Source organism: Arachis ipaensis, chromosome B1 (genome assembly GCF_059453495.1).
Source record: "Arachis ipaensis isolate K30076 ecotype BB chromosome B1, ASM5945349v1, whole genome shotgun sequence".
Lineage (NCBI taxonomy): Eukaryota > Viridiplantae > Streptophyta > Magnoliopsida > Fabales > Fabaceae > Arachis > Arachis ipaensis.
In genome coordinates, this window is record NC_142436.1 from 46667502 (window position 1) to 46739590 (window position 72089).

A 72089-nucleotide genomic window follows, 5' to 3' on the forward strand; every position below is an offset into this window, starting at 1 on the left:
ACATTTTGTTCCTAAACTGTGGAGTATTGCAGTGCTTTGATAACTAGTTGGAACTTGATATTAATGGAAAGAATTGAGGCTAATACGCATTTTGTTCCTAAACTGTGGAGTATTGCAGTGCTTTGATAACTAGTTGAAACTTGATATTAATGGAAAGAACTGAGGCTGATATTAATCTCCTCTTTTCATACATAGAACGGTTATAGAGACCAGAGTGCTACTCTTTCATATTCATTTGAAGAAAAGATAAGATTAGAGTATCTAAATTAAAATAAAACTTTAAAAATTGAAGATAGAATTTTAAAGATAAGATAGATGAATAATAAGATAATAATTTATAAAAACGATAACAAAATTGAAATAGGCGTAGTACACACTTCAATCGATTGGGTAGCACAACCAATTGATTGAATTCGACAAATCCATATTGTTTTGATGACTTCAATCGATTGGGTAACACAACCAATCGATTGAATTGTGAGAACTCAGGTTGTTTTGAAGCATTGAATCGATTGGGTAGTATAAGCAATCGATTAAATTATTAAAAACCCACATTTTAGTCATCGTTCAATCGATTGGGTAATATGACCAATCGATTGATTTTTGCGAAAATTATGCTGCCTTGCAATTTTCAATCGATTGTTTTGTGATAACAACCTGTAGTCCAATCAATTGAGTTATGGGAAACCTGAAATTCAATCGATTGTTTTGATGATCCAATCGATTGATTTTTAAAGAAACACGATTTCACAGTCCTGGACAAACGTCACGGATCAAATATAATCTTTTAATCGATTGAGATTGCCAAAAAATTTATTACGATCAATGGAAGATCTAATTCGTTATTGTTTTGTTTTTTATTGTTAATAAATATAATAGATTAATGATAAAATAATAATTTATAAAATAAAAAATAGTTTTTATGATTTAATAAAATATATGGGGTTAATTTGTAATTAAAATTAGATAAGGACTATTTAGCATTTATTAAAAAAACTTAAAAACATGTTTTGTTCTGGGACCATTTAATGGTCCAAACATTCTGGGACCATCAAATCCTTTGCCTTCAAATACTAGTGTCTTCGAAACCAGGATGTTCATCCAAATTGGAGTAAAGTGACAAATAAACCTTTAGAATTTACATTTCAAATATATTAGTCTTTAAACAAAAAATACTAATAAAGCTATCTAATAAATTAGTTTAAATTAAGATCTTCTACTTTAATCATAAGGACTAATTAAAAAGTAATATGTTTATATCTACTATTTTAAAAAAATTATTCGTATTTTTTTAAAAATTAATTTATCCAAAATATAAATTCTTAAAGATTTATTTGTCACTTTACTATTCAAATTAATATATCTCTTGCTTTTAGAATAGTTAAAAAAATGAATTAAAAAATATTAAAAATTCTAATTTATTTTCTTAATTATTTTTTTTAAATTATAAATAAAAATTTTAAAATTTTTTATCTGTTTTTATGCTTGAAAAAACATATATAATTATTTTTTATTTATTTAAATATTATAAAAATAAATTAGTATCTCAATTACAAATGATCACCTAATAAAAAAAATCACAATATAAATGGTAATAAGTCTCATAGAGGTTGAAATTTTTGGGAGTTGATTTTTTCTTGTGCCAAAAAGCTGAATATCTCATGAGAAATGTGGCAAAATACATTGATTAGGGTATCTCTTCAAAGTTAAGTATGGGTTTATATAAGTACTTATAAATCAATCTTAACATCTCGCTTTGGTTGTGAAATAAACGCGAATGATGAAAAAAAAAAAGAAAAGAGATATAGTAGCTATAATTTCAATTTAACTCTTAAATTTTTTTTATTATGATTTTAAATGTGTAAGTCCATTTTACAAAATTTTTACCAAATTTAATAATTTTACGATTTAAATCTTTATATGATTTTATATTTTAAGTATTTAATTTACTCTTCTAATCTTAAAATTTTTTTAACTGTAATTAGAAGATGTTCAATTATTATTATGGTTCTGAAATTGGATCAGATCGACCGGTTGAACCGGTCCGACCATGAACCGGTAATACAAATAATTTGGTTCTCTACTCAAAATCGATCATCTTAAAACGAAACACAAACCGCTGAACCAGCACGAAACTGGACGGTTAGACCGGACTGAAAACCGGCCTGTTTGGATGGACGACGTCGTTTCGGTTAAATTCTTAAGGAAAAAAAAAAAAGAACGCGTGCCCAGTGCTGTGCCTCCCACTACCCCTCTTTCGTTCGTTCCTTTGTTCTTCACTAATCAAGTAATCGGAAAGCTCAACTCAAAGAAAGAAAAAGTGAAAACCCTAGGTAGCCTCCACTGCCGCCGAACGGAGTGAGCCACTGCCGTCGTCCGTCGTTGTCCGAGGTTTCTCTCTTCGTCCTTCGGCGTTCTCCAAGTCTCCAACCGCTGTCCGGTCTCAGATTCACCAATCGCAAGGAGCAGCCGTGTTTGCCACCGTCCGCCGCAGTCAGGGCTTGTCTCTTTGAGTCTTCGTCGGCCGCACAGTGCTCACTTGTTCATGTTTCTTTTTTATGCTCTTTTCAGATATCATTGAAAGATTATTGAATGTTTATGTTTTTAATGAATGATTATCTGATTAATGATTATTGATTAGCTCTGGCTGCTCTGTTCTGCTGTTGTTTTGTGTTTTGTGATCTTTTTGGGTAGTGATGTGCTGCTGCTGATGTGCTGGTTTGTGTTTTACTGTTTTGTGATTTAATTATGCATAAATTGTGACTGTCTTAATAATTAATTCAACTCCAATATTTTGTTCAAAACATTCCCAACCTTGCTGTCCTTGAATGCTGGAAATAGACTGCTTCTGCGTGGGTTGCGGAAATTAGAGCTTTTATTCTAGCACAATACCATTAATAAATCTAGCCTTCGAATTATTAGGAGTCAGGTTATACTAGTGCTAGGAAATATGAATTATGTTCTATAAGCACCCTTTTATTTGGGTCTTAAGACTGACTTTTGTGTGTCATTAAGCTTCACAAATCATGCTGCATTATGACTGGCTTAATTTTGAGATTAATTTATTTGTCTTTATTTAAGGTGGATATATGAGTTTTTAAATATGGTGATATGGTGAAAAAATTTTATTTTTTATTTACTATCTTATTTTCCCATATACAAGTCCTGAACTATACTTTTGTTGTACATTGCATCCTGCATAGGTTTTTGTTGCATTGAATGGTGCATTTCAATATTTCATACACTTTTGGAGTACTTCGCAAACATGTATAATACAGCAGTTGTTAGTCAATTAGATTTGGACTTGAAATTCAGTATATTTTGTATACTAGCTGGGCTACTTAATCTTAGTCTTAATTAAAATATAAGGTTAAGGATTTTACAACTTTTGTATTTCTAATTTTACATGTTAAAAACTGATTGTACTAAGAAGCTAGTTAAAAGCATATTTTTTTAAGCTTTGGACTAAAACTGTACGCAAATACATGAACAGTAGTTCATTTTACTGAAATTGTAGAGAGTTTGAAGAGAAAAGGGTTCATTTCTTAAATGATTGCTGCTTCTATTATTTGAAACTTTAGAGATATAACTACAAAACGATTTTTCCGGTTGAACCGGTTAAACTAGTAAACCAATAAATTAATAATTAAAATAGTTTGATGATCGTCCGATTCAGTGGCGGAGCCACATACAAGCCAAGGGGGGCAATGGCCTCCCCCAACTATTAAGTTTTCTTTATAAATTATGCATAAATTTTAATTTAGCCTTTCTTAAAATTTTTATTTTATTTTTTGTTAATTATAAAGTTTTTTTTAGCCCTTCCCTAAAAGTTAATCTAGCTCCGCCCCTAGTCCGATTCTCAAAACCTTGATTATTATAAATCACATTCATTTAAGAATTCGAGTCATAATTACTAAATTGCCATGTACTCTCGGTTTAGGGTAAAGATTTTTGCTCTACTACTTCTAAAGGAAGGTTATTTTTGAATTAAGACGCTTTTAGTTTTAGAAAGAGTTTTTGAACAAACAGAAAAATTTTATTTGTCTTTTGCAACTACAGAAGTTTAAAAATAAAGAATGAAAGAAAATGGCATCAACATATATCTTAGTTCAATTTTAAAGTGTAGTGAGATCTATGTCTAATTTTTACTACAATTATGGTGCAACTTTATTATAATGATCGACAAGATTACAAACACCAATTCAAATATAGAGATAAAGACAAATAAATCCAAATCGTTTCTACCCCAAGAAAAACAAAGCTACAATTATGAGTTTCACAAACCAAGACAAATCAGAATCCTCAAAACCAAACAAAATCAATAATAAAGACTCAAACTTAAACAGAAATTATTTGACTTTTTTTCTTATGACATGTCTTTTCTTTCATTGGTTTTCACTCACAATTTTTCATACTAAAACATGTATTTTTCTTTTCAAATAGAAAGACTCTATAATCTAAAACTCAAATATATCAATTTGAAATTAAATAAAGAAGAATCACGACTCTCAAACCTGCTGGTTGTATATTCTTTATTTTCTTCTGTTTTTTTTTTTCTTTATTTTTGATCATCTTTTTATAACAAAACAGCAGCTCCTGATCTTAATAGTCGTTGTTCTCCCAATGAATAATCATTATTGACACAATTTTTATTTCTAATATTAACTGCAATCTCTTCTAGATTTCTATTAATTCTTGCTCTTGATGAGATAAAGCTTTTTCAATATAATCAAATCATCATCTTCAGCCTTTATTATATACCAAAATACTTAATACACAACCAATCATAAAATTAATTTAACCAAACTTAATTAACCAAACTAAATATTTGTCATCACAATAAATTAAATAAAACTCTTTAAACCCAAAAATTAGTAATGAATCATAAGTTGCTACGTAAGCTGCTTTTCTTTCCCTAGTATTTTTAGTTATTTATTATTGCAGAATTCTATTGTAAATTTAAGTTTGTTTTTTCAAAATTTGTTATATTTTATTTTAAAATTTTAACTTCTATCATATTTCAAAATTTAAACTATGTCAGATTTAATAACACATAAACCCTAATAACTATAAAATAGTTATTGCAGCACAAGTCTTCTACGTTAAAAATAAGGTCTCATAGTTAATCTACTTCTTACTAATTGTAATATTTAATTATTTGAATCAATGACTGAGATTTATTAGCAGGTCAACAATTAGCTCGTTTAGCTCGCAAAATAATCATTGTTTTTTTTGGACCTAACTCGCAAAATAATCTTGATTTTTTTATTTTTTGGTCAAGGCAAAATAATCTTGATTGAGAGATTTATTTCAGCTACATGAGTGGGCTACAGGCCCAACAAGAGAAAGAAAAGAACAAAAGCGAAACCCAAAAAGCACACATAAAAAAAAAAAAGCACACATAAGATTAGTAGCAGAGTGTTAAAGTTTCTGAGGCGGTGTGTATATTGACGCATAGCAGTTACCACTTACCACGATAATAGTTTGCGTATTGCGATCGCTTCTTCTGTTGTTTAAGGTATGTTTCCATTCCCTTATTCTTCTTCAATAATGGCTGTGCCTGTGAGACATTCCAATCACTCTCTAATTGCATCATTGGTTTCCTTATTTTATTGTTAATAGTTTTAATTTGGTCGTGAATTTAGTATTTTTTGTGCTTCAAATTGAGATTAGGATTCTAGACATAGACGGATCAATATTTCCACATTTTAAAGCTACAAAAATATACAAGTAATATTCCAGAGTTTAATTTTGATATACTGTTAAGTAAAGTAATTTATGCAGTTGGTTCAATTATTTTTTATGACTTGACACTATGTAATTGGAATTGGATACCTAAAAACTGTTTTAGTGCATCAAAATTAAATTTATAGGCTAATTTATATCTCCTTGAAAATGTACAAATAAAAGAATCCTTCAAAATTCTCATGTCTTTACGTGAATTCGCATTGCAGAATGAAACCAGAATCGAAAAGAAAGAGTGACAAAGCCCACAATTGTAGCCATGAAAAACCTTCATGTTTTGATAGTTTTGCTGAAATGTCAAACGCTCTGTTAAATTCTGATATCACCATAAGAAACCAAAGTTCTTCCATTATTCTTGGTTCTGCAACTAATCAAGATCCTAATTCAATTCAATCTCTCTCAAAAGGTTAGTGTTTCATTTTTTTTTTAAATTTAAATTCAATAATAATCTTGAAATCATTGTGAGTATCTTTTTATTTTTTAATTATAAATTTAAACTTAACATGTGTAACAGATTGCTATGACTTTAGTAATTTATTGAAGACATTGAATTACATAGAGAAGAAGAGTGCCAAACGCATAATCGTTGTTAAGAGGGTTGATAAGAAAAAAGAAAAGAAAATGAAGAGGAAGAAGGAGAAGGAGGAATTTCAAATAATAAAATTCTTGACAATGAACCCAAAGAAGCCGTTTGAAAGAATTGTAAGAGTAAAAGGTGGAAACAGAAAGGAGCAAAATTCAGAGAAAAACTCAGATAATCAATTTGGCTTGGAAGAGTTTCTTGATGCTGTAAATCATGGAGGCTTTCATCTTAGAACAAGGATTCATATTAAGAATAAGAATACCCAACAGAAAGAACCAAAACACAAATAAATTTGGTTGGCTATCATCTTAGAAGAAGAGATTTTTCTTCTAATTCAAACATTAGTGACTGTATGTCCGTCAAGATTTATATTCCGTCCAAATTTATATTTCTCTTACTTTTAGAGTAGATAAGAACTTCTAACTGTGATGTCATGATGAAATCTTGTTAGATATTATTCAATTTGTTTTTCCTGTGTTTTCTCTTGCTTTAAATTTAGTGTTTAAAGATTTTTTTTAACCAATTCATGTAAGATATTAGTCAATTTGTTTTTCGTGTGTTTTCTCTTGCTTTTGGTTTTAGTGTTTAAAAATTTTTTTTTTGACAAATTCTTTTATATGTTGTAAAAGGAGAGTGAGAAATTTGTATTCACTAGAAGATAATATAATTTTTTGAGAGTTCATATTTAGATTGATCTTTAAAATTGTATTTATATTTTAGAGTGATTCTAGAATTTAGATAAGATGAGTGTGGATAATGTTTTGATAGTTTCATTACATATTTTTATTTTGTTGACACCCAAATTTAATCAAGTTGGCTTAAATCCAATAAAAATCACTCATACAAGATGCGCATGAAATCACACTTTTTTTTTTTATGTTTTTTTCTTTTTTTTTTTTTTGTGCATTATTTCTGTCTCCTCCTTCTTCTATTAATGCTGTTGTTGCTATATTTTATTTTTATTTCTTTTTCACTTTCTCTTTCTTATGTATTATTGCAGTTATTTCTTATTCTTTATTTGATTTTTTTATTTTTATTAAGACGGTAAAATAAAAAGAAATTATGAGAAAATAAAATTAAAAAATGAAAAAAAAAGATGAAAAAAAAAGAAGATGATGAAAAAGAGGAGGAAGCATTTTGAATTGTGCAGAATTTATAAAAAAAAATAATACCAAAATTTTTAGCAATAATATATAAAATTCTTAATTTTGATACTGATATTTTGTTATAAAACACACAAATGTGTTTTGTAATGCTACATATTTTTTTTTGTTGCTCTTCTTCTTTTAGGAGTATTTTTTTCATATTAGACTTGAATAAATATGTTCGTACTGAATTGAAATCTTATTTAATTGAATAAATATATGTTCACACTTATTGGATTGAATTCTTGGCAAAAATAAAAAGCACCAAAATTTGTTTAAAGTGACACCATAATTAAATACAATAATACAGAATGTAGAAAGTAAATTGACTATAAAAGATTACATTGATAGGGGTGGCAACACTACCCGAACCCGCGGGTACCCACCCCGCCCCTACCCGCTCGGGGCGAGTAATTACCCGCCCCCACACCGGAGCGGGTTCTTGGGCGGGGCGGGGCGAGGTCGGGTTTAGGTTAAACCCGTCCCTACTCGTCCCGGTATATATAATATATATATAAATATATATTTTTAATATATAATATATGTAACATATATAAAATAATTAGTAAAATGATTAATAATATTATATCATATATAAATTTTTACTTTAATTTATGTTATGTATGTAAATAGTGGTTATATAATTTTTAAATTTTTATTTTATTTGTTGAATTTAATAATTATAGGGGCGGGTAGGAGCGGGGCGGGTTAGGGTTTAACATTTTATTACTCGCGGGTAGGACGGGGCAGGTTTCATGCGGATTTTTTGTCGGGCAGGGCGGGGTCGGGTAGAGCAAAAACCCGCCCCTACCCGCCCCGTTGCCACCCCTATACATTGACTCTATAAAATAAAATAAAATAGCACTAAAATTACTTAAAATTGACACTAGAATCTAGTAACACAATACAAAAAAAAAATATTGAATCTTTCTAAAAATATTACACATTCAATGATTTGTAGGGGTGTTCATGGTATGGTTAATCCAAAAACCAAATCAGTTTTTTGGTTAACCAAAAATATAGTATTGGTTAATTAACCAAATTAGTTTTACATTATGAAACCGATTATTAATCGGTTAGTGAAATTCAAAACCGGTTTTATATAGAAAAATCGATTTTTGTACTAAAAAATCGATTTTTATACTAAAAAATTAGTTTTTATACCATAAAATTGGTTTTTACATGTAAAAATAGATTTTTACACAAAAATTAATATTTTTACATACAAAAACCCAAAATTTTAAACCTTCTTTTAATTGAATTTTTTTAATCTAAATTTTTTTCTTTTTAAATGATACGAGTAACATTTGTAAATAATAAAATCCCTTCCATTACTTTCGTTCCTTTTTCTTTCTTATCTCTTTTCAGTATTTTCTATAAATAATTTTTTCTAATATAAATAATTTTCTTTCTAAATGATACGAATAACTTTTTCTTATCTCCTTCTTTCCATCTCTCTCCTTTTCTCTCTCTCTCTTTCTCCCCTTCCCCTCTTTCTCCCCCTCCCCTTTCTTTCTCTTCCTCTCTCTCCCCTCTCTCCCATTTCTATCTCTCTCTCCTCTTCTCTTCCTTTTCTCTCTCCCTCTCTCTCCATTTTTCTCTCTCCTTCTCTCTTTTTTTTCTCTCTCTCTCCCCCTCATCTCTATCTATCATTCTCTCTCTCGCCTTCCCATCTTTCTCCCCCTCCCCTTTCTTTTCCTCTATCCTTCTCTCCCTCTCTCCCCATGCTCTCTTTCTCCCCTTCCCTCTTTCTCTCTCCCCTCCTCTCCCTCTCTCCTTCTCTCTCTCCTCCTCTCTTTTCTCTTTCTCTTTCTCTTTTTCTGTTTCTCTCTCCTTCTCTCTCCCCATCCTCTCTCTCTCCCTTCTCTCTTTCTTCCTCTTTGTCCTCTTTTTCTTCCACTTTCTCTCTTCTTCTCTCTCTCCTATCCTTCTTCTCTCTTCTTATCTCTCTCCTTTTTTTCTTTCTCCTCCTCTCTCTCTTCTCTCTCGCTTTAGAGAGAAGAGGAGAAAAGAGATAGAAGAGGGATAGAGATTGAGAAAAGGTTGAGAGAGAAAGAGAAAAGAGAGAGTAAGAAAAGAAAGAGGAGAATGAGAGAAAAGGAAGAGAGGAAGAAGAGGATAGAGAGAAAATGTGAGAGAGAGAGAGAGAAAGAAAGAAGAAAAGGAAAGAGAGAGGAGCGAGAGAGAGAAAGAGAGGGGAGAAAAAGGAGAGAGAGAGGAAGGAGAGGGGAGAGAGAGATAGAAGGAAAAAGAGAGGAGAAAGGAGAAAGGAGAGAGATATGGGAGAGAGAGGAGGGGAGAAGGAGAGAGAAGGAGAAAAAGAGAGAGAGGAAGAGAAGGAGAGAGAGAGAGAAAGAGGGAAGGGGAGAGAGAGGGAGAGAAGGATAGAGAGACAAAGGAGAGAGAAAGAAAGACGAGGTGGAGAGAGGGGAGAGAGAGAGAGAAAGAGAGAGAAAGAGAAAGAAAGAGAGAGAGAGAGGGGGGAGGGGAGAGAGAGGAGGAGAGAGAAAGAGAAAGAAAGAGAGAGAGAGAGGAGAGGGGGGAGAGAGGAGGAGAGAGAGAGAAGCGGAAAGAGGGAAAGGAGAGAGAGAATGGGAGAGGAGATAAAGAGAAAAATGAGTGAGAGAGAGAAGGGGGAGAGAGAGAGAGGAGAGGAAGGGGGGAGAGTGAGGGAGAAGGGAGAGAAATAGGAGGAAAAGAAGAGAGAGAAGGCGACAAAGAATAGAGAGAGAGAGAGAGAGAGGAGGGAGAGAAAGAGGAGAGAGAGAGATAGAGAGAGAGAAGGGAGAGAGAGAGAAGAAGAGAAAGAAGGGAGGGAGAGAGAAAGAAAGAGGAAGGGGAGAGAGAGAGAGAGAGAGAGTGTGTGTGTGTGTGTGTGTAATTTGGTTTTGAAATTAGGTTTTGATTTTAATTTGGTTTTGGTTTTGGTTAACCAATTCTAAAAAATATGGATATGATTTTTAAAATTATTTTATTAAACTGGTTAACCAAAATGTAGTTATGATTTTTTAACCGATTAACCACAATTTGATTTTTTTATGAAATCCCTAATGATTTGAGTGCTTACCTCATAAAAAATAACACATAAATTTGTAAAAATAATATCAAAATGTCTTCACTTTATTATCAAATTTTTTGACTAAATGATATGATAGAAATAAGAATTTATTTTCTGAAGACTTGTTTTAGATTCATAAATTTTAATAGAAAAAGAATAAATGAAAAAATCTGTTGTTAACGCATTGAAATTAAGTAGAAGAAATGCAAAATTTCGAAAGAGAATGAACATTGATATTTACGTATAAGAAGAAGTTGATGTATCTAATATATAAAATAACATATAAATTTTTAAAAAATAACACCGAAATGTCTTAACTCTAACGCTGAATTTTTCAACTAAATGATGTGATGGAACTAAGAATTTATTTCATGAAGATCTGAGATTTATAAATTTTGATAAAAAAAAAAAAGTAAAAAAATCTATAGATAACACAGCAAAATTAACTAGAATAAGTGCAAAAATTCGAAAGAGAATGAATAGAAAAGGAAGAGGAGAAGAAAAGAAAGGAGGAGAAGAAATTTAAATGCAAAAAGGAGGATCAGAGGAAGAGGAGAAAGAGGTAGTGTGGTGACAACAATGACAATAATAAAAAAAAGATGAGAAAAAATGAGGAGAAGAAGAAGAAGCACCAAGAGAAATGTAAGTAGTAAGAAAAAGAGCGTGTGTGGGGATGTGAACACTCATTATAAGAATTTTGTTGGATTTGATTAACTATTTTATTTAGTTGTAGAACTTTATTGATGTTTCAAAAAAATGATGAAAGTGATAGGATTAGTATTGGGTTAGCCCAATTAGAGAATTATACTATAAATAAGAGTATGATGTAATAATGTAGGATAGGCATGATGTAATTGGAAACTCTATTTTCCCTCTTTGGCCCTAATTCTAAGGATTTCTCTTCTATTCTCTGTGATTATCTCTAATTCTCTCTAGTTCTTGATACAAATTTGTATCAAATGGTACTTTCATTGAACACCATGCCGAATTCCCATGATGATTCATCGGATTCAATTTGGGACCAGCTTGAAATTAGTTTACAACACTTGGATTTAGATTATCAAAAACGGACGAAGCTACTAAAAGAAATTCAAGCAATTTGCACCAAAATTTGTGCAACCTTGCACGATCATCAACGACTCCAGTCTCCAATTTTCCAGATTCAAGCAAAATCAGAAACAAATTTATTAGGAGACAATCTAAATCCAAACATTCAAGCTATTTCAGAGGTAGATTTTCAATTATTCAGCAACAATTCATCAAATCTGGAAGCAGAAAAGTTATAAAGTTATTAATCACAGATCTAAACTTACAAAATCTAGATTCTGAATATGCAGATGCAGCATTCGAGAATACAGAAACAAATATTCCAGAGTTCGACAGCAATGCAGAACACACAGAAGCAGAAGTATCATCATCAGATTTTAAGTTTGAGTTTCAACCACAACAAGCAAATCAACAAAAACTCCAGATCAAGCGACAATTCAGCTCTCATTAGTGTCAAATTGTAATTACAAAGAAGCAGTAACACATTTTCAGCAACAACGACAAATAGATGCAGAAGAAGCAGAAGAAGTCAATTTCAATTTTGAATTTCTACTTGAAGAATCAACAGAACTTGCAGTTCAAGTAGAATGTTAACCAGCAGAATACACATTTGAAAACTCAATTCCAGGTATTCCAACCACAGCAGATCTGGCAATTTCAGTGGCAAAGAATTATAGTGTCGTTCCAAAACTTACGAACAAGAACGGTGAAGAACGTATACACAAACCTGATGATGGCGATATTGTGTGGACCGGAAGCGATCGACGTGGTCCGAATTTGTGTTGGCACATTTGGAGGAAAAGGCTCCAGTTGAGGAAGAAGTTGTCGCCTAGGGCGGCTGATCAGCAACAGAGGGGTTGAATCGCCCACCGCCAAAGTCACCTTACTCGTTTACAAAGGCGGCGGTTGGCCAGGCGACAGCAACTGGCGCTTGCGAAGCTACGGGTCTACCTCGAGCCAGCGGTGTCGTCGCGAAGGTGGAGGGAGATGACACCATGCATGAAGGGAGATATGCATGATGTAATTGGAAACTCTATTTTCTCTCTTTGACCCTAATTCTAGGAATTTTTCTTCTATTCTCTCTTATTATATCTAATTCTCTCTGGTTCTTGATACAACTTCGTATCAGAAAGATGAAGTAGGTAACTTGTAAAGTTTATATGATTGAAAAAAGAATAATTGCAAGGTTTTAAAACACTCTTCTAATAGTGTGATTAATTAGATTAAAAAGTGATTCAGTATTAAGATAAAAATTTTTCGATTTTTAGTTTGTGAATTTGTAAAAAGAATTGTGTTCATATATACCTTTCATTTTTATGATCATATATATAATTTTAATGTGCCTAGAAGTATATATATATTTCTGACAACTTATGGGTTATAAGATTTTTAATGGGTTTAATTTAAGCTCAATTTTGTTATAAAATTAATAATTGATAGACTAAAAATAATAATAAAATATTTATATTTATAAAAGATCACTTATATTGGTATGTTTATTTAATGAAAATATAACATAATTATTTATACTTCTATCTTTTGTGTATTTATTTATAATTTTATATTCATATAATTATTTTTACGTATTTACTTATAATTTTATATATTATTTTATTATAATTTGATTATTTTAGTTGAATTATGGTTGAATCGTTAAATTAATAAATCAGTAACAAAAATGATTTGATGACTAATTTAGTTTTTAAACTTTTGTGATAAAATCTGATTATCATATAATACTATAATTGTCAGAATTGAACCGATAATCGAATCGGTTAAACTATTGGTTTACTAGTTTATTGGTTCAACCGATAAGTTATTGGTTAAATTAGTAAAATCGGTTCTACGTAAATAAAAAAATATAAAATTGTCCAAAACTAAAATTAAAATTTAAAATATATATTTTTTCACTACTATTTTAAAAACAATTAAGGTTCAACAAATTATCATCAACAAGTTATAATTTGGTTATTATTAAATAAGTATATAAAATTTTAGTATTTTTTCAAAATAAAATATTTTTAATTTTATTTTCATATTAGAGTAAATATTTTTTATTTTAATAACTAACTAATTACTTTATATTCATTATATTGTTATATACTATATATATTTATTAAAAAATAATATTAATAAATATCATATAATCATAAAAAAATAATTATATTATAATTAATAAAAATATTTGATATTTTTATGTATATATATTTAATTATATTTATATTAATAATTATGAATAATAAAAAATATGATTAATTTAAATATAAGTGAGTATAAAATTAAAATAATATCTAAAAAATTATTATACATTTTTACTATATAATTGATAATTAGTTTTTAAAATAAGGGTAAAGCATACTTTTTGTCTTTGAAATTTAGCAAAAGTTTCAAAAAGACTCCTAAGTTTTATTTTGTTTCAATTTTGTCCCAAAAATTTTTGATTTGCATCAAACATACCCCCGACTAGGGGTGGAAAACGGGCCTAAACCTGTTGGGCCGGCCCACGTAATTTGCCAAAAAAGGCGAGTTGGGCTGGAAAATTGGGACCATCAAATAGCAAAAGCCCGCCTAACTCGCACCGCTTAAACTGCGGGCTTTGGCGAGGCGGGGCGGGCTTCCCCGCCAGACTTAGTATTTTTTTGGCAAAGGGTATTTTTATAATTTTTTTTTGCCAAAATCCAACTTTTCCCAACCCAACTTATAGGAGAATGAAGATAAAAATTGAGTGTTTTGGATTATGTTTATTTTGTTTAGAAACAATATTTATATTTATGCTTTGGATTATGTTTATTTTGCTTTGGTAACAATATTTATAATTATGTTTTGGATGAAAACTTGGTTTATAATTATGTTTATTAGATATTTATAATTACAAAGACTTTAATGTTTGTGAATATAAAAATTATAATTTGTTTATACTTTTAGAAATTATAATAGTTAAAAGTAAAAAACAGAAGAGATTTTTTTATGTCTTTATATATATTATTTAATAGTTAAAAGTAAAAAAAAAAAAAGAGAATACTTGGCGGGTTTAGCCCGCCGGCCCGCCAGCCTGCCGTTAGGCGGGGCGGGACGGGGCGGGCTTACCTGCTTGCCACCCCTACCCCTGACGGCTAAATTTTCTAAAAATTTAAAACCAATCTAACAATAATGCATGAAAATTATGCTTGATTTACTTATATTGAGGGTTTTTTTTTATGAAATTGTTGTTGAACTTGTCTTAAATTTTTTGAAAAATTAGCTATCAGGAGTATATTTGATGCAAATCGAAAACTTTTGGGACAAAATTGAAACAAAATAAAATTTAGAGGTATTTTTGAAACTTTTGTCAAACTTCAGGAACAAAAAGTGTACTTTACTCTTAAAATAATAAGGAAAACATAATTTATTAGCAAGGAAAGCATGCGAGCACAAAAAAGACCCAAGTTCAAATTACATCTTTATTAATTTTAAAATTTTTGAACGGTTCGGTTAAACCGGTTCTTACATCTTTATCAATTTTAAATTTTTTTCTCGAATAATTCAGTTGAACCGATTCTTACCGGCTTTGACCGGTTCTATTTTTTTTAGACAGTTCGAAGACTGGACCGGATCGATTAAGAGTCTGGTACACCGATTTTTCGACCGATCCGATCCAGTTCTTATAACTATGTATAATACACTCTTAAAGTAATATCACCATTTTTTTTAATTTTACTTCTTATTATCACTCAACACACAAACAGAACAAAAATACTTACTAAAAAAGAAGAATGAACAAAATTTAACAGAAAGACAAAGAAGTGGAGAAATAGCAAATAGAGAATAAAACAAATCATTTTATAAGTTTTTGATTTGAATAGATCGGAACTCTTGAATTCTAAAATTTTTAAAATTAAAAAAACAGAAAGAAAATTGGCATTGGCTATTTCAATTTTATATTAAAAAGCGGTTGACTGTTGAGCCATTAATTCTTTTAAAATAAGATTCCGCTATTGAACATTATTCGTGCCGATAAACTCGGACACGTTGCTTATTAGTCGGAATCAAATAAACAACAAAAATAACTATTACGTACAATGACCTAATCAAATGGAGCCACTCATCCACTAAATGAGAGATTCCCATAACAATCTCATACTGTAAATATCAAATAATGAAAAAACTAGTCTTATCAACCGAAACATACGACTATATAAAGGCATGAAAAGTTTTCAAATATACCGGTGTTTCAGTAATTTTTAATTATTTATTTTGATTATATATTATATATATATATTTTTATAATTAAAATCTACCGTTAAAATCATTAAAACACCGATATATTGATACACTTGAAAATTTTCTTAAAGGTAATTATGTAAACAAAAAAAGTATGAAAAAAATATCGATTTTTAGCTCTCACTCATTTCTCTACTATTATACTAACTTAAAATATCTTTACAGGTATCCACTTCCTTTGACCTTCGATATTCTTAAAAAGGCCGACATATACCTCCTCATCAATACGTGACCAAAATCTTCTTCCTGATAGCAATCAAGACTATACATCGGCTATAATGAACAGAACAAAATATTAGTTTCTTTTAAAAAATCATGCACTTCATAAAACTATAAAAGTTTACTAACTTTACTTAAGGGTAGCAATATTACCCGAATTCGTAAATACCCATCCGTTTTTATATGCCTGGGGCGGGTAATTACCTGCCTCATTACCGAGACGATTTAATGGGACGTGTTCTTGAGCGGAGCGGTACGAGGGTCAATTTTAGATTAAACCTGCCCCTATATATATATATAAAAGATAATTAGTAAAATGATTAATAATTAGTAAAATAATTAATAATTATAGGAGCGGATAGGGGCTAAACGAATACTCACAGAAGATTTAACTTTTTACTATTAGCTGATAAAAACGGAACAGGTTCAATGCGTATTATTGTAGGATAGAGCAGAATCGGATAGAGTAAAATCCGCCCCTACCCACCCCATTACCACCTCTAACTTTACCTGACTTTAATTAAAAAGTCAAATTATATGATTGAAACTCAAATTACTCACTAAGTTCTTCTCAATAAACAATTAAATTATATTATTGAAACTCAAATTACCCCTTAAAATTAAACGGGACTAAAAATAAACTACCAATGAATAATAAACCATTAATAAATAAAGAGTTAATACTTAATTTAGTCCTTAAATTTATATTAAAATCTTAATTTAGTCTCTAAAATTTTAATTGCTTATATTTAATCCTTAAACTTTATAAATATGACTCATTAATTTTTAAAATAATTTTCAACGCTCAAACATTAATAGAGCACTAACATAGACAATCAAATACCACGTTAAAATTTATAAAGTGATGTAATTTTTGTTTTGAAGCTCAAATAGTCTAAAAGTGACATTGTATTACTTACATTAGGAGGTAAAGTTTCAATAAATATTATTTATAATGTTTTTGGGCTATTTAAGTGCCAAAATCAAACTGATGTCATTTTACATAATTAAGTGTGATATCCGACTGTCTATGTCAACATTCCATTAACGTTTGTAAGTCAAAAATTATTTTTGGGACTAATCTAAATCACATTCGTATTTGGAGACTAAATAAAAACAATTAAAATTTTAAGAACTAAATTAAAATTTGCTTACAAATTTAAAGATCAAATTAAATATTATCTCCATTAATAAATTAAAAGTCGGTATGTCATTAAAACTTTAGAAAAATTAAATTCAACTAGCTTTTTAGTTTTTACTGTACTTTATGGTGATACTCAATTTAAATGCATTTAACAATTTATATTCGAATTACAATTTTAAAAGCATTGATTATAATCATTGAATTTGACTATCAAAATTAAAGTGATACAAAAAAAAGACTGAATAACATAAAAATTTAAATTTTAAAATAGAAAAAGAACTTAGTTTTGGAACATTCAATGCAATAAGTTATGAAAAACAAGTTAGTCCATATACATAGAAATAAGATTCTCACTAATACATATTAAAATAATTAATGTTAAAATATTTGACAAATAATATCAAACTGATATAACGATATATGTTACTATTAATCATACTTAAAGCAAATAGATTAGAAACATAATCTATTTTACTAAAGGATATGTCCAAGTTGCATTCCTTCAAGTGGAAGGTTCAGGATTTGGTCCTTTAGTTACAAATAAAATTCATGAGATAAAAATCTTACAAAACCAATATATCTATAACAATATACTATAATAATATATAAAGAGGATATAAAAAATTGGTATCCAATTTTTTCTTTCCATTTTACTCTTTAAAGTAAATCACATTCTAAACTATATACAGTTACCGAAATAAATCACGTTTCGTAGTGTTAATGTATAAAATATTTTTTTATTATTTTTAAGAATCTACTTTTTTTTTTATTCTAAGTGTTGGTCATCTTTTTATTTAATTTATACCGTAAATAATAATATTTTATTTTATTTTATTTAATACTTAATAAATTTAGATTTAATTTTTTTTAACATAGTTAAATTGAAATAGGGCTTGTTTGGGTGAGCTTCTAAGAATCTTTTCGAGTTATCTTTTTTTAAAAGATCTTATAGAGAAGTAAAAGTAATTTTATGTTTGGATATCTCATGTAAAAAGGTCTTTTTATCAATCAATTATGTTTGGGTATAACAATATAAAAGTACTTTTTTGTTTATTTATTACATGAAAAACATCTTTTTTTTAAGGAAAAAAGATCTTTTAAAAAAAGATGTAAATTACAGCTTCTCAAAAAAGATCTTTTTTTGATTTTACTAGTGCTTTTACTTTTACTACTAGAAATTTGCCAAACACGTTAAAAAATAAAAAAAGATCTTTTTTCATTGAAAAAAGATCTTTTTTTAACAAAATAATGGCGCCCAAACATGCACATAGTCCTATTATATAATTAACAACTTTGATTTCTATAATAATAACTATAATACTAAATGTTAAATATTGTTTATTTAATTTATACTGTAAATAATAATATTTTATTTTATTTAATATCTAATAAATTAAAAAAATATAAGAATTTAGTGTTCAATTATTATTATTTCTACTGTATTCTTATTTTTTATATATATCATTAGCAATATTTTTTTTACATTTTCATTTTTATTTTTTTTATTTATATTGACATGGATATTCATTACAAAATTCTGGACGTATAACTTCAAACTTTTTTCTGTTCTTTCCACAAAGTGTAACAGTTATCTTTTCGTTTTTTCTTTCTTCAATTATAACACACATTATTGCACAGTATAAAAGCAAGCATAATACATCTTTTCGTTTTTTCTTTCTTCAATTATAACACACATCATTGCACAGTATAAAAGCAAGCATAATACAGTAAATGCATTGTCTTTTAATTTTATATTAGTGTTAGTCTATATAATTTTATTCTTAAGTACGTGTGTTGTATACAATTTAGTCTCACTATAATTTATTTTATTAGAGTTTTTTGTAACAATAAAAATAAGAAAAAATTTTATTCTCCTTCTCTCTATTTATAAAATATACACTTCCTTTTTTTATAACTTTTAAAAATTTTTTTCTTTAATTCATTTTAATTTTTTTTGTGTTAATTAACATTAACTTTACCTGCCAATAATTTATAACTCAAATGACACAATCTTCCCATACTCAATTAAAAAATTGCGAATTCAAATCTCCTATCTTTGATAAAAAAAAAACATTAACTTTACCCATTTTTTAAAAAAAATTAAATTATTTTTTATAAAAATATCTTTTAACAAAAATTTTATTTTTTCTGATTAAATTTTGTTTATTAAAATATCCTTTAACAAATTAATTTTTTATTGATTAAATTATATTTTTTTTCAAAATAATTATTTTTGAAATTTTTTAATGATTAAATTATTTTTTCTTAAGATATCCTTCGATAATATTTTAATTATTAAAGAACTTGTTTTGTAAAGATGTGAAGGAATGAGATTAATTTTTTAAATTTGGGATTTATCCATCTCGACTTACTTTTAAGTTTTGATAAGGTGGGTGAACGCAAATCGAAAATTTCGATTCGATCCACACTAAAATCATCAGATGGGATCCAATATCTGTAGTTTTTAAGCTTGGATCCGATCCGATCCGCACATTTGCGGATCGGATTGGATATCGGATATATCCGCAAAACACACAAATATTTTTAAAAGCTTATTTTTATTAAAAAATATTAATAAAATACATTTTTTCTATTCTTTTAAGTATGTTTACTCTTAAAATAATATTAAACATACTTTTCTTAAATAACAAATTAAAATAATACAACATATATGACAATTATTAGTTGAAATAAAATATAAAAAGAATATTTACTTATTTATTTTTTTATTTTTGCGGATACGTGGATATGCGGATCGGATATGCGGATACCTACACAAAATTCGCAATCCGATCCTATTAGTGTGCTAATCGGATCCATATCCGCAATTTTCAGATCAAATTCGGATAAACACCGTGGATGCATTGAATCCGATCCATGAACACTCCTAAATAGTTCTATGAAATAAATTATTTATTAATATTAATTGTTATACATATTAACAGTGGTAAGATTTTTCTCATTTAATGTTAAAATAATATATATTGATATCGAAAAATTAATAGTAAAATACAAAAATAATTGTTAACAAAAATTTTGATAAAATCACAATTTAATAATTAAAAAATTATTGAAGGGTGTCTTAGGAAAAATAATTTAATGATTAAAAAAATTTTAAAAGAATATTTTGATAAAAATACAATTTAATCAATAGATAAATAATTTGTTAAAAGGTATTTTAGTAAACAAAAATTAATCACAAAAAAATAAAATTTTTGCTAAAGAGTATTTTTGTAAAAAATAATTTATTTTTTCTTAAAAAATAGATAAAATTAACGTTAGTTAATACAAAAAAATTTAAAATAGATTAAAGATAAGATTTTTTAAAAGTTATAAGAGAGGAGAGTGTATATTTTATAAATAGAGAGAAAAGGAGTATTATTTTAGCATTTATCAAGGGAGGAAAGTGAAATTTTCTCTTTTTTAAAAGCCATAAAAGAGGAAAATATATATTTTAGAAGTAGAGAGGAGAGGAATGTCATTTCAATATCTTTTAAAGAAAAATAATAAAATTTTCTCTTTAAAATATTATGTATAAAAATATTATTTTTTCTTCTCCTCTCTTCGATCCTCTTATATTATTTAATTTTATGTTAGTTTTGATTTGTATTATTTGATTTGAATAGGTATTCTATTAATATTGTATAAAGTTTACTTTCACTCTATTTATTCTATTAATTTTTTTTGTAATCATAAAAAAATACTATATAAAGGTAACATTTTTTCTACTTTCTTTATTAAAATAAGATACATAATATTTTTTCAATTATACATAATAACAATGTAAACGTTAGTAAGTTTTTAGCATTGTTAATAAGTTTTTTGAATAATTTTTATTTTATTATACATAATAACAACCAAATGCTTTTTAAATCTTATTTTTTTAATTTAAATTTATTTATTTTATACGTTCTATATGTATTAAATAATTTAAAATATTTTATTTTTATAATTTATTTTTAATTATTAATATTAAATTTATAATTATAATAATATAAATATAAAAGTAATTTATTCCTTACTAGAAGTGGAGGAGATGACAATCATCATGGAAGAAAAAGAGATGAAAAATCAAAATTATTGTATAAAATTCTCTGAAAATCTTTATTTCTGAAATCTGTGCAATAGTGATTCATTAGATTTGCAGGTTTTTCTCAAATCCAATCAACAAAATCGTATATTACTTCAATTTTTCTTTTCACGGTTAAAGCTACAAGTTTTTTTTTTAAAGTTAAAAAAAGATTTTTATTGCATCATAAAAGTGATACAAATGTCCAAATGCAAGACATAAGATAAAAAAAAGTAGGGGTTTCTCAAATAAAAACCACTAAAAAGTGAATAAAACTGAACCAAATTTAAAAGGGAGAATTAAGAAAAAAATAAAAATCTAAGATAGTGAGTTTAGGCTAGAGAGATGAGTAAAGCCACAAGTTTTATTGTTAGAGAAAATATTATTTTTATAAATAGTATTTTTTATTATTACAAAAAAATTTTAATAGAATAATTAAGTGAAGTAAACTTTATACAATACTAATAATAAGAGTACCTATACAAATTAAATAATATAAATCAAGATTAGTATAAAATTAAATAATACAAGAGAATCAAAAAGAAAAACAGAAAAAATAATACTATCTTTACACATAATATTTATTTTTATGATTAAAATTTTTTTTAATAAAATAATTAGAACAAGACTAAATTATATATAACATTCCTAGAGAGTACGTACTCAGAATAAAATTATATAAATTAAAACTAACATAAAATTAAAAGACAATTAGAAGCTCCATTTAACTTGTCTTGTATACTCTTTCCAATAAATACAAAGAACATCGCGGTTAAGTCTTATCTAGTGTGGTTTGACACTGTTTACATGGACTTCTTCTAACAAGCTTTTTAGTAAATTAGCACTTCAAGCCAAATGAAAGTCTAAAGGAATAAACTGATATCTGCACTTATCCATTGTAGTTTGGCACTGTTTACATGGATTTTTTCTAACAAGTTTTTGAGTAAATTAGCACTTCGAATCCAATAAAAGTCTAAAAGAACAAACTGATATTTGCATTGAATAATCAATACAAGTAAGAGGAGTTGTAAGTTGATATAAATTAAAATTTCTAGACTTAAAAGAAATTTTTAATCTATCAAAGAATTAAATGTTCATCTACAACTTACTTCAAACTTTTTCTACAAAAATTTTCTAGTAGCATTAAGTATTTTTTTTTCCACGAAGGTCATGATTGAGAATAATGTCCTTTAATAATGTTCGAAATCGCATGAGTTGGAGTTAGGTGAGTTGAATTTAAAACTAGTTAGCATGTATAGACGCAAGTGTTACCTAAATTATATTTTTTTATTAGTTTAATATTAATGATAATTAATTATAATAAAAGTAAATAAGGAGTACATAAGATTAGCTACAAATTTTTGTAGTTTTTCTGTTTTCATCCGTTTAAAATTTTTACAATAAAAAGAACTGCACAAAAATTATTTTATGACTAATCTTATGTACTCCTACTATAATTAATTACTATCAAAATTAAACTAATAAAAATATAATCTATCTGTAAATGTTCTACTAATGTTATATAGTATGAATGAATATGTATATAAAACTTTGACCAAATCCGAATGAGATAGACTAATCATCATCACTATCACTATCATAATCATTGTCATCAACGTTGTTTTGATTCTCATTATTATTATTATTATTATTATTATTATTATTATTATTATTATCAAATAATGTATTTATGTGACGCATCTATGTGATCCATCTTCACCGTCATTTTAGATTCATTGTCAAATTTAAATTTTCCATTATGTCTGTGAATTGCATTTATTTTATTCATTTGAACTTTTTCATATACACTATCCTCCACCCTTAAACCTCTTAATTATTCATCATTCTTTATCGGTTCTACAGGTTTTGTTTCATCTTAATATGCATGTTCTAGTGTGATCATTAACTGTGTCTTGATTTAATTCTGATAACAACCAACCAATTGATTTTTTTCTTATCTTTTTAGGATATGAGATATAATAAATTTGAATTGTATTTTGAACAAATATAAAAAGATCATATATTAAATATTCTCTATTATGATATACCTTCACAATGTCAAATTGTTTATTAATCTTGACTTTATGATTAAGAATACAATTAAATCATTTACACTTAAACAATATTAATCTATTCAATTCATATTCAGGATATTCAATTTCAATGATTTCTTTAAGGCGTTTGCTACTATGTAGAAATAAAATTTTTCTACATGTGTAAATGACTAAATGTACACGTCTACCTCCAAGTGCTCCTCTCCAAGGGACCTAATAGAGTGAGTGTGTGATGTAGACGTGCATAGTAATCTAGGAGGAGACCTGTTGCAGACAGTAGATTGTGGACAGTAAATTGTAGAGTTCTTTGATTGTTGAAAATTTGCAATTGGTGTTTAATTTTAAGGGGAGTTTTATGGTGTGAATGGCATTAAACATCTACACCTGTGGATATTACGTGGATGTCTTGTTCGATGAACATGTTGTTTTGGTTGTCCATGCTCACAAGTTCAGCTGATGAAACAGCATGTCAGGTAGAAACAGTGGTTTTGCAGATGTATTGCACAATGTAGAAAAATTAATAAGTGTAATGAGATGTTAATTATTTTTGGCAAGTTAGGGCTATTGGAGAAGTTGTATTTTTTTTATGTATGTAGTCATGACTGAGTTTTGGGCTTGGATCACCATTTTTTATGCAACTGTGTAAAAACAAGTTTTCTTGTGGATAAAAACAAGTCAAAGATAGCATTGAAAAGGGAATGGGCTAATGTGTTTTTGGATTTGTTTGGGTGATCTGATTTTTTAATTTTCAGGGAATGTGACTAAGCTTCTCTAACTTTTATTTTGTCATCGTGTTCACATAAAATGGAAGGGATTGTATATTGTTAAATGGATAAAGAAAACAAAAGGATGTAGTGCATTATTTTGATATTTAACCTAAAAAATTAAATAAATAAATAAATATGTGATGTATGCTACTAACCAAACAGAAAAATAATATTTAAGACAGAAAAATAATATTTCTATTATTTTTTAAATGTTGTCCTTTATCGTGTTGTTATTAGTAATTATTTATATAGCATAAATTTGCATCATTTAAGTGAACTAAAAATATAGAAAATTCCTTTTAAACATTACATATGTCATATTAATAATAAAATCTTTATGAGTACGCAATTTATTATAATATTTATGAAAGGCGTTAAAAAATAAATAAATAAAGATATTTAACACTTTTTCTCATTTATATTTTTATTCATCCGAATAAAGATATTAGTTTGTATATTATTTTTTTTTGTTATTGTTCTTATTTTTATTAATGTTTTTAATATTTACAATTACTATATTATTGTGTACAGAAGTGGACACTCACATGAGATGTGGGTGCAACTCCTGCGAGCGTGGGATGTATCTTATAGGGATGGTATATAAAATGGCTTTATAATGAGTTAGGGTCAGATGTGAGAGAAGATATTAGTGGTGTCAGTGTTGCTTCCTCCCCTCCTCCTCAAATATACATTTTTCCCTCTATGCGTTAAGCGTGATGAGCACTGAAGCTGGTTGTTTTCCCGTCTATGTAGTGCGCAGGGGTCGTGTCCCTGGTGTTTATAGGACATGGAAGGAGTGTAACCAACAAGTGAATGGCTACCGAAACTGTGAATATCGTGGCTTTCAGGATTTGGATGAGGGTTTGGCTTGGTTGCGCAGCGCCGCAACTCCTTCCACCCGTCAGCCAGCACATGCTGTTCAACCAGTGAGCAGAAGACCGTTTAGATTGTTAGAAGGGGCTTTTTGCTCACTCCCATCATCTTAGCAAGGATGCTCGGGAGTAGTGGCAGCGAACAGCCAGCATTGTGGTGGTGGCAGCAACTCTGGTGGAGAGGGAGGTAAGATGTTAAAATATATTTTTTAAGCATTTTCCAACATTTTCATTTATGAAACGTTTAATGTCGAAGGAGTTGTCATGTTATTGATGTGCGTAAGTGTTAGACCATGCATATTTGGGTCGTGGAGTGGTGGTGCCTTTGATAGAGAGTGCGTTCATGCATGTCGAAGACATGGAGCTCATGTTGATGCGAGCGTGCTCTTTCTTCCGGATTGGTCCCCCGATTTTTGTTCCTCAGGAAATCAACTCAAGGGATGGTGATGTTCTTTTTGGGTTTACGGTTGTTCTTCCATAGAATGACAGAGGTCTAGATCTTGTGGCTCATGGTCCCTTATGCTACGAGAAACGTTTTGCTTGTCAAGAAGTGTCATTCACAATGGTTGAGAAGATTCTTTTTGCTACGGGATATACTGTTAGTGATTACAATTATCGCATTCTTGGCTGTGTCACAGAGCAGTTGAAAACGAAGATCTTAGGGGACAAGTTGAAATGTTTGGAGAAATATTGGACGAATAGGCTCCATGTGATTGTGTTCGTGTATTTGGTTCTAGTTTTAATCTCTTCTTTTGTTTTGAGTAGATGGAAGACTTGCATTCTTTTGGTTGTAACTGAGTATTGTGCAGGTGTTTTAGTTGGGCTTTATGGTTGAAACAAGCTTAATCTGGATCATGATGGGATACAATTTACACGTTGGTTTGAGGCAGGTTTAATCACGTCCTAAGTGATTTTCATTAGAGAAAGTAATTGGGTAAAGATTTCCTAATTAGTAAGATAACTTTATACAAGTAACTTTATGCTGTTAGAAATAATAGGTTTTAGTTAAAATTAAACACAAAAAGAAATGATCAAGAATACTAGTCACACAAAAAGTATACTACCGTTATATGCATCCTGCTTTTGTGTTGTTATTCTTTTTTAATTATTTTAGGTACTTGTATTTGTGATCAAGAATATGACATATTTCCCTTCATATACTTGTTGGTTATGAAACATGTAGACAATAGTATGGTATGAGTAATAATTAAAATAAAGAATCACAAACTAAAGAAAAAGATGATTTTGAGCAAACTTCGGAATTATCGATTAAAGAAGGAATCCTGTCATGATGATTTTTACTTATCATCAACGAATTATGAAATTTACGGTAATGAAAATTAAAAGAAGACAGAAAAATAAAAAACATTGACAACAAAGTTGGATATTTGTTTTTAAAAATACTGAATTGGATATTTATTTATTCATATTTTTATTAGCAAGCTATTTGCTTAAAAACATGCTTACATCGCCTGTAAGTTGATGATTTATTAATAATTCAAAAAATATAATATTAATTTATGATATTATTTTGTTTAGTATATTTAGTTCCATTTTTTTACTTCGTTCATTATATTTTTTATATAGTTATTTTTACAGTACCCAAATTGGGTATATTATGAATTTTTACTTTTGTAATAAAAAATAATATTCATTTTTTATGTAAAAAATAACATACAAAAATAGACAATTTTTTAAGTATTCTTTTGATAATAAAAACTAATATGTACTTGTTAAAATAATAATAACGTATAAAATAACATACTTTAGTACTCTTTTTATGTACTCTCAACAATGTTGTTATTATTATTATTTTAGGTTCTAATTTTGTACGAGTTATATTTTTATTATTATTGTGGATGATAAAATCTTATTATAATTGAATTTTTCCGGTAAGTTACGTATGGCGGGAAAATTAAATAAAATTAAAGAAGGCATACCAAGTTTTAGGGGGAACCAGATTCTTATCACTTAATCTAACAACATTAATTTAATTTAGCAGTGGTTCAAAGTGGTTAGGAAGAACTCATGTTCTTAGTTGGCGCGAGTGTTAATTATTTTGTTAACCACGCTTTCGGTGATACAATGGGTAAATCTTTTAGATTTTTTCTTGTGAAGAAAGGATATGATGCTTTCATTGATTGATGGGAGCGCATCAGAAAGGGATGATGGGTGTCTTATGATGTGACAATACGTTTAAAAGCAGGGTTTCTCTCACACTTAACCTTTCTTGAAGAGTGAGTATGCTAAGGGTTAATAAAACTATGCAAATATTTTATAAAAAAATAATTGTTAGGACATGTACAAGTTAGGAATGATACACTACAGGAAGTGACCCTCAATGTAAGCAAGACTGTGTGTTGGGCCTCCCTGACTTCACCGGTCCAAGATGCACAAGGCCCAAGCCCAGTAACTATGGTTGCATCATTGTCTTGATAAAGGAATGCATGCACGCTTGGAGAGCTTAACACTACTCATACAACTGCTTTTTCTTTCCACACAGCAAGGACGCTTACTGCTAACCAACACCGATGGAGAAAAACAGTGTCTCACCCTTTGGCAAGGAAAGAGATGTGTTGAAATTTTTCGAAGATACCCCAGCATCACAGTCTGAACTTGACATGTATAGATTATTAGTTTGTACGAGCATAGATACACTAAGTTGTGTAAAATGATGCCTTCATATGGCGGGTTATTTTTTTTGTAGGGAAGGACGAACTAATGCCAGTGAGAATGGGACAACGCAGGACCAACAAGTGTTATGTCTCCTTGGTAGCATTAGAGAGGTATGAGTTCTTATTTGGTCAAGCTTATTTGTTGAGATGTAGATGTCACGAGGGTTGTACTATAGTCGGTTTGATGTGGTTACTCATGTGCTAATTTGATACTTATTCGTTGTACTTGCAGCATCTGGATAAAGATGAGAAAACAACGAAGGCCCTTCTGCAGTCTCATGGAGACCAAATCAAGAAGCTGACATAAGTGGTTGAAGGCCACAGCCACATACTCGGAGCTTTGATCAAGAATGTGTCAACCAAAGAAGATCCTGCGCCGGCCAAGAAGAATGAGGGAAATAACGCTCCAGCAAAAGAGAGACGTGACTGACCTAGAAAGACCAGCGATGCCACCAAGAAGACAGGGACAAGGGTGGTAGCAAGGAGGACGCCAGAGTTGAAATCGGCAAAGTCGAAGACTGCGAATAGTTCCTTGAAGGTCAGATTGGGTTGAAATGATTGTCATGTGTGATTAGCTACATTTCTTTGTTAGGTACTTTGGTCTCCATGGAGCCTCATGTGTTTATACCATGTGTTTTTCATTTATGGTCATGTTTCTTAGCGGAAGCTATACTTTGAGGAAGAAGAGTCTAGCACCGATGTCATGTTGGAGGTACAGCAGCAGGGTCATGGAACTCCATTCACCTATTACACTCATTCTAATACCTATATGGATGGTGCTGAGACACCTAAGGTATGCCCATTATCATCCTATTGATGAATATATATAAGGATCATATATTCTTTGCCTATTAGAGTTTCTCCTAAGTATGATTTGATAAATAGTGTATGGAATTACTATTCCCACCACCTGAGGGAATGGAGTTCGTTGGAATGGAACTTGCAGTTGCCGCCTATGTTTTTGGAAAAGATTTGCCGAAGAGGTTTAGCTATCTATCTTGAACGATTTCGATTCTCTTGTTTGCGTCGGATGTTTTCTATAATTGATATGTCGACATAATACTGATAAACCCATATTTTATGATATATTTTGTGCTTAGTTTGAGTGATTTATTCAATCCTTCATCCACTTATTCATGTTAATTGCATGGTTTTACTTTCCCTTCCTTATTATGTGATGTATGTGAAAAACATGTTTCCTATGCTTTTAAATTAATTATTTTAATCACCTTTAATTCCATTCGATGCCGTGATTAGTGTGTTGAGTAGTTTTCAGATCTTCTAAGGTAGGAATGACTTAAAGGATGGAAAGGAAACATACAACAATGGAAGGAAAGCACAAAATGGAGCTTCTGAAGAAACTGGTATCTACGCGATCGCATGACTGACGCGACTGCGTGGTAAGGAAAAGCTCCGAATGACGCGACCGCGTGACCCACGCGGACGCGTGACAGAGGCCACGCACCAGAAATTGCAGAAGACGCTCCCAGCGAATTCTGAGGCCCTTTTTGGCCCAAATCCAAGTCCAGAAGGCATAGACTAGAGGTTATGAAGTGAGGGAATGCATCCATTCAGAGAGAGTCTCCACTTTTAGTTTAGTTTTCATGATTTAGATTTAGTTTTGAGAGAGGTTCTCTCCTCTCTCTCTTAGGATTAGGATTTAGGACTTCTCTTAGTTTTAAGAGTGACTCTCGATCCCAGGTTTAATGTTCCTTTGCTTTAAGTTTTCCTTTTACTTTTATTCATGCCATTATTTAGTAGATTAATTACTTTTGCTATTTGATTTATGAATTTTTCCATGTTACAGATTACTATTTTGAATTAATGTTATATGAGGTATTTCAGTTTATGATTGCTTTAGCTTATTTATTAGTTGCAATTATTCCCATCTGAGGATAGTTTTATTCCAGCAATTTTACTCTTTTTCCCTTTTGGTCTTGGTTAAGAAATCAGTAACTCGGGAGTTATCTTAGCTCAATATAATTGATAACTGTTATCTTTGCTAATTAAACTGAACTTTAATAATCCCAATCTTTTCTTAGGAAATAAATAGGATTCGAAGGTCAAACTAATTAGTCCCTTGACTTTCCTTTGCTTAGCAAAGGTTGACTAAGTGGAATTAAGATTCAACTTTCATTGTTATTGATAAGGATAACTAATTCTGAACTTCTAATTTCTCATACCTTGCCAAAAGTTTGCTTTACAGTATTTATTTATTTTCAATTGCCATTTAAATTAATTGCCATATTTGTTTCTCATTCTTGAAACCCCAAATTTACAATCTCCATAACCAGTAATAAGAACATACCTCCCTGCAGTTCCTTGAGAAGACGACCCGAGATTTGAATACTTCGGTTAACAATTTAAAAAGGGGTTTGTTACTTGTGACAACCAAAACGTTTGTAAGAAAGGTTGATTGCTTGGTTTAGTAACTATACTTACAACGAGAGTTTGCTATAACCTCTAAACCATCAATCTTCAGTTCTTTCAAATACTTTCCTTGTTACTTAATAGCGAGGTCCTCGTCCCAACCAAGCACTGTCTTGGAGACAAGCGTGCCCTACACACCCTCTGTCCTGGTGAACGGCTCATGGACAACGTACAAACTATATACAACATTGATTCCGTTTGATTTTTTTCCATACATACTCAAGAAAGCCATTGACTGACCCTTATCATAATCGTGAATAAATCATTTTTTCCTCCCATTTGATAGGTGATCAGTCTGGTTGCTGTCATGTGCACCGAAGGAGCTATGTTGAATTCTGTTCTCAAGAGGTGGTGGCTTCCCACCTCTTTCCAGGTAACGAATGTATAGCACATCTCCTTCTAAGTGTTACAAAATTACTATATGTGACTCTTACAATTGCAGCAAATCGCGGTTAATCCAACAAATTATTGTCCAAGCACGCTGGAATACATCAAGCGCAAGTTCATGGGAAAGGCAGACCAACTATTTAAGGTAACTTTCTGCATTTTTCATCAGATGTTAAATGTCTCTATAGGTGGCAAACACACTGTTTTGTTCAACATCCTCAGGTTTACATTCCCTTGCACACGGAGGATCATTGGTATCTGATGATCATTGATTTCTTCAACTGAAAGTTAGTGTATCTTGACTCGTTGAAAGATTCTAAGCTTACAAAGTCCCGTGAGGATCAGATGTTGTATGTGGTAAGCACAATTGATGGAAAATTTTTTTTACTCAATTTACTTTTCTGTGAAACAACGGAAAGATGCATTTTGTTAAATTAAAATAATGCATCTTGGCTTGTGGATGAAACAGGCTTTTTTCTTGGAGAACTTGTTGTGTGATGACTTTTTCTACGAAGGAACTACAAATGAAATGCACAAGCCATCCACTTATGAAATAGTGGAGCCTGAGATCGGACAACAAGCTGATGGATCGTAAGTAATTGGTTTATTTTTTTTCAGTTCTTTCCCCTTACGTGGCTGATAAATCCCGATTTTGTGGTTTATCTTGTGCTTAATTTGGGGGATTTTATCAACTTTTCTAACATTTATTCAATGAAATAGCATGGTTTTGTAATTCTCCCTTGATTTGTGCTTAAGTGTGAAAACATGCTTTTTAAGCCTTAAAATAGCTAAATTTAATCCACTTTAATTCCATTCGATGCCTTGATATGGTTGTTAAGTGATTTCAGGTTTATAAGGCAAGTATTGGATGGAAGAAGTGAGGAGAAAAGCATGCAAAGTGGGAGAACTCATGAAGAAATGAAGGAACCGTAAAGTTGTCAAGCCTGACCTCTTCGCACTCAATCGACCATAACTTGAGCTACAAAGGTCCAAATGAGGCGGTTTCAGTTGCGTTGGAAAGCTAATATCCGGGGCTTCAAAAGAATATCAAATTTGCCATATTTTGCTTTAGTTATAGGGGCGCGCACACACCATATACGCGTGCGCGCCGATGCTGCACATGGCCCATTAAAAGTGAAATCGCCCCCAGCGATTTCTGAAGCATTTTGGGCCCAATCTAACTCATTTCTGATGCTATTGAACCCAAGGATTGAAGGGGGAATGAACCAAGTAGTCATAGTTTAGTTTTCATCATGTTTTAGGAGAGAATTCTAGAGAGAGAGGCTCTCTCCTCTCTCTAGATTTAGGATAGCAATTAGGGTAAAGTTAGGTTAATCACTCTCAATTTTATCTTCCAATTCTTGTTTTGATTTCAATTCTCTTTACATTTTAGTGTTCTATTGTCTTAATCTTCTTAGTTTCTCTTGTTAATTTCATGTTTTGCTCTCTTTTATGTTGATGAACATTGTTGGATCTAATTTTCTTTTAATGCAATTTCATGTTTCTATGCTTCTTTTATGATTGATCTTGCTTGCTATTATTGATTTCTTGTTGATAATAGTTATGGATCTTGTTAATTCTTACAATTGGTGATGTTTAATTTTCTTGCATTCTAAGTGTTTGATAAAATATTTCTTCTAGTTTTTGAGTAGTTTTCTTTACTCTTGGCCTAGGCTAAGGGAATTGAGTGACCTTGAGTCATTGAGTCTCATTGAATTAGTGATTTGAGAACTCTTGGTAATCAATTTGATACTCATTGACACCAACCCACTACTAATCTAATTAGTAGATAGGTTGGGACTTATGGGTTGATGTGATCAAGCCTATTTGACGTACTTCAAGCCTAGGAGTAGATATTACGTACTTAAGGCTTTTGGAAGTAGACTTAATAGGTTGGCCTCTCATAATTATCAATATTTAGTTTGTAGACAAGGATGGTGATCTCAATTACCTATGTCTAGCCCAGAGTTCTTTCCTTTATTTCATTAGTTCTTGTAATTTAACTTTCTTGTCATTTAATTTCTTGTTAATTACCAAATCAAACCCCCCTTTGCATTTTCATAGCCAATAGTTGAGCACTTCATTGCAATTCCTTGTGAGATGACCCGGAGTCTAAATACTCCGGTTATAAATTCATTGGGGTTCGTACATGGGACAACTCAAATTTTTTATGTGGGAATTGTTTGTTGGTTTGGAGCTATGCTTACAATGAAGTAATTCTTTCTATAAGAAGAAAATCTAGACCGACACGACAATTTTTGCTCATCAAAATGGCGCCGTTGCCGGGGAGTTGCAATGGTGTTGTGTTATTGGCTATTGTATATATGTTAATATGCTTCTTTGCTAGTTTTTGCTTGTTTTAGGAGTTAGTTTTTATTAGTTCTTACTAGTTTTGTTTTTTATTTTCTCTTGCTATTATGAATTCTCACCACTTTGGCTATGAGTTTGGTTCAAATTATGTTGTAGGAAATGGGAGCTATAATGACAATATGCATCAAGAATGGAACAATCAAAGATGGGAGGAGCCTCAAGGGGTTGATCAACCTTCTTGGCAACAACAACCTCCGGATTCTTATGGGTATAACTCTCATCTTAATGCATATCAATCTAATGGATATGGTGACCATTATTGTGATTGTCAACAACCACCACCATATGCCTATGAACCACCTCCTCAACATAATTTTGCACTACCTTACTCACAAGCCCCTTTTCACCAAACACCTCCATATGACCCCAACCCATATCCACCATACCAACCACCTTGTGAACCATATGAACCATATGAAGAACCACCCCAATTCCACCACCAATACCATCAAGAACCACCACCTCCATATTATCACCAAGATGAATTACCTCCCATGTATGATAACTTTCAACCACATAATGAATTTCCCTTTCCACCACAACCCTCTATGGAAGAACACCCATATCCATCCATCCAAGAGCCAATGGATCATCTCAAGGAAGCAATGGATCAGCTTCAAGAAATAATCCGTTAAAAGGATCAAGAGGAAGCCCAAAAGAATTATGAAGCTATCGAGGCTAACCTTGCCAAAATTAAAGCCAACTTGGACTCATGGGACTCATGCAACAAGCAAAGCATCTCCACGGATGAATGTGAGAAATCAATCGAAGAAAGGAGCATGAAAGAGATTTTAGAATCTCAACATGAGGACAAGGAGATGGGGTATGTCTTGCAACAAGTGGAGAGTGAAGAGATTGTTGAAGAAGAAGAAACGGTTGAAGAGCTAGAGGAAGTTGAACAAGAGGTGGATTCTAAGCTTGAAAACACTTCCACAGCAAGTGATATTGTTGATGATCTTGTGGAAGTTGTTGAACCTTCTTCCAATGAGCTTAAAAATGATGTTGAAGAGGATAATGCGCAACCTCCAAGGCATAGTATGAGTGATGAAAGATTGGAAGAGGTTGATCAAGAGATGGATTCAATCAGTGAGAATTTCTTATCTACAATTGAATCTTCTCCCATTGGGCTTGAAATTGAGATTAAAGAAGAAGATGCACAACCTCCCATGCCCTTGGTAAGCAATGAAGAAGAGATTGAATTGGAAGAGAGCTACCAAGAGGAAGAGGTTGAAATTGAAGAAGCTTGTGAAGAGGTGGAGGTAGTCAAAGAAGAGCACAAGGGAGTGAAACTTACAAGATCATTGGGACCACCCCTTCCTAAGTCACCATCCTACACAACATTCAAGTGGGTAAAACTCTTATCTCTAATATTTACTTTCCCACTCGAATATGGTTTGATAGAAAATGATAGTCAACTTAGAGCTCTTTGTGGAGTCAAGAGTAGGAGAGAGATGGTTAGTGGTTGGAAGCATCATTCTAGGTTCATTATGGTTATATGTTCAAAGTTTAATTGCAAAGGTTGGTGTAAAGATAGATTGTTTGGGTCTAGGAAGTTGTTTGGAGGCTTCTTTGAGAATTCTAAGGCTAAACCACCCAATTGGAATTGTGATGATCAACTTGAAGATGGGTGTAGAAACAAGATTTGGGATCCGTGAATATATGAAGACAAATTTTAGAAGCCCTTAGCTTGTGTGGAACTTCATCAAAGCTTGGTGCCATTGATCTTGAATTTTGGAGCTTACTTGAAGTCCAAGCATTGGTGGAAGTTTCAAGATGAGTTCAAGCATAAGCCACCATGACAAGAAGCTTCCCAAATGTCCAACTTAAGGACTTAAACTAAAAGTGCTAGGTGGGAGACACCCCACCATGGTAAACTCTTTCCATTCTCTTGTAAATATAATCAATGGATGAATTGGGTTGCCATTGTTAGGTAGTTTTCTTCTTTACATACTCTTGTTTTAATATTTTAGTTGTTGGTTTCTTTGATTAGATTTTTGCCTTAAGTTGTAGCTTAGCTGTTGTTGAGTAGTGTTTTGCTTGTAGTATAAGTTTTGTTTTTAGTGTATTTGAAAATTTTTCAAAAACAAAAAAGATTTATTGTTAAATTTGATTTTTGATTGTTTTAGAATGCTTGTAGATTAGGAAAGTGCCCTGTTTCTCTAAAAAAAAAAAAAAGGGCATACGCGTACAAGCGCACAATGCGCGCGCGCGCCGCTGTGGTTTCACAACTCCTAGTACTAAAACCCGAGAGTTGTGCCCACTTTATGCCTACTTTGTGCCAGGCGATCCGCGCGTAAGCACGCATGGCACGTGCGCGCCGATTGTCCCTGCCGCATCCGCGCGTAAGCACGCATGGCGCGCGCGCGCGGATTGTACCTGCTACATCCATGCCTAAGCACGCATGGCGCATATGCACGGATTTGCACCCTGTTTTTCTCCTTTCTCCTTTCTCCTTCTTTCTTCTTTTCTTCTTCTTTCTTTCTACTCTTTTTTCTTTTTCTTCTTCTTCCTCTCTTGAAAATTTTTTTTTCTTTTAAAAAAAAATTTATAAAAAATAAAATAAAAATAAAAAATAAATAAAAAATAAAATAAAATAAAAATTGTTCTTTTCTTTTCTTTCATTTTCTTTTATTGCATTTGCTTGTTTTCATTCATTGCATTTTAATTTTATTTTTGTAACTTGTTTTTCCTTTTATTTTCTAAGTTTCTTATTTTAATATTGGTGTTGAATTCTTTTACTCAATTGTTGAGAATTTCTTGGTTAATCTTGGTGCTTTGTGACTTGTTTGACATTAAGTGTAATATTTTCTCTACACACAAGATTAGTGCTTTAATCCTTCCTAACTCATGATCCCTTGTTTTTATACATTGTTGTCATTGTGTTAGGATAGGGCCAATTACTCTCATGGTTATCCCTAATCTTGTTTGTGTCAATTTATGTTTGAACTTGATGCTCAATGTGCTCTTCATGCTTTAACTTGTTCTTGCATCAAGTATTAGTTAATATGCTGTTGCTTGAATTGTTTTCTCACTTACATGCGTAGCTAACATGTAGTGAGAACCTTACTCTTATTTGGCATTAGCCCCCGCCTATGTTCCACTTGCTTTGCTATCTTTGTTGTAGGCTTAATTTTCTTTCTTTTTCTTTCCTTTTAGGTTGGCCACCAAGAAGGAAGGAATGAGAAAGCTTTTAAATGGGGCAATAAACAAGTCCTTCTGCACAAGCTTTTGAAGGAGCTCATCAATTGAAGCTACCCGTCCACCTTGTTCTTCTTTGCATGCACCGAGGACGGTGCAAATTTCTAAGTGTGGGGAGGTTGTCCGACCGACCTCCATGGGTAACAACTTTCTTTTTCAACACCAATTCTTAATTTTTGTCTTTTTTAGTTAGTTGTTGCATTGCATGATAGGTTGCATGATAGTTAGAATTTGTACATATTTTACCACTTCTTTTTATGTTAGGACTACTTGGTTAGGGTGATGATTTCTTTTCCAAGAAAAACTGTTTTTAGGGCACCCTACCAATTTGAAAAATTTTTTTGTGATAAACTTGCTTGAAGAATTTATTTTGGAACATGGTTTTTGAGTTAAGAACACAAGCATGTGAGTTTTGAGCTCAATTGTGTGGTTACATCATATAACTACTTATCCCAATTCTTGTGTGCATTGTTCTCTTTCTATGATTGTAATCTTTGATTTGTTTGATTCTTTATGTCCATTGTTCCATGTATACATGCATTTATATGATTGAGGCCATCATTTCATATAGCTCACTTACCCAAATAGCCTACCCTTCATCAACCATTGTTAGCAAAATTTGAGCCTATTGAATCCCTTTTGTTCTTAATTATAGCACATCACTACCCCTAAATGAAAAACAATAAATGTCTTTAATTTGGATCTTTGATTAGCTTAGACTAGTGAGGGTGTGTATCATTTGGGTGTGGGAAACTTGGGACATTGGTTGAGGTAAAAGTGTAATTTTTATTTTTGTTGAAAATATTAGGAATTGGGTACATATTCATGCATTATATGTAAAACCATATGCATTGATACGTTTGTATATACTTTAAAAAAATGATGATAAAGAAAAAGAAAAAGAATATATATATATATATAGAAAAAGAAAAGAAAAAGAGAAAAAGAAATAAAAAGGGGACAAAAATGCCCCAAACTAAAGTTCAATAAAAATCAATGCATATGTGTGGTGAATTAAAAAGAATACATGAGTATGTGAAAAAGGGGGAATCATGGGTAGCTAGGTAATGCATTAGAATTGTATAGGTTGTCATATGTGTTAGGTGAGAGCTTAGGCTAATCAAAGATGCAAATTTTTAAGCTCACTTGACCATATACATCCCTACCTTGACCCTAGCCCCATTACAACCTATGAATAAGACCTCATGATGAGTGTATGCATGCATTGAATAATTGTTGATTGTTAGATGAAAACCAAATCATGGAAAGCATGATTAGAAGAGAATTGAGTGATCGACTCTATATACTAGAGCGACTAGAGCGGATACACTTCCAGTGAGGGTTCGATACTCAATTCCTTGTTCTCGGATTTCGTGAGCTTTTCTTCTTGCAAGTCTACTTGTACTTCATTTTGATATTTGAATTGGTAGAGTTCATGAATCATCATATGATCCTAGCCCAACTTGTTCATACATGCTCTTGGAGATTGATTTGCTTTTGACCAAGTAGGTAGAATCATTTTGCATTTAGTTACATTCATATAGATAGATGCATATAGTTTATTTGCATTGAATAAATGTTCATAACCCTTTTCTTGTCCTTCTTTATTCTTAGCATGAGGACATGCTTGGTTTAAGTGTGGGGAGATTTGATAAACCCCGATTTTGTGGTTTATCTTGTGCTTAATTTGGGGGATTTTATCAACTTTTCTCACATTTATTCAATGAAATAGCATGGTTTTGCAATTCTCCCTTGATTTGTGCTTAAGTGTGAAAACATGCTTTTTAGGCCTTAAAATAGCTAAATTTAATCCACTTTAATTCCATTCGATGCCTTGATATGGTTGTTAAGTGATTTCAAGTTTAGAAGGCAAGTATTGGATGGAAGAAGTGAGGAGAAAAGCATGCAAAGTGGGAGAACTCATGAAGAAATGAAGGAACCGTAAAGCTGTCAAGTCTGACCTCTTCGCACTCAATAGACCATAACTTGAGCTACAGAGGTTCAAATGAGGCGATTCAAGTTGTGTTGGAAAGCTAACATCCGAGGCTTCAAAATGATATAAAATTTTCCATATTTTGCTTTATGTATAGGGGCGCGCACGCGCCATGTACGCGTGCGCGCCGATGCTGCACATGGCCCATTAAAAGTGAAATCGCCCCCAGCAATTTCTGAAGCATTTTGGGCCCAATCCAACTCATTTCTGATGCTATTGAACCCAAGAATTGAAGGGGGAATGAACCAAGTAGTCATAGTTTAGTTTTCATCATGTTTTAGGAGAGAATTCTAGAGAGAGAGGCTCTCCCCTCTCTCTCTAGATTTAGGATAGCAATTAGGGTAAAGTTAGGTTAATCACTCTCAATTTTATCTTCCAATTCTTGTTTTGATTTCAATTCTCTTTACATTTTAGTGTTATATTGTCTTAATCTTCTTAGTTTCTCTTGTTAATTTCATGTTTTGCTCTCTTTTATGTTGATGAACATTGTTGGATCTAATTTTCTTTTAATGCAATTTCATGTTTCTATGCTTCTTTTATGATTGATCTTGCTTGCTATTATTGATTTCTTGTTGATGATAGTTATGGATCTTGTTAATTCTTACAATTGGTGATGTTTAATTTTCTTGCATTCTAAGTGTTTGATAAAATATTTCTTCTAGTTTTTGAGTAGTTTTCTTTACTCTTGGCCTAGGGTAAGGGAATTGAGTGACCTTGAGTCATTGGGTCTCATTGAATTGGTGATTTGAGAACTCTTGGTGATCAATTTGATACTCATTGACACCAACCCACTACTAATCTAATTAGTAGATAGGTTGGGACTTATGGGTTGATGTGATCAAGCCTATTTGACGTACTTCAAGCCTAGGAGTAGATATTACGTACTTAAGGCTTTTGGAAGTAGACTTAATAGGTTGGCCTCTCATAATTATCAATATTTGGTTTGTAGACAAGGATGGTGATCTCAATTACCTATGTCTAGCCAAGAGTTCTTTCCTTTATTTCATTAGTTCTTGTTATTTTATTTTCTTGTCATTTAATTTCTTGTTAATTACCAAATCAAACCCCCTTTGCATTTTCATAGCCAATAGTTGAGCACTTCATTGCAATTCCTTGTGAGATGACTCGGAGTCTAAATACTCCGGTTATAAATTCATTGGGCTTTGTACATGTGACAACTCAAATTTTTGATGTGGGAATTGTTTGTTGGTTTGGAGCTATGCTTACAATGAAGTAATTCTTTCTATAAGAAGAAAATATAGACCGACACGACAATTTTCGCTCATCAGTGGCCAATCACAAATTCTCCACTCAAAAGGGAGTACGTTTTTTCCAAGCATATAAGCACCTGTTATGATATACTTTGGTGCATCAGGTTCTCTATGTGACAAGTTAATTTTTGTTTGACTTGTAAATTTTATGTTATGAAAATTTATTGCGTTGTTAATTTAATAGATCAAAGGTCAAGTGGTGGGCAGAACCATGTTAACTATCATATTATGTACATTCTTTAAAAAAATTCACATACCTAATCCTTAGTTGTTTTCTTGTACGGGTATAACACTACCAATCATTTTTCCTTATTGGACTGATGTATCGTGCGTCCTTGTTGCCTAATGTTGTTAACTTCAGTGATGACTGCAGAGTGTGGGTCGTCCAGTGGATGATCCAGTCCCATCTATGGAGTAACTACGTCCTACCGGTAACTGCATAACCCCAATTATGGTCCGTCAATTTGTTAGCAAAATCACCATTTCATAATACTGTTTTTGTTGTAACATTTGCCATTTTGTACGTCGTTAACGAACATACAAGAATGAGGTTAGCAGTTGTATTGTATTTGGGAGACACAATCCCTATCGAGCTGAAATCGGTCAGAAAGCTGTAGAATATTAAGACAAAAGATATAGAAAATCAGCCAGAAAGACTAAGAAGATGACTGGCCAAGTGGATGTTAATACAAGTCCTACCATATAGAATGTACTCAACCAAGATGTACCATTTTTGGTGGCCAATTATAGGATTTTTTTTGGATTTTTTTAGGTCATGTAAGGTGGAATATTTAAACATTATAACACGAGCTGCTGATGTAAAATGCCCCTTTAGTTCCAACCAACATGTTTCTAATGATGGGCTGTTTGGTTGATATAAAGAGGCCCTTTTGGTGTGTCTTTTTATTTGGCTGATGGGTTTATATAAACAGGCCCTTTTGTTGTGTCCATCTTTTGGTCCCTTGGAATTCAGTGGGTTGATTGTTGTATCTGGGTCCACTTTTCACAAGAGGAAGTATGGTTTCATTTTTTGGGCTGTCACAACGTTCTTGTAACAAATTTTTCAAATGCCTAGGCTGAATGTGAAGTACGCTCCATCTTCTAAGCTATTAACAGTGGGTAACGCTTATACCAAACTTTAATTCCAGAAAGTTTTTCATTCTATGACCTTTGTCTAGCATCGCATTACCAGTTAAATTGTACATTAAGGCGGTTAACAATGAGGTCGGTTGTGCGGTTACATTATCTAGTTCTTATTTTGCAGTTACATTCATAAGTTATCAAGTAAATATCTAATGTTACTCACCAAATATCGCAGTGATACTACTCAGTTAAATAAAACTTCTTCTCGGTTGTTTGCAGATTGTAAAAAATAAATCATTTATGGTGACTCAATTTTCAATGATGCTCGTATAGTAGGAACTAAGAAAACTGATATGTTGTCACCGTCTTGTTATTAGCTACGGACCTAATAATCAATAGGAATTTGATCATAGTACAGCAAACCACCAACAAAGTGAAAAACTTACTTTGGAAAATTTTCACACTTTTCTCTGCTACATAACTGTGTAACCATTACTTAGCCCCTTGCAACAAACCTTTCCCAACCTAAGAAAGCTCTTCATATCCTATCAGTCATGCATCCAGTTTTTCGTTTTTTCCTACACAATTGGCTATTTGTGCACCTATTTTGTATTTACATTAAGTGTTTATTTAAAGGTTTAATTACTCTGTTGGTCCCTATAGTTTCGTAAAATTTTCAATTAGGTCCCTATACTTTTTTTCTTTTTAATTGGGTCCTTACACCAAATTTTTTTTAATTAAGTCCCTTTTAGTAGTAATTGATTTAATTTTATAAGGACCAAACTAAAAAAAAGAATTGGTATAGGGACCTAAATAAAAGGAAAAAAAGTGTAGGGATCCAAGTAAAAAAAATTTTTAGTGCAAGGACTCAATTAAAAGAAAAAAGGGTAAAGTATACTTTTTGTCCTTGAAGTTTAGCAAAAATTTCAAAAATACCCTTAAGTTTTATTTTGTCTCAATTTTGTCCCAAAAGTTTTCGATTTGCATCAAATATACCATCGACGGCTAAATTTTCAAAACAATTAAGATCAATCTAACAATAATGCATGAAAATTATGCTTGATTTGTTTGTGTTGAGGGTTGTTCTTATGAAATTGTTGTTGAATTGGTCTTTAATTTTTTGAAAATTAGCCGTCAGGGGTATATTTGATGCAAATCAAAAACTTCTGGGACAAAATTAAAATAAAATAAAACTTAGGGGTATTTTTGAAACTTTTGTCAAACTTTAGGGACAAAAAATATACTTTACCCAAAGAAAAAAAGTATAGGGACTTAATTGAAAATTTTGTGAAACTATAGGGATCAGCAGAGTAATTAAACCTTATTTAAATTCTTTAATAAAACCTATGAAAAAGTTGAACATATAAGTATGACTAAACATGCAACATAGCTTCTCGCTACAGTAATTAACAATATTACACAAACTTCTGCCAAATACTGAATCCTTTTCATGCAACGACAAACCACTCAAGAGGACAAACAAGAGAAGGTCAAACATAGTGGTCCCCATGCAAGTATACATGGATTAGTTTAACATGAAAGTAACATTAAAGGGCTACGGATGGCGGTAACATCATAATCACACAAAAGTAGTCCATACTAACCAACATGCGGTTGGATGGAACCCTCGAACAAAAGCTTCACTCATCTACACCAGTTTAGACAAGTTGTGGAATAGTTCCAGAACCTAAAACAGTGTCATTCATCAAACTCGTTATCAAGATGCCAAACATTATTAGTCTAACATACTAATTGTTTATGCGTTCAGTTACACACCTGTTGATTTGGACCAACACTGTTGCTGGTTCCGAACGACTTTTGCCTACGGTATCTGCGAAATGGAACCGGTTTCTTGGATTCTACCTCGGGCATGCAAAGAGACCCACCTTCGAACACTTCTTCTACCCCGATCATTTGATCATTGGATCCAGTGACGTCCAGTTCAGCAACCTAAATAACTCACAATTGTTACCAATTTTTGTATCACTAAAAGGTTCTTCACATCAAAAACCTTAAGTAAGAAGCCGTTGCTGCCAAGTATCTAAGCAAATTAAAAACCTTCACGCTTTACCAACAAAGAAATTTATAAAACAATCTATATTACCTCCACTTTGTCCTTCGTCTTCATCCGAATCGAATGTATACAGTCGGGCCCTTTTGCCCTTTCGAGGCCTTCCATCTGTGCAAGTCCTTTTAGTATGCCCCAGCTTGTTGCACTTAGCACACTTTCTCTTCGATGCCTTCCTCTTATGACGCCTTGGTGCTCCCTTTGTTCGCACAACAATAGGATCTCGAATTTCACCGCATGCCTTAGAGTTTGTAGGATGGACACCTTTGGCCAACTCTGATTCCAAGGTTGCACATAGTCGGCGAATGCCCTTCAAAGCAACAGTGAATAACCTAACCTGCTGGGCACCTAAAAAGAACAACCATTGTGACGCCGAATGAAGTGCTCCATGGCAAAACAAGAATCCTCTATCACCCCTGTCATCTGTTTTCTCGATGTATGCCGCTAATGATTTTGCTTCTTTGGTCCAACGCTTCAACACTAGACTACTAGGTGTTGTCAACAAGTGATGCTTCATCACAAAAAACATCTATTCGCATGGAAACCCCTGAATTTTCCAAAAAATTACAACAACATTCTAATTTACCCATATTCTTATCATATAAAACTATAATATGACGGCCTGGATGACCGTACTCCTCAACTATGTACACCTTCGTGGTCAATGACCTCCTCACCCCAACAAAATTAACTGAAGATACACTCTCAATCTCCCTTTTAACATCTCCAAATACCGCTCTTGTGTAAAGCAAAGCTGCATGATGCTCAAGGGAGTCCGGCGAGGTTGTCAGCACCGGTTTACTATAAATAGACCTGAACTGTGCCAGCAATTCATTGTTCCTATACTCCCGCACAAGAAGTTCTAGATTCTGAACAAGCTCCAACATACTGTGTTTTAATTCAAGGAAATTCTTGCACACTGAATTTATCCCTTCGCACCGTGATGTTGTCTGATACCCGGCACAAAATTTCTCGTACAGGAAAGCATTTGCCCACATCTCCTTTTTCCCATACACTTGGTTCCACCACAGTGCGTCCTGAAGCCATAATCGGCTGCAGCCTGGGCCTACTCCACCTCAAAGTATTCAACCATCATATCAGAATAAATCCACCGATTAAATAGCCGACGTAAATTTTCATCCTTCACGTTTGACGTGACATTCTTCTCAAAGTGCCAAGCACATAACCTATGCGTCGCGTTTGAAAAAACTGCTCGTATGGCTTCTCGAATTGAATCATCACCGTCTGTGACAACAATAGACGGCTGCTTGCTGCACATGACCTCCAAAAAATTCTCCAACATCCATGTATATGATGCAATACTCTCATCTAACACCAAACCAAACCCAAAAATACATGTTTGCTTGTGGTTATTTCATCCTGAGAAAATCACCAGCGGCCTCGTGTATTTGTTCTTCTTATAGGTTGAGTCGAATGCAAGTACGTCTCCAAAGTATTGGTAATCTATCCTGTTGCCACCGTCGGCCCAGAGTAAATTCGCTAGCATATCGTCCTCCGTCACATTATACCTTGCTATCGAAGTCGGGTCTGCATCAACTTTACCCTCCAAGTACACTATAGCTGCGTTCGCGTCTCCATCAACTATCTTTGCACGATGCCTTTTATCGACGTAGTTGTAAGCATCTTTCTTCAAAAAACCTACCAATGAATACCCTCCAGATACTCCAGCCATATACCGCATTGTCTTCGCCGTTGAGATGCCACAACCATGAAACCCATCTATTTGGGCTTTCGCAGTATCTGTTATGGAACGAAAACTTGGAATTAGATGAACCATTCCAAGATGAGTCATGTCGTGGTTGTGGTTCAAAATGATTTTCTTGACCCTCCACAACGAGCTTTCCTTGTATAAATATATACACATTCTTGCTTCACAATTCGTCCTTGTCTCTGGCTTGTGAGGCCTCTTCCTATCGATCCTGTTATAACATTTCTTATCTTTCTGTCCCTCTCTATTGCAAGAAAATCTTCTCCAAACCAAATTTTCCTTCTCATCCTTGAACATCTCTCCCCTTCTAATACCAAACCCGTAGAATTTTCCTAATTTTTTTATAAAACTCGTATGCATCATCTTCGCTATGAAACACCTTCCTTAAAATATCATTTTCCCTTATATCGGCAACATCTCCAAAATCAACTGCGCCCGTCAGACCAACCTCATCGTCACATATTTTATTAATGTCAATAACCTGAGGGATGTCCATTGCAATATTCACAACACAGTGCCAAATTCTTAAATCAGGCCTACAAATTAAGATGAAACGAAAAAAAACATCCAACGTTATTGCACAAAACCAACCACATAAATCTCGTGGCCCCCAAATAAAATATTATGTTGTTTGCTCTATAAACCCACCACAATATACCATTTTGTTATCTTAAAAACATGCAACAATACCCTGAAATACATCATGATTCGCGTTCTGTACCCAACACTTTAATAATTACATGAATATCATATTTCATCGTTTATTAAACGGCTCAGATTATAAACGTAAACTTTCTTCACTAATAATTTTTTCCTATCAGTTTTCATTAACTGAATTATTTTTTGTTACCCGCACAAATTACCTTAACCTTAAACCATGCCAAAACAAAGCGAGCATCAATTAATCAACAAAGGAAAATCAACTCTATTAACTCAACAAACACAGATCCCTGTTAACTCAAAACTAAAACAGACCCTGGCTAACTTAGAGAATTAACAACATCGAACTCTACCCACTTAGCATGATTAATGAGCTTAGATGCATGATTATATAGTGTGGTGAGTTGAATTTTTTTCTCCTTTGTTAACATGACATTATACAATGCTCCCCTGTGGATTTGTCTCCAAGAAACATTATAATATTCATGAATTCACAAAATATTTACTCTAGGAACCAGAGAGCATACATGCTGGACTAGGCAAGTAATGCTTTACTACTTTCTACAAATTTGCATGGCCTTGACCAAAGTGGTTATGTGAATGCCTCCAATGACAGCTATCAAAGGAACTCCATCAAAAGTGACTAGTGCTAATTGCCACACAGCACCGAATTCCACAGCAAACTCATAAATAAATGTGCCAAAGTAGTGAAAAAACTATCCATGTCTTACTAATAATAAGAACAGAAAAACTCAATCTCTTGAACTCAATAATTACATTAGTTATTCAACCAAATAATTGCACCATAGTTATCATAAACTGATTTCAAAGCCTAGAAGCAGAGTGAAATTAAAAATATGAAGCCTATAATAAATCAAAAGAACACCAATTGCAAATTTTTTAATAAGAATAGAAGTTACGAACAACGAAAAATGAAGAAACACTCAACCGTTTTCACCCCAATTTTAACTAAGCTCATCATAATGATTAACAACAACAAAAAATACAGAACGAATAGTGAATCAGTTATATAGGCAGTGCAAATTTAAAATTTAAAGGTTATCAATTTAGAATTTATAATCAAATATAATCAGTGTGCAAAGCCAATCAACCAAGCACTGACTGAGCATTATGTTCTGATTCTGTAATTGGGAAGCAACAAATTCAGCAACAAATTCAAGTTACAGCAACAAATTTAACAAACCCCAGTAAAGTCCCAATTTACAGCAACATTTAGATCAGCAACATGCCAAATTTATTGAATAGAAATTTAGCAACATGCAAATATATGAGGAGAAGGAAAATCTGAAAAATAGGGAACAGGGAAGTGATGGTGCAGAGACTCACCAATGGTCGACTGCGACTCGGCGACCACCCCACGGAAGGCGACGAAGCAAGAGTCCCCACGAGTTCTTTCTCCCACCGGCGACGACACAGACGAACCACGAGAAGCCAGTAACTGAGACGAGACTCAAGTGAGACTAGGAGGCAGAATCGACAACATACAACCATAGACGACGAGCAGCAACTAGCATGCAAAGCTCTAGCACTCACTGGCAAAGGGAGGCGCGAGCAGCCTACCACAGAGAAATTCGAGAAGCGACCACAGGACGCCGAGGAACCAGCGATATGCCCGAGAGCACGACGATGAAATTCCTTGAGTGGGAGGGACGGCAGCTACAGTCTCCCACTCCCACAGACGGCGACAAGTATTGGTGGCGGCTAGGGTTTGCTTTCTTCAGTGGAGGCTATGGCAAGTTTCTCTTTGCTGCATGAAGGAGTTGGAGAAGGGGGGATAACATGTGCAATCCATTTTTCCCATTCAAGGAAGGAAACGACGTTGTATTCTGTAAACCGGCCGGGTTCAGATTCGGTCCAACAGACCGATTCACTTTAGCTATTCTTAATGGGTTTCAATTGGACGGTCTTACACAGTGGACTGGCCCGGAAGGATTTTCAGAACTTACAGAGGCTTAACCACATTTTCTAAAAATTAAAAAACCAGATTACCCAAACAAATCCAAAATCACATTAGCACATAACCTTTTTAATGTTATCTTTGTCTTGTTTTTATCCACAAGAAAACTTGTTTCTGCACAGTTGCATAAAAAATGGTGATCCAAGCCTAAAACCCAGTCATGGCCACATACACAAAAAAAATTACAACTTCTCCAATAGCCCCAACTCGCCAAAAATAATTAGCATCTCATTACACTTATTAATTTTCCTACATTGTGCAGTACATCTGCAAAACCACTGCTTCTCCCTGACATGTTGTCCCTTCAGCTGCACTTGTGAGCATGGGCAACCAAAACTTGTTCATTGAACAAGGCATCCACATAATATCCACAGGTATGGATGTTTAATGCATCCACACCATAGAACTCCCCTAATTTCAAAGGTTATGCAAAAAGAATGGACTTTTTTTGGTGGTGGGACCTTTTTTCACTCTTGTTGGGCTTGATTAATTTTGTTTTACGGTGGTCTATGTGAATCTTTTTGGATATGGGCTTTGTAAAAAAATTAGTGTGAGAGACTTTTGTTAGTTGATTTGATTTGGTGATGCTATTTCAAAAATAAAAAAATAAAAAAATAAAGCATGTGAGAAAGAGGAAGAAAAATAAATTAGGTATTCAATGTAGTTTGTATTTTTAAGTATTAAAATGTTCAATTTAATTTTATATATTTTGATTTTATTTATTTAGTTATTACATTGACTTTTATATTAGTAAATTTATAATTTTTTTATTTTGACCTAATAAGAGATTATAAATATGTATTAAATTATTGTAGCCGTCATAGAAAAATTAGAAGAATATTAAAACACTTTTTACTTTCACAATGAAAATATGATGTAAACAAGTGAGGTTGAGTTAGCTCCTTTCTTGTTATATCGAAAAATTGAGTAGAAGGTTGAGTGATTCCCTTCTATGGGATTTTCAAATTATAGTATTTACAAGTTAGGTTGAATGAGTCATTTTCGTGTTGCATAAAAAAATTGAATAAAAAATAGAATAATTTTTTTATTCAATTATAATATGTCATTTTTGTTTTCTACTTTGTATTTTTAATTTAATTTTTTATGTTTTTGTTTACTGTGTCTTTATCTTTTTGTTTATTATTAGTTTTTTTCTTTTATCAAAATTTGTTAAAGATGTAATTATTTATATATCTTTATATTTGTTAAAATTTTTAGAATAAATAATTTTGATTGTAAGAAAAAAAATATATAAGTATCTTTGGATGACCATAGTGAATGTGGTAACTTGCGAGTGAAGCAAGGGAAAATGGATGATCATTGAGGATCAAAGATGATTATGTGAGATGCGGAGAATGGCGGTGGAAGTGCTTGTTATGCCATGGGCCGAAGGGCCGTAATTGTTAATGAATTGGGAGAGTTAAGAAAAAAATTTACTAGCCCCTTCTCTCATTGCTAGGCATATCATAATGATTTAAGACATAAGTGGTGAGATCGGAGGCTTAGAAGTATGAAATTTGGCTTTTAAAACTCAAAAATCAACTTTGGGATGAAAACAGGGCCACACGTACGCGCACTCCACACGCACGTGTGGATGGCCACAAAATCTCATCGAGGCGCAAGCGTTATACGCGCGGACGCGCGGGTTGAAAAATAACCAAACGACATGCGAGCGTCAACCACGCGTACGCGTGGGTGCTCTTGCGCCCGAGGCACAAAACTGGCACAACTCTGGCACAACTCTCTGGAAAATGGCTGGGCATTTGGTGCAGCGCATCGACACGCTCGCGCACACCACGCGCACGCGTGGATGGTGCTTTCTTGAAGATCGGCGCGTACGCGCCAAGTGTGCCTATGCGCGAAGGGTCATTCTGCTAACAATTTTCTAAGTTAAAAGCTGCAGAATTTACAAATTCAACCCCCAATCTTCTGACGGACATAACTTTATCATTTTAAATCGTTTTTCACCCGTTCTTCGAACGGCATGGACATCCCGGATCCAATTTCATTTCTAAACAGGTTTGGCACAAATCAGAGATCTGTAGTCCAAGTTATGTCCCGTCAAAGTATGCCCAAAAACCATGTTTTCATACAAAACCATAAAGTGCCATTTTCAAAACAAGCCACTTTCAACTCTTTTCAAAATCAATCAAAACATGCCAATTTCATCCCTTTTATTTGAAATCAATCAAAATGTACCAAAATCAACATCAAGCCATCCTCAACTCACACATTGACATTTTACCAAAATTTCCAAAATCACCATCCAACCCTTTTAACACTTCTCATTCAAATGGCTAAAGGACAAACACAATATCATGTCATACATCTTCTCTCATTCCAATTTCCAATAATACCATTTCCAATCAACCATCATTATACATAATCAACATCATACTCACCATCAACATGGTACCACCCACCAATTCAACCTTAATCATTCATCAAGCATATATCACAACATGCATTTTCTCATATATCACAAAATCAAGGCATCAATATTCATAATCACATATATGATCACATCATATATCTCAACCATTTAACAACATCAACCATTCAATGCCTATCTTAGGGCCTCTAGCCTAAGTATTTCCTACCACATTACATATTAGATACGGGAAACCGAGACCATACCTTAGCCGATTTCCCAAGCTCAACCGGAGCACTTCCAAACCACATGTCCACAAGCTCTCAAGGTCTCAACACCTCCAAGAACAGATTTTATCACACAAAACCCTCTCCCAAGCTTTCCAAAATCACCAATCAAGCTCCAATATTCACATATACACAACCTAAGCCACAATCATCATACCCATACACAACATCTCAATACCCAACATCATAGAATAACAAATTACACTAGGGTTGAGAATTTTACCACACCCAAGGTTCAAAGAGACAAGATTAACCTTCTCCTTCAAGAGAGTTGGGTCCTATAACATCAAAGAGCCCAAAATCTCAACATTTCATCCATGAAACTCGAAAACAAGGGCTGAAATTTCGAACAGAAAAATGTGGCTTACCTCAAGATTGATTGTATGGGTTTTGTAGAGCTCTCCGCGGTGAACGCGTGGCCGCAAACGGTGCGGCAATTGGAGCTCTAGATCAAAAGTTATGGTGGTTTGAAGATCAACCAAGGGAGAGAACTTGAGAGAGTGTTCTTCCCCTCCCTTACTCCATTTCAGCGTGTTTCTTGAGTGTAGTGAGGAGAGAGAGTGCTGAAATGAGTGTATTAGGTTTAGTTTAGTTGGGCCAAGGGCCCACTTTGGATCCGGTTGGACCGGTTTGGCCCGTTCGGTCCAATCTTGGTCCGATTTCTATAAAATTGGTACCGAAATTCTCGTCTCACTCTCCTCTATCACATTTAGCCATAAAAATAACATTTTTGGCTTTCTAGAATAAATTCTCATTTATGGGTTAATTAGCCTTTAATTAACCGGGTCTTACATCCTACCCACCTAATTGGGAATTTTGCCCACAAAATTCGAATTCAATTACCTGAGAATAAGTGCGGATAATCCATTCGCATCTCCGACTCAAGTTCCCAAGTGTGTTCCTCAACACTGCCTCGACTCCAAGCCACTTTGACTAATGAAACCTCTTTTCCACACAACCGTTTGATACTAGTATCGTCAATTCTAACTGGAGCCGCTGGAAGCGTCAAATCTTCTCTTAACTGAACCGACTCAGGTTCTAATACATGGCTAGCATCAGGAGTGTACTTCCGAAGCTGTGACACGTGAAACACATCGTACAAGTTCGAAAGATGAGATGGTAGAGCCATCCGATACGCTACCGGTCCAATCCTCTCCAGGATCTGAAATGGATCAATGTATCGAGGATTCAACTTCTTCGCTTTAAACGCCCTACCTACTCCTGTGGTTGGAGTAACCTTCAGGAAAACATGATCTCCTTCTTCAAATTCCAAGGGCTTCCGCCTCTGATCGGCGTAACTCTTCTGGCGACTCTGCGCCGTAAGCATCCTATCTCAGATTTTCTTGACTTGTTCAGTGGTCTCAGCTATCATCTCCGGCCCCAACAAGCCTTTTCTCTCCAGCTTCATACCAACATAGCAGAGATTGACATTTCCTCCCATACAATGCCTCATATGGAGCCATTCCGATGCTCGCATGGTAACTATTATTGTATGCAAACTCCACTAACGGCATATACCGATCCCAACTCGCTGGTTGATCCAAAACATAAGCTCTCAATATATCCTCTAGTGTTTGGATCGTCCTCTTGGATTGACCATCTGTTTGAGGATGGTACGCTGTACTCAAGCTTAATCGGGTTCCAAAAGCTTTCTGAAATGCACCCCAGAACCTCAAAGTGAAACGAGGATCTCTATCAGAGATTATAGTAGCAGGTACACCATGGAGTCTCACAATCTCCTTTATGTATAACCGAGCTAGCTCCTCAAGGGTGTAAGTCATCCGAATGGGCAAAAAGTGAGCTGACTTCGTCAGTCGGTCCACAATCACCCAGATAGCATCAAAACCAGTCCTAGTCCTTGGCAATCCCGACACAAAGTCCATTGCAATACTTTTCCACTTCCATTGCAGAACCTCTAAAGGTTGCAACATCCCAGAAGGTCTTTGATGTTCAATCTTTACCTTTTGGCAAGTTAAGCACTTTGAAACATATTCCGCCACATCATTCTTCATACCTGGCCACCAAAACATCGCCTTTAAATCATGGTACATCTTAGTACTTCCCGGGTGAATGGAGAATCCGCTTTTGTGTGCCTCCTTTAAGATATCTTGCCTCAAAGTGTCAACATCCGGCACAATGACCCTACCCTTGAATCTCCATAACCCATCTTTTTCTTCCGACACTATCCACTGTTTTCCTTGCTCGATAGCCGGTAACACCTTCCATAACGCTTCATCATTCTCATGAGCCTTTAGGAGCTCGGACTTAAAATCACTCGAGATTTCTAATCGGCTCAAACACAAGGTTCCAGATACTTCTCGAGCACCAATTTTTAGACTCTCGAATCCCTTGAGCAACTTCTCCTCTTGAAGCATCATCCAAGCCGCATAAAACGACTTCCGACTTAACGCATCTGCCACTATATTTGCCTTTCCCGGATGGAAATTCAACTCAAAGTCGTAGTCCTTCAACAATTCCATCCACCTCCTTTGCCTCATATTAAGCTCTTTCTGATCAAAGAGATATTTCAAGCTCTTGTGATCGGAGAAGACTTGGAACTTAACCCCATAGAGATAATGCCTCCACACCTTCAAGGCAAACACGACCGCAGCGAGTTCCAAATCGTGCGTAGGGTAACTAACTTCATGAGGTCTCAACTGTCGTGAGGCATACGCCACCACTTTATGATGCTGCATCAGCACGCATCCTAGACCCTTTAGTGAGGCATCACAGTACACCTCAAATGGTTCGTTCGGCTCAGGTAACACTAACACAGGTGCAGTGGTCAACTTTTCCTTCAATGTCTGAAAGCTCTCCTCGCACTCAGGAGTCCAAACAAACGGAGTGTCTTTGTGGGTTAACTTTGTCAACGGCAAAGCTAATTGCGAAAAGCCTTTGATGAACCTTCGATAATAGCCAGCTAAACCCAGAAAACTCCTTATCTCAGTTACTGTGGTTGGTTGCCTCCAATCCATCACATCTTCCACCTTAGTTGGATCTACGGCTATTCCCTTCTTACTCACCACGTGACCCAAAAACTTCACCTCACTCTTCCAGAACTCACACTTAGACAATTTCGCATAGAGTTTCTTCTCCTTTAAAATCTGCAACACGGTCCGCAAGTGTTCCGCATGCTCCTCTTCAGTCTTGGAGTAAATTAGTATGTCGTCAATGAAGACAACAACGAATTTATCCAGAAACAGACGGAACACTCTATTCATGTAATCCATGAATACCGCAGGAGCGTTCGTCAACCCAAAGGACATTACAGTGTACTCGTAATGACCATAACGAGTCCTAAAAGCGGTCTTAGGGATATCTTCACCCCTCACCCTTATCTGGTGATAACCGTATTGCAAATCGATCTTGGAGAAAACCCCAGCTCCTTGTAACTGATCCATGAGATCATCAATCCTTGGCAATGGGTACTTATTCTTTATGGTGACCTTGTTCAGCTGCCTGTAATCCACACAGAGTCGCATACTTCCATCTTTCTTCTTTACCAGTAACACTGGAGCACCCCACGGAGAAACACTTTGTCGGATAAAGTTCTTACCCAACAATTCCTCTAACTGAGACTCTAGCTCGGCCATCTCTAACGGTGACATTCTATAAGGAGCACTTGAGATTGGTCCCACCCCATTCACCAATTCAATAGCAAACTCGACCTCTCGATTAGGTGGAAATTCCTCAATATCATCGGGAAACACGTCCGGAAACTCACACACACTACCAGAATCTGATCCAACCTTTGGTCATCACCCGAAACACCCGCGGTTAACAACAGGATACCCTGACATTCGATTCCGGAACAGTTCACCATCATCGAATTCAAGTAATAATTATTCACCACAACCGGTCCTTCTGTATCTTCCGGCATAAAGTACACCGACTTTGTAGAACAATCAAGCAGGACATAGTTCTCCGATAACCAGTCCAATCCCAAGATAAGATCGAGACCGATCATTGGTAAGCAGAGTAAATTATGGACAAAATCACGCTGCTTGAACCTAAACGAAACTTTCGGGCATCCTAGCCTAGTTACCATGGCTTCATGGGTAGCATTATATACTTTTAGGTCATAACCTAAGGTTATGATCTTCAATCCTAACTCATGGGCTTTCTCAAATGCAATGAATGAATGCGATGCTCCCGAATCAAATAAAGCATTTAAAGTTTAACCAGCCATTTCACAGTTACCTCAAATGAGTGTCTCAGATCCCTCTGCACCCCTAGCTGAGGTGGTGAACACCCGACCGGTCTGTTGTGCTTTCCCAGCACCTTGCTTCTGCTGCTCCGAACAACTTGCGGCTCTATGCCCCGCCTTTCCACAATTGTAGCACAAACCCCATCCGGCCTTGCATGGTACTCCCGGATGGTGACTCCCACACCTAGTACAAGCTTGATCATTCTGAGGCTGCTTCCCAAATCTTTTCCCTTGGGAGTAGTTGTTGTTGGGCCTCCTAAAGGAACCTCCCCTCTTGAAAGGCAGACCTCTAGGTGCAAAAATCTTCCCTCGGTTCTGTGGAAATGATCCTTTGTGACTTCCTTTCTCAGTGGCTTCCCTCTTCACACACTCTTCAGCAACCCTACACTTGTTCACCAACTCGGAGAAAGTCCTAATCTCCATTGGCCCCACCGAACCGAAAATATCGCTCCGGAGTCCTCCTTCGTACTTAACACACTTCCATTCCTCATATTCCACCGGAGTCCCTTGACATATACGAGAGAATCTGAACAGCTCATCAAACTTGTCAGTGTACTCAGATACGGACATAGTACCCTACTTCAGCTGCAACAATTCAAGCTCCTTGGCCGTCCTGGCAGAAGTCAGAAAGTACTTCTTATAGAACTTCTCTTGGAAGACATCCCAGGTGATATAATCATCACCCTGCTGCAGGAGGCGTCGGATTCCTTGCCACCAATGTGACGCTTTCCCAGTGAGCAAATAGGTAGCGAACTCCACACGCTGCTCTTCAGGTACCACCTGCGCTTGCAGTGCTCGTTCCATGGCCTGAAACCATGTATCGGCCTCAGTCGGGCTAGTGGTTCCCTTGAACTTAGGTGGATTAACCTTCAAAAAGTTTGCCAGTGTCATCGGGCCCTGAACTCCACCTCCGTCATTACCATGGTTGTTCATCTGTTGACCAAGAGCCTCAGTAGTGGCTTGTATAGCAGCAGCCATGTTCTCCAATGTAGTCATAAAGTTCACCGGGTCATTAGGGTTAATCTCCGGTGCACGAGCATTTGTATGACCGCTCCTACGACCTCTACCGCGTCCACGAGGCGCCATCTGGTTCCTATACACACCAAACAATCGATATTAAGTTGATCAGTCTCAATATCGGAAGTCTAGTGCTTCAAAGTCCCAAATGCATGCTCATGAATATTTATGCCAATTATATCAAGCAGATATACTAATGGCACATAACACACATACAGAGAATGCACAGAAGCATAGTCAGTCCGTCCCTCAGGCTCTACAGGAACGAACTGCTCTGATATCATAATGTAACACCCTACCATACAGAGTCTTATGCTTAAGTCATAATTCAGAGATGGCAAGGTATTACGACCTCTAAAACAAAAAAAATTAGTACGTATAGTAGTTTGAATGATTGATTATAACTAGGAGCCTTTGTAGAAAAAGGGGTAAACGAAAATCGCAACTCGAAAGCGCAACCCTCCGATCGATAACGCAACGAACAAAGGATAAGCTAACGCGAGATTATATATATACAAAAGAGTGTCAAAAACGGGAATATCAAAACTCAAATCCGGATGCGAAGATAACCGGTCCGAGCATAGCAACATATATATACATATAATAAAATAAGGAAACCCCAAAGGAAACCCAAAGGGACACAAATACAGAACCCTATTCTCCAAAAATCTCTTATAAGAGGAGTCATCACAGTTTGTATTATTTAGTGGAGATAAAAGTATCTAAGCAAAACATATAAACCAAAACAGAGTCCCGAGAATAAAGGATCTTCGCTAATCCAGAAGTCTCCAGCATGCCTCAACGAGAAACCTCACGTCGTGCATCTGAAAACCACAAAATCCGCATGGGTGAGAACCAGAGGTCCCCAGCATGGTAACAGCTTCCACATATATAATACATCATAATAGAGGAAAGCCGAAGGCAATCCTAGAACTTCCTCCAGACAATATCAAAGCTTATAAAAAAACTAAACCGTAAGTGGCAACTGACTAAAGATTCTTCAGTCTAACTAATACTTCCCTTTCCAATTCCTTCAGACCTCCCTATCACCAGCAGGAGTATAATATAGCAAACACAGTTATATCAGACAAGAGATTTACAAATAGGAACAGATAAGGCATTTAGACAATTAGCAAGTAATATGCAGTCAAATAGGCAATCTCAAACAATTCATATAGTATGCATATGATGAATGCCTGTCCCTAGTGGCTAATGATATCATCTGTCGGTTATAGAGCCAACCCGACAAGTCCTGGTAGCTAACCATTAGACTGTCCCTCTGTCGCGCATCCCCAACTCGAGTTATACTCATTATAAACTTGATCATAATCATGATCCATATCCATCACCCTCACTGGTGAATATTTACGGGGGCGAGCTCATCTGGGCCTTTCACAGTGCCCGGCCACACTTACGACATAGGGTCAAAAAAGCTTCGAGTCTCAACCTGGAGCACGTGGTGGCTAGCCACTGCTTCCTCCCAGGGAAACTCTCATCTCCGATGGTGGAAGTGCAAACATTCACAATTCATTCAACAACATATATGCATTTATACTTAGCCATAAACATGGCTCTGCCATAACACGGCGATAATCCAGCCATCCGGCTTACGGTTAAATCCATAACCAGCCAATTCATTAACAATTACGGCCCTTCGGCCCATGGCATAACAAGCACTTCCACCGCCATTCTCCGCATCTCACATAATCATCTTTGATCCTCAATGATCATCCATTTTCCCTTGCTTCACTCGCAAGTAACCACATTCACTAGACCCTTCTCTCATTGCTAGGCATGTCAAAATGATTTAAGACATAAGTGGTGAGATCGGAGGCTTAGAAGTATGAAATTTGGCTTTTAAAACTCAAAAATCAACTTTGGGATGAAAACAGGGCCACGTGTACGCGCACTCCACGCGCACGCGTGGATGGCCACAAAATCTCATCGACGCGCAAGCGTCATACGCACGGACGCGTGGGTTGAAAAATAGCCAAACGACGTGCGAGCGTCAACCACGCGTACGCGTGGGTGCTCTTGCGCCCCATGCACAAAACTGGCACAACTCTGGCACAACTCTCTGGAAAATGGCTGGGCATTTGGTGCAGCGCATCGACGCGCTCGCGTACACCACGTGCACGCGTGGATGGTGCTTTCTTGAAGATCGGCGCGTACGCGCCATGTGCGCCTACGCGCGAAGGGTCATTCTGCTAACAATTTTCTAAGTTAAAAGCTGCAGAATTTACAGATTCAACCCCCAATCTTTCGACGGACATAACTTTCTCATTTTAAATCGTTTTTCACCCGTTCTTCGAACGGCATGGACATCCCGGATCCAATTTCATTTCTAAACAGGTTTGGCACAAATAAAAGATCTGTAGTCCAAGTTATGTCTCGTCAAAGTATGCCCAAAAACCATGTTTTCATACAAAACCATAAAGTGCCATTTTCAAAACAAGCCACTTTCAACTCTTTTTAAAATCAATCAAAACATGCCAATTTCATCCCTTTTCTTTGAAATCAATCAAAATATACCAAAATCAACATCAAGCCATCCTCAACTCACACATTGACATTTTACCAAATTTTCCAAAATCACCATCCAACCCTTTTAACACTTCTCATTCAAATGGCTAAAGGACAAACACAATATCATGTCATATATCCTCTCTCATTCAAATTTCCAATAATACCATTTCCAATCAACCATCATTATACATAATCAACATCATACTCACCATCAACATGGTACCACCCACCAATTCAACCTTAATCATTCATCAAGCATATATCACAACATGCATTTTCTCGTATATCACAAAATCAAGGCATCAATATTCATAATCACATATATGATCACATCATATATCTCAACCATTTAACAACATCAACCATTCAATGCCTATCTTAGGGCCTCTAGCCTAAGTATTTCCTACCACATTACATATTAGATACGAAAAACCGAGACCATACCTTAGCCGATTTTCCAAGCTCAACCGGAGCACTTCCAAACCACTTGTCCACAAGCTCTCAAGGTCTCAACACCTCCAAGAACAGATTTTATCACACAAAACCCTCTCCCAAGCTTTCCAAAATCACCAATCAAGCTCTAATATTCACATATACACAACCTAAGCCACAATCATCATACACATACACAACATCTCAATACCCAACATCATAGAACAACAAATTACACTAGGGTTGAGAATCTTACCACACCCAAGGTCCAAGGAGACAAGATTAACCTTCTCCTTCAAGAGAGTTGGGTCCTATAACATCAAAGAGCCCAAAATCTCAACATTTCATCCATGAAACTCGAAAACAAGGGCTGAAATTTCGAACAAAAAAATGTGGCTTACCTCAAGATTGATTGTATGGGTTTTGTAGAGCTCTTCGCGGTGAACGCGTGGCCGCAAACAGTGCGGCAATCGGAGCTCTAGATCAAAAGTTATGGTGGTTTGAAGATCAACTAAGGGAGAGAACTTGAGAGAGTGTTCTTCCCCTCCCTTACTCCATTTCAGCGTGTTTCTTGAGTGTAGTGAGGAGAGAGAGTGCTGAAATGAGTGTATTAGGTTTAGTTTAGTTGGGCCAAGGGCCCACTTTGGGTCCAATTGGACCGGTTTGGCCCGTTCGGTCCAATCTTGGTCCGATTTCTATAAAATTGGTACCGAAATTCTCGTCTCACTCTCCTCTATCACATTTAGCCATAAAAATAACATTTTTGGCTTTCTAGAATAAATTCTCATTTATGGGTTAATTAGTCGTTAATTAACCGGGTCTTACACTTTTTCTCTTTTTCATTCATAATTCATACATTCATATATATAACTTTACTCAATGGGGGTTACCATTTCCAGTAATTTATACATGCCCGATCACCCTTACGACGTAGGGTCAACAGAGTATCGAGTTTCAACCTAAAACACGTGGTGGCAAGCCATGGTACTTTACCCAGGAAAACTCGTATCTCAGATAATCATTCATACTCATTCATATACATCTCATAATAAGTCATTATAGCTGTCAAATCACTTTATATCTCATATGTTTGCATCCTTTTATATAGTTTATCATAACACAGAGCAAGTGGGGCGAAACCACAACCCTCGTATTTACCCGGGAAGCCTCTATACTAACCAACCTAGAGCAAGTAGGGCAAAACCACAACCCTTGCGTCTACCCAGGAGGTATGTTCTCATATGCCCAAGAGGAACAAAGGAGGGGATTCTAACCTCCCACCATCTCTCTGGGGGCGATTTTACAATACCAGGAGGAACAAAGAAAGGGATCCTCACCTTCCACCATCTCCTGGGGTCGCACTTTCGAGAAAGAGTACTCAAATGCAACATTCATTCTTTTCTTTAGCCAATTTCATAATTCAAGTAGTATATATATATATATATATATATATATATATATATATATATATATATATATATATATATATATATATATATATAAGCCACTTATCTTCTTATACCTAAATCATCACTTTCCAACCTTACTTCACCCCCAAGATACCTCAATTTTCTATCTTCATCTTATTACTAGGCTTACTAACAAGATCTAGACTTAAAGGAATGAAAATAGAGGTTTAGAAGTTTAAAATTAGGTTTATAAAACATAAAATTAAGTTTTGCTAAAATAGGGGCCATGCGTACGCGTGGGAGTGCATTTGGCCCATTTTGCGTATGCATAGTCTTGTCTGTGTATGAATGTCCGCGAGGCAGAATCAACCCTTCGCGAATGAAGGGTATGCGTATGCATACAATGCAGTTTGGCCAGAAATGGCTAAGTCTGCAGAATTCCAGCTTCGCCCTCTGAATTTTTGACGCGCATAATTTTTTTGTTTTAAAATATTTTTCATTCGTTCTTCAAACGGTGTAAACTTCATGGACCCAAATTTCATTTGGAATAATTTTGAAATCATTTGTATGTCCGGAAGCCAAGTTATATCTCACCAAAGTTTGGTCAAAAATAAGTTTTTTTCACAAAATCTTCCAAACCTCTATTTTCACAAAACATAAGTCACTAGTTATATTCACTCAACAATACCCTGCATAAAGTCATACCAGATTCAAAACAACATAGCCCCACAACCTACCATAACCAGTCATACCTTAATTGTTCATAATTTCATACATAGACTCCGAAATTAGCCAACAAATTCATCATATATCACCACCTACTCATACTCATCCATATCAACATATCAACCTTCAAAAACTCATCACTTAGCATCCTAATCTCGTTGCAAATAGTAATCACCAAAAATTACTCAATCCACATTAACAAATATCATCAAAGGTACTAAGCAATCAATATTCTCATACATTCTAACCTATCCTTGGTCATCTAGCCTAAGTTTTCACAAAACCTTACATATTAAATACGATAAACCTAAACCATACCTTGGCTTATTTCCACGTATTACCCGAGACAACCCACTAATGCACCAAACACAGCCCCAAGAGATCCGGAATCACCAAGGCAACGTCACCCAACCTCTACCAAGTCTCAAGTGTCCACAAATCAAGCTCCAATCAATATATACACCTAACTTCACATTACCACACATATACATATCCAAATTTAATACCTGGTGCACGAAATTATAATCACACTTTTGCAACTCTGCACAACTAACCAGCAAGTGCACTGGGTCGTCCAAGTAATACCTTACGTGAGTAAGGGTCGATCCCACGGAGATTGTCGGCTTGAAGCAAGCTATGGTTATCTTGTAACTCTTAGTTAGGATATTAACAATTCTCAGATTTAATTGTAAAAAGTAAAAGAACATGAAATAAATACTTGTTATGCAGTAATGAAGAACAGGTTGAGGCTTTGGAGATGTTTTGTCTTCTGAATCTCTGCTTTCCTACTATCTTCTTCTTCATGCACGCAAGGCTCCTTCCATGGCAAGCTTTAAGTTGGGCATCACCGTTGTCAATGGCTACTTCCCGTCCTCTTAGTGAAAATGTTCCAAATGCGCTGTCACCGCACGGCTAATCATCTGTCGGTTCTCGATCATGTCGGAATAGGATCCATTGATCCTTTTTGCGTCTGTCACTACACCAAACACTCACGAGTTTGAAGCTCATCATAGTCATCCCTTCCCAGATCCTACTCAGAATACCACAGACAAGGTTTAGACGTTCTGGATCTCAGGAATGGCCACCAATAATTCTAGCTTATACCACGAAGACTCTGATCTGAATCATGAGGCTAAGAGATATGCATTCAATCTATGGTAGAACAGAGGTGGTTGTCAGGCACGCGTTCATAGGTGAGAATGATGATGAGTGTCACGGATCATCACATTCATCAGGTTGAAGTGCGAATGAATATCTTAGAATAGAAGCAAGCGTGATAGAATGGAAAACAGTAGTAATTGCATTAATTCATGAAGAACAGCAGAGCTCCTCACCCCCAACAATGGGGTTTAGAAACTCATGCCGTAGAAGATACAATATGAAACATGTAGAATTTCATGAGGTCCAAGATGAATCACTAAAAGTAGTTTTTATAGTAAACTAGTGACCTAGGGTTACAGAAAATGAGTAAGCTAGGGTGTTTAGTGTAAAAATCCACTTCCAGGGCCCACTTGGTGTGTGCTTGGGCTGAGCATTAAATCTTTCATGTGTAGAGACTTTTCTTGGAGTTAAACGTCAGCTTTTGTGCCAGTTTGGGCGTTTAACTCCAGCTTTTATGCCAGTTCTGGTGTTAAACGCCAGAATTCTTAAGCTGACTTGGAACACCGATTTTGTCCATCAAATCTTGGACACAGTATGGACTATTATATATTGCTGGAAAGCCTAGGATGTTTACTTTCCAACGCAATTGAGAGCGCGCCAATTGGGCTTTTGTAGCTCCAGAAAATCCACTTCGAGTGCAGGGAGGTCAGAATCCAACAGCATCTGCAGTCCTTTTTCAGCCTCTGAATCAGATTTTTGCTCAGGTCCCTCAATTTCAGCCAGAAAATACCTGAAATCACAAAAAAATACACAAACTCATAGTAAAGTCCAGAAAAGTAAATTTTAAATAAAAACTAATAAAAATATAATAAAAACTAACTAAAATATACTAAAAACAGTGCCAAAAAGCGTATGAATTATCCGCTCATCACAACACCAAACTTAAATTGTTGCTTTTTCCCAAGCAACTGAAAATCAAATAGGATAAAAAGAAGAGAATATACAATGAATTCCAAAATCATCTATGAAGATCAGTCTTAATTAGATGAGCGGGACTTTTAGCTTTTTGCCTCCGAACAGTTTTGGCATCTCACTTTATCCCTTGAGGTTTAGAATGATTGGCATCTATAGGAACTCATAATTCAGATAGTGTTATTGATTCTCCTAGTTCAGTATGTTGATTCTTGAACACAGCTACTTTATGAGTCTTGGCCGTGACCCTAAGCACTTTGTTTTCCAGTATTACCACCGGATACATAAATGCCATAGACACATAACTGGGTGAACCTTTTCAGATTGTGACTCAGCTTTGCTAGAGTCCCCAATTAGAGGTGTCCAGAGCTCTTAAGCACACTCTTTTTGCTTTGGACCACAACTTTAACCGCTCAGTCTCAAGTTTTCACTTGACACCTTCACGCCACAAGCACATGGTTAGGGACAGCTTGGTTTAGCCGCTTAGGCCAGGATTTTATTCCTGTGGGCCCTCCTATCCACTGATGCTCAAAGCCTTGGATCCCCTTTTTATTTCACCCTTGCCTTTTGGTTTAAAGGGCTATTGGCTTTTTCTGCTTGCTTTTTTTCTTTTTCTTTTTTTTTCTTTCTTCTTTTTTTTTTCGCCTCTTCTTTTTTTTTTCTTTTTTTTTGCAAGCTTTTCACTGCTTTTTCTTGCTTCAAGAACCAATTTTATGATTTTTTAGATTATCAAATAACATTTTTCGTTTTTCATCATTCTTTCAAGAGCCAACAATTTTAACATTCATAAACAATAAATTTAAAAAAATGCACTGTTCAAGCATTCATTCAGAAAACAAAAAGTATTGCCACCACATCAAAATAATTAAACTGTTTTAAAATTTGAAATTCATGTACTTCTTTTTCTTTTGTAATTAAAAACACTTTTTATTTAAGAAAGGTGATAGATTCATTTTCATAGCTTTAAGGCATAGACACTTAGACACTAGTGATCATGTAATAAGACACAAATATAAATAAACATAAAGCATAAAAATTCAAAAAACAGAAAATAAAGAACAAGGACATTAAAGAACGGGTCCACCTTAGTGATAGCGGCTTGTTCTTCCTCTTGAAGATCTTATGGAGGCTTGAACTCCTCAATATCTCTTCCTTGCCTTTTGTTGCTCCTCTCTCATAACTCTTTGGTCTTCTCTAATTTCATGGAGGATAATGGGTTGCTTTTGTTGAGGTCCATGAGTGGGCTCTCTTATTTGCTCCATCCTCTTTCTAGTGATGGGCTTTTGAGATGAATCTCTCCATCTCTCATGACTCGGAGTTGGAAGCCACTGCCTTCTCTTTCCTCTTCCTAGAGGTTTCTCCGGCCTTAGGTGCCATAAATGGTTATGGAAAAACGAAAAGCAATGCTTTTACCACACCAAACTTAGAAGGTTTGCTCGTCCTCGAGCAAAAGATGTGTGAAAATGAAGGAGTGAAGATGGGTTTTTATAGGAGTGGGGAGAGGGTAAGGTTCTATGGAGAAGAGGGTAGGATTTGATAGATGAGGGGTGTTTTAGGGAAGAGGTATTGAGGTGATTGGTGAAGGGTATATGGGAAAGAGTATTATGAAAAGGTGTGAAGAAGAGAGAGAGTGAGTTGAGGTTGGTGGGGATCCTGTGGGGTCCTCATATCCTGAGGTGTCAAGGATTTCTCATCCCTACACCAATTAGGCTTGCAAAACGCCCTTTGCTGCCAATCCTGGCGTTTCACGCCAGTTTTTTGCCCTTTTCTGGCGTTAAATGCCAGTCTGGTGCCCATTTCTGGCGTTAAATGCCCAGAATGGTGCCAGACTGGGCGTTTAATGCCCATTCTGCTGCCCTTACTGGCGTTTAAACGCCAGTAGGCTTCTCCTCTAGGGTGTGCTATTTTTCATTCTGTTTTTCAGTTTGTTTTTGCTTTTTCAATTATTTTTGTGACTTCACATGATCATCAACCTATAGAAATCATAAAATAACAATGGAAAATAGAAATTTAACATAGATAAGTAAAATTGGGTTGCCTCCCAACAAGCGCTTCTTTAATGTCAGTAGCTTGACAGTGGGCTCTCATGGAGCCTCACAAATACTCAGAACATGATGATGGCCTCTTAACACCAAACTTAGAGTTTGGTTGTGGCCTCCCAACACCAAACTTAGAGTTTGAATGTGGGGGTTTTATTTGATTCTGTATTGAGAGAAGCCTTTCATGCTTCTTCCCTTTCCTGTCTGCAAACCATGGTGCTTCCTGAATGGCAAAGAGTTGCTCATCCGGAAAGGTTTCAGAGATCTCAGTAGGAGGGAGGGACGCCCCTGCTACTGGTTCTATCCGGGACAGGTGATCAGCTACCTGGTTCTCTGTCCCTTTTCTGTCTCTTATTTCTATATCAAACTCTTGCAGAAGCAACACCCATCTTATGAGCCTGGGTTTTGAATCCTGCTTTGTGAGTAGGTATTTAAGAGCAGCATGGTCAGTATACACAATCACTTTTGAACCGACTAAATAAGATCTAAATTTGTCAATGGCATAAACCACTGCAAGTAACTCTTTTTCTGTGGTTGTGTAATTCTTCTGTGCATCATTTAAAACACGGCTAGCATAGTAAATGACGTGCAGAAGTTTGTTATGCCTCTGTCCCAACACTGCACCAATGGCATGGTCACTGGCATCACACATTAGTTCGAATGGTAATGTCCAGTCTGGTGCAGAGATGACTGGTGCTGTGACCAGCTTAGCTTTCAGGGTTTCAAACGCTTGCAGACACTCTGTGTCAAATACAAATGGCGTGTCAACAGCTAGCAGATTGCTCAAAGGTTTTGCAATTTTTGAAAAATTCTTTATAAACCTCCTGTAGAATCCTGCATGTCCCAGAAAGCTTCTGATTGCCTTTACATTGGCAGGTGGTAGTAAATTTTCAATTACTTCCACTTTAGCTTGATCCACCTCTATTCCCTTGTTTGAAATTTTATGCCCAAGGACAATTCCTTCAGTCACCATGAAGTGACATTTTTCCCAGTTTAAAACTAGGTTTGTCTCTTGGCATCTTTTCAGAACAAGTGCTAAATGGTCAAGACAGGAGCTGAATGAGTCTCCAAATACTGAAAAGTCATCCATGAAGACTTCCAGAAACTTTTCTACCATATAAGAGAAGATAGAGAGCATGCACCTCTGAAAGGTTGCAGGTGCATTGCATAGACCAAAGGGCATCCTTCTGTAGGCAAATACTCCAGAAGGACATGTGAATGTTGTTTTCTCTTAGTCCTGAGGATCTACTGCAATTTGGTTGTATCCTGAATAGCCATCCAAAAAGCAGTAGTATTCATGACCTGCTAGTCTCTCTAGCATCTGGTCTATGAATGGTAAAGGAAAATGATCCTTTCTGGTGGCTGTATTGAGCCTTCTATAGTCAATATACATACGCCACCCTGTGACTGTTCTTGTAGGAACCAGTTCATTCTTTTCATTATGAACCACTGTCATTCCTCCCTTCTTGGGGACAACTTGGACATGGCTGATCCAGGGGCTATCAGAAATAGGATAAATAATCCCAGCCTCTAGTAACTTAGTGACCTCTTTCTGCACCACCTCCTTCATGGCTGGATTTAGCCGCCTCTGTGGTTGAACCACTAGCTTAGCATCATCCTCCAATAAGATCTTGTGCATGCATCTTGCTGGGCTAATGCCCTTAAGATCACTTATGGACCACCCAAGAGCTGTCTTGTGTGTCCTCAGCACCTGAATTAGCGCTTTCTCTTCCTGTGGATTTAAAGCAGAGCTTATGATCACCGGAAAAGTGTCACCTTCTCCCAGAAATGCATATTTCAGGGATGGTAGTAGTGGTTTGAGCTCGGGTTTAGGAGGCTTATCCTCTTCCTGAGGAATTTTCAGAGGTTCTTTTATTTTCTCTGATTTTTCCAGATCAGGTTGAACATCTTTAAAGATGTCCTCTAGCTCTGATTCGAGACTCTCAGTCATATTGATCTCTTCCACCAAGGAGTCAATAATATCAGTGCTCATGCAGTCATTTGATTTATCTGGATGCTGCATAGCTTTGATAACATTTAACTTGAACTTATCCTCATTGACTCTCAGGGTCACTTCCCCTTTTTGGACATCAATGAGAGTTCGTCCAGTTGCTAGGAAAGATCTTCCTAGAATGAGAGTTGCACTCTTGTGCTCCTCCATTTCCAGCACTACAAAGTCAGTGGGAAAGGCAAATGGCCCAACCTTGACGATCATGTCCTCAATTATGCCTGATGGATATTTAATGGATCCATCAGCAAGTTGAAGACATATCCGGGTTGGTTTGACTTCTTCAGTCAAGCCAAGCTTTCTAATAGTGGATGCAGGTATTAGGTTGATACTTGCTCAAAGGTCACATAGAGCTGTCTTGGTACAAGCACCCTCTAATGTGCATGGTATCATAAAGCTTCCTGGATCTTGAAGCTTCTCTGGTAAGCTTTTCAGAATGACTGCACTGTATTCTTCAGTGAGAAACACCTTTTCAGTTTCTCTCCAATCCTTCTTATGACTTAAGATCTCTTTCATGAACTTAGCATAAGATGGTATTTGCTCAAGTGCCTCTGCAAATGGGATCTTTATCTCAAGAGTCCTGAGATAGTCTGCAAAGCGGGCAAATTGTTTATCCTGTTTCGCTTGGCAGAGTTTCTGAGGATAAGGCATCTTGGCTTTATATTCTTCAACCTTAGTTGTTGCAGGTTTATTCCTTACAGAGGTGGTTGGAAAAGCCTTCTTAGAGGGGTTACTATCAGCACTTGCAGGTGTCTGATCCCTCATTGGCGTTTGAACGCCATGATTGGGTGCTGGATGGGCATTTAACGCCAGCTTCCCACCCTTTTCTGGCGTTTGAACGCCAGAAGTGGGCATCCACTAGGCGTTTAACGCCAATCTTTCACCCTTTTTCTGGCGTTTGAACGCCAAAATTATTCCTCTCTGGGCTCTTGCTGTCCTCAGAGGGATTTTGGATAGTGGTTTGGTCATCCTCTTTCAGTTGTTCCTTTCTTGGCTTTCTGCTACTTTGAGCTGATTTATTCAATGTCTTCCCGCTCCTTAATTGGACAGCTTGGTATTCTTCTGTTATCTGTTTAGATAGCTGCTGCTTGTCTGATTCAATTGTGCTTCCATATTCTTGTTAGCATTTTTAGTGTCTTGGAGCATCTCTTTAAATTCTGCTAATTGTTTTGTCACAAGGAGTAATTGCTGATTAAGTTCAATAATCTGTTCTTGAGGATTAGGATCAGTAGTTACTACCCTAGCCTCTTCTTTTATAGAGGATTCACTGCTTGAGTACAGATGCTGATTTCTAGCAACCGTATCTATGAGTTCTTGAGCTTCTTCAATCGTCTTCCTCATGTGTATAGATCCACCAGCTGAGTGATCTAGAGACATCTGAGCTTTTTCTGTAAGCCCATAGTAGAAGATGTCTAACTGTACCCACTCTGAAAATATTTCAGAGAGGCATTTTTTCAGCATCCCTCTGTACCTCTCCCAAGCATTATAAAGGGATTCATTATCCTCTTGTCTAAAGCCTTGGATGTCCAGCCTTAGCTGTGTCATCCTTTTTGGAGGGTAAAATTGATTCAGGAATTTATTTGATAACTGTCTCCATGTTCTTATGCTTGCTGTGGGTTGGTTATTTAACCACCTCTTAGCTTGATCTTTTACAGCAAATGAAAACAGTAATAATCTATAGACATCCTGATCCACTTCTTTATTACGTACTGTGTCAGCAATTTGTAAGAACTGTGCCAGAAACTCAGTAGGTTCTTCCTGTGGAAGACCGAAATACTGGCAATTTTGCTGCACCATGATAATGAGCTGAGAATTTAGCTCAAAACTGCTTGCTTTAATGGGAGGTATACAGATGCTACTCCCATATGCAGCTGTAATGGAGTTAGCATATGACCCCAGAGTCCTTTTGGACTGTTCACTTCCACTTATGTCCATGATGGAGAAAAGAGAATTGATATGAATTGCAATGAAATTATATTTTAAAAATTTTTTTATTTAATTAAAAGTAACTGAATAAAATAAAATGAAATAAATGAAGAATAAAATAAAAATTTTCAAAAATTAAGAAAAAAAAGTAAAAAAAAAAGACAAATAAATAATTCGAATGCTAAAATGGCTAATTAATTAAAAAGATTTGAAAAATTCTGGATATGATTTTCAAAAATTAGAAGAAAATGGAATAAAAGCAAATTGAAAACTAAATTAATTAATTAATTAAAAAGATTTTGGAATTAGCAATCAAAAAGATATGATTGAAAATTATTTTGAAAAAGATATGATTGAGAAGATATGATTGAAAAAATTAAAAAGATTTGATTTTTGAAAAAGATTTGAAAAGATCAATTTTTGAAATTAGAATTTTTGACTTGACTAAAAAGAAAAGATATGATTTTGAAAATCTTTGACTACTTTAATGCCAAATTTCGAAAATTATGAGTAAAATAAAGAAAAGATATTTTTTTATTTTTGAATTTTAATGAGGAAAGAGAAAAACAACAAAATGACACTAAACTTAGAAATTTTAGATCAAAACAAAGGGAACAAACAAGAAAACTTTGAATGTCAAGATGAACACCAAGAACACTTTGAAGATCAAGATGAACACCAAGAACAAATTTTTGAAAAAAAATTTTAGTAAATAAAAGCACAAAACACACCAAACTTAAAATTTTTAGAAAATCAAACACAACTTTTCGAAAATTTAAAGGAAAACACAAAGAAGACACCAAACTTAGAATTTTTAAAGATCAAGAAAGAACTAAGGACATGCAATTTCGAAAAATTAAAAGAAAATAAAATCATGCAATTGACACCAAACTTAAAATATAAAACTAAACTCAAATAAAAGACTCTAAACCAACAAAAATAAAATATTGCTAATCTAAGTAACAAGAATAACCGTCAGTTGTCCAAACTCGAACAATCCCCGACAACGGCGCCAAAAACTTGGTGCACGAAATTACAATCACACTTTTGCAACTCCACACAACTAACCAGCAAGTGCACTGGGTCGTCCAAGTAATACCTTACGTGAGTAAGGGTCGATCCCACGGAGATTGTCGGTTTGAAGCAAGCTATGGTTATCTTGTAACTCTTAGTTAGGATATTAACAATTCTCAGATTTAATTGTAAAAAGTAAAAGAACATGAAATAAATACTTGTTATGCAGTAATGAAGAACAGGTTGAGGCTTTGGAGATGCTTTGTCTTCTGAATCTCTGCTTTTCTACTATCTTCTTCTTCATGCACGCAAGACTCCTTCCATGGCAAGCTTTAAGTTGGGCATCACCGTTGTCAATGGCTACTTTCTGTCCTCTCAGTGAAAATGTTCCAAATGCGCTGTCACCGCACGGCTAATTGTAAGACCCAAAACCTTTGAAAAAGGGCCATCATTAGCTAATTTCAAATTCAGTGTTTCTGTAGCTTTAATTTCGGAAATTTCTCTATTAAAGAAAATTAAAGCAAGTTTTGATTTATTGAATTTGAAATAAATTGAGATTATTATCCAACTTTACAATTTTTGGATTATTTTCTATATTCAAATTATAAAGTTGGTAGTTGTAAAATAATAAGGATTTCTATATGATTTGGATTAAATAATTAATATTTTAAATATTAATACTACTGTTTTGAGAAAATAAAGGATTTAATTATATTATTTCTAATCATTTGAGTTAGACATTTTATTGAAAATAATTTGTAAAAGTAATGAGCAAATAGTATTTTCTATATACAATTAGTGTTGGATTTAGTTTGGGTTTCAATTACTACATTATTCCCAATTTTATTTGAAATTACCAAAGTACCCTTAACCCTAAGTTTCAAAAACATGAAACCCTAATCTCTAACCCTAATAGCCACCGAGCCTTTCCCCCCAAACACCCAGCAACGGCAGCAGACACACACAAAGTTTCCTTTTTCTCTGAAAGAACGAAAAAGAAAGAAGAATGGGGGTAAGGGGAAGGGGCCGCGAAATAAGGGAGAATGAGAGGAAGACTCGCGCCGGCGTGCTGGTCCCGCCGCCATCGCACCGCCGTCCTGCTCAACGCTGTTGTCCCATCTTGCCACGCCGTCGTGCCACGCCTTGAGGGCTGTCACGCAAGGGAAGAGAGAAGAGAGCGTGCCGACGCGTCCTGCCATCAACCCACGTCTCGCCGTCGCACCACCGTCCCCGTGCCGCCGTCATTCGGTCCATCCGCAAGTCGCCGAACCAGGCTAAGAGAAAGGGAGACGCGCGAAGGAGAGAACGGATCTGAGGCCGAGCTGAGGTCCAACCACCGCGTTGGAGTCCTTCCGCATCGCCGCCGGAAAGACCTCGCTACCGCAGTGGTTGTGGTCCATTGTATGGCCGCCGGAGCAAACCGCCTTGGCTGCTGAAACCACCGCCGGTAGGGGTCTTTGCAGTTGGTTTCGCAATCCTTCCTGTTCCTGGTTCTCATGGTCATGACGTTGTTGTGTAGTAACGGTTATCGTGATCGGAAGTCGTCGTCGCTGCCACTTGAGGTGGCTGCCGCTGAACCGGTTCAGAGGCCGCCACTGTTCCGGTTCAGCCGTTCCTCCTTCGGTTCGGTAAGCATTTTCGATTTTAAAGCCCTTTAGTTGCTGTTCTGTTATCATACGTTGAGGTTGTGGCGTTAATTGCTATACGATTGAGTTTCGGTTGTTGTATGTTGCGATTAGAGTTGTTGAGATTGTTGCGAAAGTGGCTGGGAGCTGAGGTTTTGGTTGCCGTCAGTTTGGGTTGAGGCGGAAAGGACTTGATGAGGCGTTTGGGTTATGGAATTGCGTTTTGAGGTAGGGGCGCTTTCCGAAAACTATATTTTGTATATTGGAATTATTACATATGGGTACTGATGTGAGGATGTGTATTTGGTGATTGTATCAGTCCTATGTATTGTTTGGTTGTTTTGTATGAATTATGGGTGTTTGTTTGACTCGACTGTTGTGTGGCTTTGTGAAACGAAATGCTTTTGAAATTGATTCTTTTAAAGCTTTGAGATCGAGTTGAATCCGTTGGAAATTGATTTGAATTGAATGGATTTTCTTGAGAATGTGTAAAATAGAATACACTCTTGATTTCAGCCTGGCTGGCTTTAAATGATCTGGTTTTTGATAAATGATTGTTGTTGAACCGTTTCTTTAAAGCTTTAGAAATGAGTTTATTCGGCTGATAATGATTTGATGTTGAAACGGTTTTCTTGAAATATGGAATTGAGATGACTGTTGGATTTTGGCTTGCCTTGGACTGATTTTGAAATTTGGGTTGTTGAAAAGGATTGTGAAACGGTTTAGTTGGGACTCGAACCGGGTGGCAAAGTCCAAGTTTTAGGGGAGGTGCTGCCGAAATTTCTATAAAATCCGAGTCTTTATTGAAATGTTGTCTGGCAAATGATGAGTTAAAGACTTCTACCATTTTATTTGAATTATCAAGAAAAGGATGATTCATGCTTTTGAAATGAATTATTAAAGAAGAAAGTGTGATTTAGTCTTGCTTCTTAAGAAAGGCATTGTATCTCTTTCAGGAGAAAGTTATTTAGATGAAACTTCTGTTTTAAAGTTGTTTTAAAATGTGACAAGGGCAATGCCTTTGAATTTGACTTGAGGGTTTCAATTAGAGGAGTTTCAATGACTTTGAAAGAACCCGAATGTCTATTGACAAGTTTCATTTTGAAATGTTTTGAGAAAGGTTTTAAGTACTCTTTGAATTCTGAATTCTTGCAAGACTAAAACAATTTTGAACAGTTGAAACGTTCTAGAATTTATCATGGGGGTTGAAGTTGGTTTTGCCTAAGTAAAGGAAACAGCTTTGAAAGAAGTAGATGATTACACGACTCGGTTTGGCTTAGATCCTATTTTCTTACTCAAATCGGAAAGCCAATATTTTAATGATTTTAAATGAATTTGGCAAAATGAGTTATGTTATTCTCCCCTAAAGACTTGGGACTCTGCCGAGAAACTTTTGTTAAAAAATCCCATTGTTGGATGGGTGATTTTGAATATCTCAAAGAGATTTTTAACTTGCCATGATTATGGAAGTTTTGGAAAGAGGGTGCCGAGAGTGGCATTGTTTTTAAAAGGGAAATTTACCTTGAGTAAAAGTGGCTTATGAGCCTGAGATGATTTGAGAAATGAGATCTTTAAAGCCAAGGCTGAAAAGAGTTGAAATTTGATTTCAAAGTGAAATGACTTG

The 72089-nt window shown here is 34.8% G+C and overlaps 2 protein-coding genes and 1 pseudogene across 2 annotated transcripts; 1 reads left to right on the forward strand and 2 right to left on the reverse strand.

The window, feature by feature from the left end:
* Positions 1 to 5426: 5426 nt before the first annotated feature.
* Positions 5427 to 6699, forward strand: LOC110269869 (uncharacterized). Its single transcript, XM_021117703.2, has 3 exons — positions 5427 to 5518; positions 5955 to 6151; positions 6260 to 6699. The coding sequence occupies exons 2-3, from the start codon at positions 5956 to 5958 to the stop codon at positions 6616 to 6618; spliced, it is 555 nt and encodes a 184-aa protein (XP_020973362.1). The 5' UTR covers positions 5427 to 5518; position 5955; the 3' UTR covers positions 6619 to 6699.
* A 35319-nt stretch (positions 6700 to 42018) lies between these two features.
* Positions 42019 to 43534, reverse strand: LOC148576447 (protein FAR1-RELATED SEQUENCE 9-like; annotated as a pseudogene).
* A 279-nt stretch (positions 43535 to 43813) lies between these two features.
* On the reverse strand, positions 43814 to 44251 carry LOC107606209 (protein FAR1-RELATED SEQUENCE 5-like). Its single transcript, XM_016308226.1, has one exon. The coding sequence runs from the start codon at positions 44249 to 44251 to the stop codon at positions 43814 to 43816; it is 438 nt and encodes a 145-aa protein (XP_016163712.1).
* Between the last annotated feature and the right edge of the window lie 27838 nt (positions 44252 to 72089).

Bases quoted from the DNA above. Each gene is read 5' to 3' on its own strand.
- LOC110269869 (XM_021117703.2), top strand. From the start codon at position 5,956: ATGAAACCAGAATCGAAAAGAAAGAGTGACAAAGCCCACAATTGTAGC. The intron at 6,152-6,259 runs GTTAGTGTTTCA...CATGTGTAACAG, and splicing joins AATTCAATCTCTCTCAAAAG to ATTGCTATGACTTTAGTAAT.
- LOC107606209 (XM_016308226.1), bottom strand. From the start codon at position 44,251: ATGACTCATCTTGGAATGGTTCATCTAATTCCAAGTTTTCGTTCCATA.